The 72,089-nt window shown below is 43.6% G+C and overlaps 1 protein-coding gene across 1 annotated transcript; it reads left to right on the top strand.

Annotated features, from left to right (window-relative positions):
* Positions 1 to 31,025: 31,025 nt before the first annotated feature.
* Positions 31,026 to 53,318, top strand: LOC144791198 (uncharacterized). The gene is made up of 3 exons (XM_078665840.1): positions 31,026 to 31,159; positions 44,774 to 44,911; positions 52,239 to 53,318. The coding sequence occupies exons 1-3, from the start codon at positions 31,157 to 31,159 to the stop codon at positions 52,485 to 52,487; spliced, it is 390 nt and encodes a 129-aa protein (XP_078521966.1). The 5' UTR covers positions 31,026 to 31,156; the 3' UTR covers positions 52,488 to 53,318.
* The last annotated feature ends 18,771 nt before the right edge of the window (positions 53,319 to 72,089 follow it).

Below are 72,089 nucleotides of genomic sequence, written 5' to 3'. Positions count from 1 at the left end.
GAGATGGGAACAGGGGAGGACTCCCTATAACTCACCAGTACCTAAACGTAGATCTCGGAGCTGGGATGGGAGAGATGTGGATGGAGGAGCTAAATTGAGTGTCTTGAAAGCTGAAATTAAGGCAAAGAGGCTCGATGTTACTAGTTTAAAATCAGATGTTGATGAGATAATAGATGGAACATTGCCTTTGGAAAGGATAGAATTGTATGAACAGGATGAGTTATTGTTCATGGCAAAGGATATTACTAGGAAAGCTAGAGCGTTTCATGAGAAACTGACTGATTTGGCAGACAGGTATGCCGTGGATTTATCTAGGACAAGGGAATTACAGAGTAACCACAGATTACAGTACGCAGACCAAGATCTAGATGAGAAGAGAACTACTGGACTAAAAACACACATAAGAGAGCTGGTATCAGGGATAAGAGTGTGGAGAGAATTGGACAAATGGGAAGAAAGGTGGTCGAAAAAGGGCACAGTTAGACGAAGTGCAAATGTGATGACCCCCGAGGGAAGGGTAATGCACATGGAGGCATTCCCTTTGCGAGAAATATCAAACGGAAATTATGTACATGTGCCCTGGAGTAGAGGAGACTTAGCTGCATTTACCAACTCATTTCCGAAGTTAAGGGACAATCCAGTAGAGTGGTATAAGCAGGTAGAAAGGTTTGTCAAGATCTCGAAAGTATTGTGGATCGATTTGAACACGTTGTTTGACATCGTGGTCCCATCTGATTTGTGGACCCCGTGCAAGACTAGTGTTGAATGGCCAAATACTGAACCAGTGAGGGATGCTCGGACTAATGGACCGTCCGAGATTGTCATGCGAAAATATGAAAGGGTAATAGCATGGCTGAAAGATAAGGTACCACCACAGGATATAGATTGGGTGAAAATAGACCGAACAAGGCAGGAACCCAAGGAGACAGTTCACGAGTTTTATGAAAGATTATTGAAAACATTCAAGCAATACAGTGGACTCGATGTAATGGATCCCAAAGATATAGGGCAGTTTGTGTCAAAGTTTGTCTTGGGGTTGAGACCTGATATTTGTTTGATGATACAGCAACATTTAATCTGTTGGCAGAACAAACCACTAGATGAGATTCTACGTTATGCGAGATACTGTAGTGACGAAATAGATTCTAAAGCCAAGAATCTAAAGGAGAAATTGATGGTGGTGCAAATGCAGTCCGCTGGGAAGGGGGGCCAGCAGAAGCAGGGGATGGGACGAAAACCAAACGGTCAGAACAAAGATAATGAAGAAGGGCAGAGACCTAGGATAGACTTTGCCACTTTAAAGAAAACGACGAAGTGCCATCAGTGTCACCAGGTGGGGCATTGGCGACGCGAGTGTCCCTTTAACCCTGAAAATGGAGAGCTAGAAGTAGAAGAGCAGGTTCAAGAAGTCCCAACTCCAAAGGTGACAGTTCCAGGCAGCAAGGTGGCCAAAGGGGGGACTTCGGCTCCACGGGCCCAGTTCCCACAGCCACCGAAGGTAGCGACAGGGGGAAAGGTCTTTAAACAAATGCCTCTATTCATCGAGGAAGAAAAGTGCTATTACATTGATCCATTGACAGGACAACGTGTGAGCAGTGAAGAGGACTGTACCCTCGGGGCAGTCCTAGAGGTGGATCAGAGAGGGCCATTTGTTGAGGCAGAGGTGGCAGGGTGTCCCACTACGTTCTTGGTGGATACTGGGGCTACCCGATCAACTCTGAGATCGGCGGTGGTTCCAGACTTGCCGATGTCAGGGGAAACAATTCAAGTGGTAGGAGTCGCAAACAAAAGGCTGACTAGTCCCTTGACAGAACCAGTGTCTGTGAAGATAGGAAACCATATGAACGAGCATCAGTTTGTGGTTTGTGACTCGAGTCCGGTATGTCTGTTAGGAAGGGATTTGTTGTGCAAATTGAACTGCACCATATACTGCACCCCGCAAGGAGTGGAGGTACAGACTACCGACGATGATGCTACCTTTAAGGTGGCCAATTCAAAATCCTGTGTAGAACTATATCCTACTCTGACAGTAGAAGATCTTCCCCAAGACTTACGAGATGCAGTGGCGTCAGAGGTATGGGATTTCACAGGAGAAGAAATAGGATTGATTAAAGGGGTAGAACCGGTAAAAATACTGGTAAAACCGAATGCCGAGTTTCCAAGAACGCCTCAATACAAATTGTCCCAGGAAACGATTGCGGGGATAAAACCTGTGATCGAGTCAATGATACAACAGGGAATACTGAAAGAAATCGTGGGTAGTCCTTGTAACTCCCCGATTATGGGTTTACAGAAACCTAGCGGAAAATTCAGGATAGTGCAGGATTTACGAAAGATTAACAACATAGTCGTTTCATGTTGTCCCGTGGTACCGAATCCTTCAGTGATACTGTTTCAAATACCATGTCAAGCAGAATGGTTCACAGTGATAGATCTTTGCCAGGCTTTCTTTTCAATCCCATTGGATGAAGAGAGCAGGTATCTTTTTGCTTTTAAAATGGAAGATCGCGTTTTAACATGGTGTCGAATCCCACAAGGATTCACAGATAGCCCATCCATCTTCAATCAGTTGTTGAAAAAGAATCTCGAAAATCTAGTCCTGCCCCAGAACTCGGTTCTGGTCCAGTACATAGATGACCTACTTGTTGCGTCAGAGACAGAGGAAGCCTGTAAAGCAGACTCAATTGCCTTACTGAACCATTTAGCTGAGAATGGACATAAGGTATCCCCGAGCAAGTTGCAGTACTGTCTGACAGAAGTACAGTATTTAGGGCACCGGTTAGAGAAAGGAAAACGTAAGGTGTCACCAGAGAGGATTGAGGCGATAATGAAGATGAATGCGCCTACAACACAGAGAGAAGTTAGAATGTTCCTAGGAATGGTGGGTTACTGCCGACAGTGGATAGTTAACTTTTCACTGAAAGCAAAGCCCTTACAAAAACTGACGCACAAGGAGGTGAGTGATCCGGTACCATGGGACGAAGAATGCTTGGTGGCGTTCTTGCAGCTGAGAGACGATTTGTGTCGTGCTCCGGCTCTGGGAATGCCCGATTACCAGAAGTCATTTTCACTCTATTGCTGTGAGAGAGAGGGATGTGCTTTGTCAGTCTTGGCACAGACCCACGGAAATGCCCGTAGACCAGTTGCATATTTTTCGGCTACATTAGATCCAGTAGCCGCAGCGTTGCCCGGATGTCTCAAATCCGTTGCTGCAACGGGTGTCAGCATTGAAAGGAGCGAGAGTATTGTGATGGGACATCCAGTAGTGGTGTATGTACCACATTCAGTTGAATTGCTAATGACCAGGACGAAGACGCAGCATCTGACCAATAGTAGGCTCACGCGCTACGAGCAAGTTATTCTTGCCGCGGAGAACGTGACTCTCAGGAGATGCTCTGTCTTGAATCCTGCTACTTTAATGCCATTACCTACTGTAATAGAAGGCGAAGGATGTGAAGACCACGATTGCCTTGATGTGACTGAACTATGCACGAAACCCAGACCAGATATTGTGGATGAGCCGTTGTCTGACCCCGATGAAATTTATTTTGTTGATGGCTCATGTTTAAGGGACGATACTGGTCGGTTGAGAGCAGCTTATGCTGTTTGTACCATTACTGGAGTTGTGGAAGCCACTTGCCTGGAAGGAGTACATTCCGCACAGGTAGCAGAAATTATTGCCCTAACTCGTGCCTGCATAGCAGGAAATGGAAAGAGAGTCACCATATACACTGACAGCCAATATGGTTTCGGTGTGGTTCATGATTTCGGGCAGTTGTGGTCTCAGAGGGGTTACATGACCTCCTCTGGTTCGCCCATTCGAAACGGAGAATTTGTGAGATTGTTGTTAGAAGCATTACAAGGTCCAGTTGACATTGCAATCGTAAAGTGTGTAGCTCATACTAAGAATACAGATTTTGTGTCACAAGGCAACAGATACGCTGATGAAGTCGCACGTTATTGTGCGGAACAAGATTATTCGTTTTCAAAAGTGGAAATAGATGGTGCTGAAGAAAAGACAGAATTAAGCATGATGTTAGAGACCGTGGATACCTGGGAAGATTTGAGAATGATGCAGGAGAACGCACCTGAAACAGAGAAAAAGGCATGGGAAATAGCAGGTTGCGTGCGAAGTGAAATGGATTTTTGGGTTTCAGCAGATGGGAGGGCTGTGTTACCCGAAGAATTAGCTAATCCCATGGCGAGAGAAATACATGGTCCAGTACACCTAGGAAGGGATGCTATGATGAGAGTGTTTAGGCAAACTTGGTATTGCCCTAAATTTAGAATAGCAGCAGAATCAGTATGTAAGCGATGTGTTACCTGCCAACAACTGAACGTAGGCAAACGAACACCAGTCACACTGAGTCACATTGGGAGGTCGGGGGGGCCTTTCAATAGGATGCAACTAGATTTCATCGAAATGCCAAGAGTTAATCGCCTTCGGTATGTGTTGGTGATTTTATGCGTATTTTCCAGATGGGTTGAAGCGTACCCTACACATAGGTGCGATACACTCACAGTGGCTAAATTATTGCTCAGGGAGTTGATACCGCGCTTCGGGGTGCCTGCCTCTTTGGAATCGGACAGAGGAAAACATTTTAACAGCGAAATAGTGAAGATGTTGTGCTCCACACTGAATATCGATCAAAAGCTGCATTGTAGTTATCGACCAGAAGCTTCAGGAATTGTGGAACAAGTGAACGGCACTTTGAAGAATAGATTGGCTAAAGTAGTGGCATCCACATCTTTGAGTTGGCCAGATGCTCTTCCTTTAGTGCTTATGAGCATGCGCAGCACCCCTGACAGGAGGACAGGTCTCTCTCCACACGAGATTCTGATGGGGAGGGCCATGAGACTTCCCACAGTTCCAACTGCTGCCCTATTGAATATTACAGATGATCTGATCTTGGATTATTGTAAAGGACTGTCTGACGCCATCCATTCTGTGTCCCTTCAGGTGCATGCGGCTGAAGTTCCAGCATCGAGGAACCTGTGTCATGACCTGAACCCAGGGGACTGGGTGTTGGTTAAAAAACACGTCCGGAAGAACTACCTAGATGTTCGCTGGCGTGGGCCCTTTCAGGTAATCCTGATCACGAACACCGCGGTGAAGTGCGGGGGGCTGCCAAATTGGATCCATGCATCCCATACTCGAAGAGTTCCAGCACCTCTAGAAGAAACAGCTCCTATCCCAGACGAAAGCCCGGAAGTGGAAGAAGAGTCGCAAGAAGGGATTGAAGCAGCTGAGGGGGTGTCGGAAGAAGTTGGGAACGCATCGGATTCAGAAGAAGAGCGAAGGCAGAACGGCAGTGAGACTGAGGACGCAACTGAAGGAGAGAGCAGCAGTGAATACGAAACAGACACGGATCAGTACCAAAGTGATCAAGAACCGAGTGTGAGGACGAGATATAGGAGAACAAGGTGTGAGGCTGCCACTTGGCCGGGAAGAGACAGGAGGCTAAGTTTGAGGTCGGCCCAGGAAGAAACACTTGTTCCTATAGCCGAAGACTCGGATCACGAGGAAGATACCCAAGAGGGAACTGAGGAGGGCCCTAGAAGATCAAGGAGGGTGCGAGTGCCTAGTAGAAGATACTCTACTCCTGATTGGACCTACCTCGTTGCAGATGTCGGTGGGGCACAGAACCGGGAGGGTCAGGGAAGTGAACCTGATCAGAACTGACCCAATCATCACTGTACAAATTCTGTTCCTGCTACCGGGGGCGGAGACTGAAAGGTTGCTGACACTCAACATCGTCTATCCTCCTCTCCTAAGCGGAATAAGAAAATTGATTTTAGAAACAGTTGAGTTTCCAGTTTGCTGTTCACGATATCCAGTGTTGGAGGGAACTCTCCTTCGGTTAGAAATGCTTGAGCGAGTAGTGGAAGCTCTTGGAATGCTCATTGTTTTGGACTAACACTCTGATTGCAAAAAGACTTTTTGAAAGGACTTTGAAAAAATTACTGCAAGATAACCTAGCGCCGAGTGGAAGAAGAAAATTGGTAGGGGTTTCCTTTTAGCGGATGGAGAAGGGCTAGGGTTGTCTGTTTTCTACAGGACTTTAAAATGTTTTGCGGAGTAAATTGTCGGCTTCCAAGTGTTCCAAAGAGGGACAAGATGTAAAAGAAAGGCTTTGTGCAGAGAGAAGAAGAAGCGAATGCTGGAAGAAAGTCAAGAACTACACTGGTTGAGAACATGGAGGCTGGCAACCCGAACCGCAGGGCAAAATGTATAGTTGGCACATTGTTGGGAGTGGTGATTTCCCTGATAGTTTTAGTGGTTACTGTCTCATACATAGTGGGACACGAGAGAGATGCAAATGCAGTCAAGGAGGTCAAGGGAGTGTCAACACCGAGAACCACTATTGTTAATGATAAAGGAAACATCAACGATAAAGACAAAGCGTTGTTAGATGCAGAAATAAAAAGGTTACACACAGATGAGTCACAGGGAAATTACAGGTCAAATGCTTATGCTAAATTGCTTTATGAATACGTTGATGCCATGGAGGTGAAGAATTGCTACGTTTGTATGCAATTACCAGCTTCTGTGGAGGAGGGTATCAGATACCATCATCTTCCATTGACATATGGAATCACATGCAGTTTGTTGTTGAGCATATTTTATGGACGAGAAGGATTTGAGTATTATTTCTCGAATTTCGACTCGACATTGCCAGAGGTCCCGAATTTCAAGCATTTGAACAAGTGGGACTACTACAAAAGCGAAGACAGATTACACAAATGGTTTATTCCATGGAAAACGTTAGATACTTCACATGCTCGAAGAAACAATCTGACTTGTCAAGTGTCAGAAATTGAGAAAAAGTTTATAGGGCAGGTAGATACTAGATACAGGAGGCAGAAGATTCTGAAGGCCTCAGGACAATGGGAAACAGATTGGACCAAGGAGGAAAGGGCACATCAAAGAAAGGGTAGTATTGGTCCAATTGCTTTAGATAAGGAGAAACGGGGGAAACTGTGCATCCACAGGAGTTACTCCTATTATGAGAATTTTTATGTAGGTCAAGTCAATTGTGAACATGCCTTTCAACTGGAGTATTACTCTAAGGATTTTTTGAAAGGGATGCAAGCAATTCCAAATGTATATTTTGTATGTGGAAGAAATGCCTATGTGAAGCTACCAGATAATTGGTATGGATCATGCTATCTGGCTGTTGTCTTCCCTAAAATATATCATGTTGAGAATTTAGAAACGACAAAGAAAGAAATACCAACTAGGTGGAAGAGAGGGCTGGGTGCAGCAGAAGTAGTTGGAGATGTACTCGGTGCTGCATTCCCTATCTTAGGACTGATATTGAATGACATTAAGATCAGGAGGTTAGCTACAGTCGTAGATAGGCTATCTGCCAGTACTGCTAGATCATTGATGCTGATAGAAGGTGAGATGCAATCGATTAGGGCAATGGTTCTTCAGAACCGACTTGCTTTAGACGTTCTGTTAGCTAAAGAGGGAGGAGTCTGTAAGGCTTTGAAGGTCCAGGAGTGCTGCACTTACATTCCAGACAATTCAAAACCTCTAGAGAAGTATATACGAAACATCACCGCCATACACTACGAAATTGAGGATCTGACAAAGATAAACGTGTGGGAAAAGGTAGGTCATGGAATGGGTAAAGTTGGAGGTTGGTTTGCCAACTTAGGAAAAGGTATCGTTTGGTACATACTGAAACCCATCATCATAATTGTGATTTGTGTAATCACTTTGTGGGGATTGGTGCGTTTGTATCAGTGGTATAGAGCAAATAGGTTACAGAGAACTATGAGGAAACAGGAGGAAAAGTTGACAGCGATGCAGGACACCCAATACAGGAGTCTAAAGGCATTAGAGACAATGAAAAGAGGTGGCACTGCCACGACTTCACTTTGAAGGGTTCTACATATTGTGATGGTGTCCTGATGGTGATGACCCCTGAAGGTCATCAAAGGGGGGATTGAGAGAGCACAAGTCTGAAAAATGTATAAGTGCACCATATTTACAAGCACGTAGTTAGTTTATACATGCACTGAACACGAGTGTTTTATATTTAGAAGTGGAATACACAGAGTGTCTTATATTCAGTAGTGAAATGTATAGAATGTTTAAGTAGAGTAACAATAATCATAACTGTGTGAGATTAATGTAGAAATGTTGGAATGAAAATGAAAACCTCATGTTCTCATGTTAAAGGAATCATGTTAGAGTTGAATAGAACTCTAAAAATCCAGTATATTGTGTAGGCCTTAGGGCAATTCACAGCAAATCTAAACGTGCTGCTAAAATAATGTGAGATGGGGTTAACCTGGTTCTTCCACAAATGTATTATCGAATTAAGTTTAAAATATATGCTTTATAGATGTGTTATTTTAGAAACGTATGCTAGTTAAGAATGTTGCTGTTTAAATCAAGTTAATGTTTTAGAGTGCAGGGACTCGCTTCATGTAAATCAAGGAGGCCTGTGCTGATAATGTCATCTCCTTTGATGTGCCATGTGCTCGTTAGAGGAGAAGTCGAGAGGTGTCCAGCTCAGAGCTTCGAGCGTGCTTTACGACCTATAGATATGGTGGAGTTTGGAATTTGAGGCCCACTGCAGGACGGACTGTATGCAGGTGCGAGGGTCTTAATCAGCTAGAATGAAAGGGGCTTTGTTCAGTGGCGCTTGGCGCAGGCCTGTAGGAGTTTCCAGGAATTTCAGGGGGTATCAGCGCACTGGAGAAGAAGCCCGGGAACCAAGGTCAACTATAACGAGGGTCTTGAAGAGTACCATCATGGAGTTTGCCGCGCAAAGATGTACCACGTGAGGGGCGTCCCAAGGGGCGTTTCTATTGGAAATGTGATTTGGTATTAGGGAAAGCGACCCGGGAGGAGAGTAGAGCAGATGATTTTGGGAGCCTAAGGAAGCGGATGGGTAGGCAGATAGGCTGATCAGGAGAGACCCATTATCAGAGAAGAGACAAAGAGAAGTGCGTAATCTTCTTAGGAAGTCACCACGGCTGACAGCTAGAGGGGTAAAGATCTTGTTAAGTAGGGATGTCACTTAGTATAGTGTAGGGACAGACTAACCTTAATTTTCTTTTCTGTAATGACTTTGAGGTTGCAACTTGTATCCATTTTGGCAACGCTTATGTTATTGGAAGTTGTACTCATTATTCTGTTTTTCAGACTCAGACTATTCAAAAAGTTCATGTTCATAGTGATACCAATTTATCTTCTGAATCTCATTTTGAGAAGTTTGTATCTTCAGTTATCTTTGACTTTATATTAAATCTTTGAAACTTAAATTTTGGTCAGTGGTCATTTAGAGTGGTGTAAGTTCTTAAATTGATTGACTTATTGTTAGATTACCTTTTACTCAACGACAGGTACCAACGATTCAGTCGACTTAGTTAGGGATCTGGTAAGGTAACTAATAACCAGTAATCCCGCGTTAACACTATTAGCAACCTTGTCACCATGTATGGTATTCCCGCAGTTACAAAACACAAGCAGGCATTAGATGAGGCAACCCTTATTGTTAGAGCTATATGCTGGTAGTAGATCTCCACTTGCCTGTCCTCGTCCTACTTAACATCCAAACCAATAGGTTCTGCTAAAAGAAATCTGGATATAATTTGCTGCAACAGAGAGTAGGTTGGAAAAGAAGTATAAGTGGAATAAAAGATGGTTGGTTTGAATGAGAAAGGCATTTGTAAACACTAAGGCTGCCCCATCATACGGACACACGGTTAAGCTACTTCGTAGTAAGAGTTTTATTCCAAACATCTCAGCCACAGCTGGAGCAGCACTCTAAGTTTTTTTCTGAAACCCTAGAGTCTCAGGGTTTTAAGTGAGAGCATAGTACAATGTGACTATATTGAAAGATATCACACATGTTCCTTTTTCATAAAAAAAACAACAAACATTAGATATAAATATAGAATTGTTACATACCTAGAAAACAATTCAAAATACAACACAACCCTATTATATCCATGAGTTGAGTACAAAGAAAACAGGATAATGTATCCAAGAAACAGTAAAATATATTTACATTATTATTTAATGATAACATCTTTTAAGTAATCAGGAGCACAAGTAGCCCTTCTGCCTTATCTGCTACATCCACTACTAGTGTCGCTGCTCCCACTTTATTGTCACTAACACCCAGATCTTTCTCTTTGTTATCTTGAACTTTCTTTTGTGATATATCACTTATTTATTTATTTATTTAGAGTTTTATAGAGCACGAACTTGACCCGTTAGGGTATCAGAGCACTTTACAGGAATCGTAGCAATATACAAAAAGGCTTAGAATCACAGGAATAAACAATTGATTAAGAATAGGGGGTGCTGGGTACCTAGGGGGATAGAAGGGTACGTATGTACAGTATACAGTTACAATTTCTCAAGACAGGGCCCCATTGCAGGTTACATGAGGGGTAGAGGGACACTTATGTATATTTTACTATTACAAATACTCAAGACAAGGCCCCCAGTATCGTGGTGGGGTGACTGGGTAATCCGAGGAAGGCAATAGTCGGAAGTAGATCACCTCTTGACATTAAGTCAACTTTCCTCTGAGCAGGCCATACATGTCTTGCACCTCTCCCAAGATTCCAGATCCTCCCATCTTGTGCTTTTAAGGCATAGCGAAACAATGTTACCACTTTCATAGGTATGATCAATTTTGACTGCTTACAAGTACCTGTGGGGCTTCTATTCGTACACATTCCCCCGACCTTAAAATCCATTTAACCCAGACTTACCTAGAATTTGGTTTCCTTCCTCTGAACAACTCAAAGGGAGTTTTGTCTGTAGACTGATGAGGAGTCAATCAAGAAGACACCAAACACCTCATTACTTCCTCTATCCAACGGAAACCAATAGAGTTTGCCAAATGAAAGTCTCCTTTTAATGTCTTATTAAACCTTTCAACACTGTTAGTTTCAGGGTGATAAAGAGCACAAAGTTGGTGCCCAATGCCGTTACAATCTAAAAACTGTCTCATCTCTTTTGAACAAAACTGACCAACATTGTCAGTTAAAATGTTACTGGGTAGCTCCTCCCTCATAAAAATGTCGACCAAAAATGTTACAATAGTACTAATGTCAGACACAAACTTAACCTCTGGCCTCGTTGAGGGCAGATGAGCACCAATATGTTTGGAGAATTCACCACTCCAGATAAGGGACCCAAATTGCTCAAAGCCACATCTATCAACAGTCCTTCAGGAAGTGAACAACAATACATAGGAAGTTTCCTTGATTTCAACAATATACTCAACAGCAAAAATGAATTCTTGAAGATTGATAACCCATCTCCTGATCCTGCTAGATGTGGATTTGAACCCTTTCTTTGTAAAAAATGTCTTTAAGGGGTTGATGGTCAATTCTCAGAATAAATGTGTTGGCCCAAATTAAATTTTTAAACTCATTAAGTGCCCAAAATACAGCCAAAGCTTCTTTTTCAATGAAGAGCAATTGTGCTTAGCCGGTCTTAAAGCCCTGTAGGCAAATTCTATTGTCTCTCCACAAGCTACATTCTCTTGGAGAAACACTGCCCCCCAAATCCTTAGAACTGGCATCCGTTACAATGATCACTTTCCTTCCAGGAACAAATGCCTTCAATTTTGGTCCATTAGCTTAGCATTCTTTTATATCCTCAAATTCTTCATTACCACTTTCATCCCATAGAAGACCCATTTTGTTTTTAATGTGGGAGTGTTAAAACTTTACTTGAGAGAAGAGCTTAAAGGGAGATGGAGCAGGAAAACTCTTCAGAAGAGGGTTTTCCCGGTTGGAGAGTTGTTGTCAAGTTTATTTGTTACAGGTGTATGTGCAAGGCTTTCTCAAGAGGCAAATGAGCTCAGGGTGGGATCAGGAGATTGTTGTCCTATGTGGAGTTATAATGTTCTAAAGGGACAATGAATACAAATATAAATGGTAGGAGGGTGATCGGACAACTAATAGGACCTCAGTGGTCGCGTGAGGTTACATTTAATTAAGGTGGCATAGGAAAAAAGGGGATTGAGATAAGTCGCTCAAAAGAGAAAGTACATTTAGAAGCAATTGGTTGGCTAATTTGATTTCTGTATTATTGATGCACTGCATTTTTTCTGTAAAGTGAGATGCTAAGTTACAATTTTGTGCGCTCAGACCAGCCACATTAAAGAGCTCATTTACACCATTGTGATTATGCTGCCTCGTCCAATGTCATGTAAACTACACTCTCTGGCTCCTTAGGACAATGTACTTCCTGTCAGTGCTTTCAACTGTAACTGCTATATCAAAAACAAGGGTGCCAGGGCTCGAGTTCAATTCACAACAGCTTTTTATTTAGCGGCTGTGTACCTTCTTTTCGTGGATTCCGAAGGTTTGTGTATTCATTCATACATTTTCAAAATTTCAAGAAATTATTTACATTTTGTATAAACATCAGAGGTTTAAGCATTCCTTAAACATTTAAAAACAATGCAAACATAAATCATAAATGTGATACTTCATGAAAAACAAATCATAACAGTCATTAACGGTTGCACTTGACTATTTAAACAAAGAAGCAACTCAATTTGATACACCTATACTTATTTTTACACTAGTCCTAACGACCAAGCGTGCATGTTTGGTGGGACTAGACACATTGGGCTTTATGACTTTGATGAAATCGCCCTATGTTCGTGTGCAAACCCGTAGAATTTGGTTTGCCTTTAATACCGAACAGCCAAAAGCCGACGCGTTTCCAAACCCTTTTTTTCAGTTTATAGGGTTCTTCCTCAGGGCTGAGCTGTGTACCTATGGTGTAAGATTGGGGAATATTTAGTATCTCCTCTTCTCAAACTTGTTTAACTAGTACATTGCATGAGAAAAATGGGGAGAGGTATTACCTCTTCTCACGTGGTTGTTCACTGTCGATTTTGAGCACAGGGCATCTGATTATCCTTCGGTGTCACCAATGCCTAAGTAGTGAATTAAAGGATGGTATTCTGATAAGGTTTTTGTCTTTAAAATGCATGCTATCACATTTTGTGTCCTTTTTAAGAATTCACCAGCACTTACTTGTTGTGTATTTCGAAGTGCTCAAAAAGCTGAGTTAGCCGATTGTGGGAATCTTTTTTGGTTCTGCGATGCTTAATTCTGTGGAGATGAGAATTTGTATCAGTCCGTGTGTGAGATTAACTGAGTGTTTAGTGCACACTGATTTAAAGCGGAGGGACTTACTTATGAGTGGCGAGGTGTGTGTCTCGTATGCGTCTCCACTTTCTGTTATTGTCTTCGTACTGTCCTCGTCCCGGAAGGGGGGTTTTCTGTGAATTTAAAGCACAGGGAGGACGACCATTCAGTATATTTTTAATGCGGTCGTAGTATTGCTTAACTGTAGTCCGTGCTTATTGTTCCGAACTTCTTACCTCTATCGGGAGCTCCCTAATCAGTTTCAAAAGTCTCTGTGTGGCCGCATAACTGGCGTTCAATTCGCTGCAAGTCGGATGCGTTCTCAAACGTCCCAGCCGAGCTTGTTTGTCTTTTAAATACTCTGCTAAGCATCATGGAACTTGTAGTGTTCTGTGTTTTTTATGTTTACGGGCTTTTCACACTGTGTGGAACTTGGATTCCACAAAGTTGACAAGCAGTGACTGGCGTATTTGCACATGGTGGTTTAGCAGGGGGCTCAGTAATTGGATCGTTGTAATTCAGACATTTCGTTCAACCCGTCCATCACACAGTTAAATTTAAGTATTAGATAGGCTTCTTTTTTCAACAACATGGCATCTATATTTCCTCCTCTAGGGGGAACTTTTATTGCCGATAGTACTGTCCATTTGAAATCTGTCTCATTGTGTTTTTGTTCAACAAAGTGTTGTACCATAGGGGCAGTCAACACTTTGTGTCTAATTCTGGATCTGTGTTGTGCCACTCGCTGGTTCACTTTTTGGGTAGTTTTCCCAATGTACAACTTGGGACATGGGCACATGATTGCATATATTACATTGCTTGTTTTGCAATTGAAGAATTCCTTGTGTGACCATTTTAAATTGTTAAATTGAAATTCCTCCCCTTCTATTGTGTTAGGGCAGGACACGCACGAGCCACATTTATGGTGGCCTCTTATTGGAGGTAACTTCCATAAAGCGCGTAAATCTGCTTTGGCTTGACTGACTCCCAGGTCAGCTCTTACTACATACTGTGCAATGCTTTTGTTTTTCTTTAGGGCAAACAATGGTTTCTCCATTGGGACCTCCGAATTCGTGATCAAATGCCAGTTCTTTAAAATAATTGACTTCAGTTTGTTTGTGTATGGCCCGAATGTCGTGACACAGACTGGCCTTTCAAGGGGTTTGATCTCTTTCTTTTTCAATAATTCTTCTCGTGGCGTGTACCAAGCCCGTGTGGTTGAATGTTTCAACAGTTTTGAGGGATAACCTCTTTTGCTTAATTGGTCACTAAGTATTTGGGAGTGTGTTACAAAGTCTTCCTTTCGAGAGCAGTTGCGTCGGATTCTCAACATTTGACCATACGGTAAGTTGGATTTCAGACTTTTAGGATGGTAACTTGCGTAGTGCAAGGTGGTATTTTTGTCCGTGGTTTTGCGATGTTAAGTGGTCGTCAGTTTGCTTTCATTGGGAAAAACTACTACGTCTAAAAAGGTGAGAGATGTTCTGCTGTGTGCCATTGTGAATTTTATGTCAGGGTGTCTGGTGTTAAGCCACTGATGGAATTTGGCAAGCATTTCTTCAGACCCATTCCATTGACACCAGATATCATCTATGAAACGATACCATGTTGTTATGTTTTGTGTGAATGGGTTGTTCCGGTAGATGAAGCGCTCCTCATACAGGGCCATGAAGAGGACCGCCATTTCCGGGGCGTAAGGACACCCCATGGCGGTCCCCTTGACCTGCACGTAGAACGTGTCCATGAACCGAAAATAGTTTCTTTTGAGGGCTATCCTCGCTAAGTCAATAATGAAGTCCGTGGGGACTCTTTGTGGTCTGGGGCGCGTGTCTAAGTAGTATTCCATTGCTTCCAATCCCTCCTCTTGGGGGATTTGGGTATATAGGGAGGTGACATCGAAAGATACCATTAGTTCCTTGGTTTCATCGAATGGGACTCCTTCGACCTTATTAATAAAGTCCGTAGTGTCTTTAAGGTATGATGTCACTTCAGGCATGAAGGGTTTTAGGAACACATCCACATACTTAGCCAGTGGTTCTAATAGTGAATCACACCCGGAGACGATGGGTCTTCCGGGTGGTTCAGTTAAGCTCTTATGTATTTTCGGCAGAAAATAAATGACTGGAATGCGTGGACTTTTTTTGTCAAGATATTCAAATTCCTTGGTTCCTAGTATCCCCTTGTCACGACCCTCTACAAGTTTTGACTGAATTTCAGCCTTTATTTGTGAAGTTGGATCTTCTTTTACTTCTCTATACCATTCCGTGTTCTTGATTTGACTATTAGCTTCTGCAATGTACTTGTCCCTAGCCCAGATCACCAGTGCGCCCCCTTTGTCTGCGGGTTTCACCACTATCGAATCGTCATTGCGGAGATTGTTTAATGCTGTTTGTTGTTCTCTAGTGATGTTCCTCTTCAGAAACATCTTTTGTTGACCTAACTGTGGGATGGAGGATAGAACGGTCTGTTCAAAGGCTATTATTTCCTTTGGTATTGTATACGTTGGGGGAATGAATGTAGATTTGTTGGAAAGATTCGAGGGTTCTGCTATTCTGGTGTCCTCTCTGTTGTGAAAGAATGCCTTCAGTCTCAGTTTGCGACAGAATTCGAGTGCTTCTATTTTCAAATTCGTTAAGTCAGTGTTAGTTGTTGGCACAAACTTTAAGCCCAATTCTAGGACAGATTTTTCATGTGCAGTTAATTCTTTGTTTGATATATTTACAATGGAGGTGAGGTTTACGTTTTGTACTGAGTTCTTCGTGTTCTCATTTCCCATGGTTGGGGCTGTGGTTTGAATCTGACTCTGCCTCTGCCTTCGCCCTTCTCTAAAAAAGGATTGTTACGTTTGGATGGGCCCTCCCTTTGGTCTGAGTCACTTACAGATTCTGATGATGAGTTTTCAGAAAATGTTAGAAATCTGTTTTTGGACCTCCCTTGGTATTGTGATAATGCTCGTCTGGATTCTAATTGGGTATAGTAGTCCTCTTTTAGATAAGGGTAGACTGTCTCTATTTTAAAGGCCTTAACGTCTTTGTCAAATTTGTTGGACCTAAAGTTGATGGTATTGTCCCTGAATGTCGCGATTTCCTTGTCAATTTTTTCGAGTAGAGCTTTGGCTTCTGGCACTGTATGGTTGTCTTCTATGGCCTTAATTAGAACCTCGATTTCTTCCTGTTCTTTTTGGCAAATTCTCTTGGCCGTTTCTACTGTGTGGACCATAAGGTCTCTACTACATTTCGTCGCTATGTAACTAAAACCCTTTTTGTATACTGGGTCCTCTGTGAACACCACCGGTACGTTTTTAACTTGAAGGCCCCAAGGGATGGTGCCTGCCTTGAGGTGTTCAAATAGGAAATGCCCGTGTAGTTCTGTGCGTGTATGTTTTTTATGCAGTCTTAAGAGCTTGTCACTTTCGTTTTGTTGTTGGGCGTTTGTACTAAGTTTAATTGAGGAGAATGGAGAAGGTCCCGAAATCAAATTTTTTATATGGTCTTCAGACAAGGAAAGTGTTTCCTCCTCTGACATGTTCCAACAGGTTATGTTCTATAACCCGTTGTCCAGTTATTGGGATATTAATTTGGTTTGATTGCCAGAAAACCCACGCAGGCCTCGTCTGCTCTTTTAGCTTTTAACACTGTAGGGGTTTTGTCCTACAAGTCCTGGCTGGACAATATACGTTATATCAAAAACAAGGGTGCCAGGGCTCGAGTTCAATTCACAACAGCTTTTTATTTAGCGGCTGTGTACCTTCTTTTCGTGGATTCCGAAGGTTTGTGTATTCATTCATACATTTTCAAAATTTCAAGAAATTATTTACATTTTGTATAAACATCAGAGGTTTAAGCATTCCTTAAACATTTAAAAACAATGCAAACATAAATCATAAATGTGATACTTCATAAAAAACAAATCATAACAGTCATTAACGGTTGCACTTGACTATTTAAACAAAGAAGCAACTCAATTTGATACACCTATACTTATTTTTACACTAGTCCTAACGACCAAGCGTGCATGTTTGGTGGGACTAGACACATTGGGCTTTATGACTTTGATGAAAACGCCCTATGTTCGTGTGCAAACCCGTAGAATTTGGTTTGCCTTTAATACCGAACAGCCAAAAGCCGACGCGTTTCCAAACCCTTTTTTTCAGTTTATAGGGTTCTTCCTCACGGCTGAGTTGTGTACCTATGGTGTAAGATTGGGGAATATTTAGTATCTCCTCTTCTCAAACTTGTTTAACTAGTACATTGCATGAGAAAAATGGGGAGAGGTATTACCTCTTCTCACGTGGTTGTTCACTATCGATTTTGAGCACAGGGCATCTGATTATCCTTCGGTGTCACCAATGCCTAAGTAGTGAATTAAAGGATGGTATTCTGATAAGGTTTTTGTCTTTAAAATGCATGCTATCACATTTTGTGTCCTTTTTAAGAATTCACCAGCACTTACTTGTTGTGTATTTCGAAGTGCTCAAAAAGCTGAGTTAGCCGATTGTGGGAATCTTTTTTGGTTCTGCGATGCTTAATTCTGTGGAGATGAGAATTTGTATCAGTCCGTGTGTGAGATTAACTGAGTGTTTAGTGCACACTGATTTAAAGCGGAGGGACTTACTTATGAGTGGCGAGGTGTGTGTCTCGTATGCGGCTCCACTTTCTGTTATTGTCTTCGTACTGTCCTCGTCCCGGAAGGGGGGTTTTCTGTGAATTTAAAGCACAGGGAGGACGACCATTCAGTATATTTTTAATGCGGTCGTAGTATTGCTTAACTGTAGTCCGTGCTTATTGTTCCGAACTTCTTACCTCTTTCGGGAGCTCCCTAATCAGTTTCAAAAGTCTCCGTGTGGCCGCATAACTGGCGTTCAATTCGCTGCAAGTCGGATGCGTTCTCAAACGTCCCAGCCGAGCTTGTTTGTCTTTTAAATACTCTGCTAAGCATCATGGAGCTTGTAGTGTTCTGTGTTTTTTATGTTTACGGGCTTTTCACACTGTGTGGAACTTGGATTCCACAAAGTTGACAAGCAGTGACTGGCGTATTTGCACATGGTGGTTTAGCAGGGGGCTCAGTAATTGGATCGTTGTAATTCAGACATTTCGTTCAACCCGTCCATCACACAGTTAAATTTAAGTATTAGATAGGCTTCTTTTTTCAACAACATGGCATCTATATTTCCTCCTCTAGGGGGAACTTTTATTGCCGATAGTACTGTCCATTTGAAATCTGTCTCATTGTGTTTTTGTTCAACAAAGTGTTGTACCATAGGGGCAGTCAACACTTTGTGTCTAATTCTGGATCTGTGTTGTGCCACTCGCTGGTTCACTTTTTGGGTAGTTTTCCCAATGTACAACTTGGGACATGGGCACATGATTGCATATATTACATTGCTTGTTTTGCAATTGGAGAATTCCTTGTGTTACCATTTTAAATTGTTAAATTGAAATTCCTCCCCTTCTATAGTGTTAGGGCAGGACACGCACGAGCCACATTTATGGTGGCCTCTTATTGGAGGTAACTTCCATAAAGCGCGTAAATCTGCTTTGGCTTGACTGACTCCCAGGTCAGCTCTTACTACATACTGTGCAATGCTTTTGTTTTTCTTTAGGGCAAACAATGGTTTCTCCATTGGGACCTCCGAATTCGTGATCAAATGCCAGTTCTTTAAAATAATTGACTTCAGTTTGTTTGTGTATGGCCCGAATGTCGTGACACAGACTGGCCTTTCAAGGGGTTTGATCTCTTTCTTTTTCAATAATTCTTCTCGTGGCGTGTACCAAGCCCGTGTGGTTGAATGTTTCAACAGTTTTGAGGGATAACCTCTTTTGCTTAATTGGTCACTAAGTATTTGGGAGTGTGTTACAAAGTCTTCCTTTCGAGAGCAGTTGCGTCGGATTCTCAACATTTGACCATACGGTAAGTTGGATTTCAGACTTTTAGGATGGTAACTTGCGTAGTGCAAGGTGGTATTTTTGTCCGTGGTTTTGCGATGTAAAGTGGTCGTCAGTTTGCTTTCATTGGGAAAAACTACTACGTCTAAAAAGGTGAGAGATGTTCTGCTGTGTGCCATTGTGAATTTTATGTCAGGGTGTCTGGTGTTAAGCCACTGATGGAATTTGGCAAGCATTTCTTCAGACCCATTCCATTGACACCAGATATCATCTATGAAACGATACCATGTTGTTATGTTTTGTGTGAATGGGTTGTTCCGGTAGATGAAGCGCTCCTCATACAGGGCCATTAAGAGGACCGCCATTTCCGGGGCGTAAGGACACCCCATGGCGGTCCCCTTGACCTGCACGTAGAACGTGTCCATGAACTGAAAATAGTTTCTTTTGAGGGCTATCCTCGCTAAGTCAATAATGAAGTCCGTAACTGCAGCAGGACACATTATCACACTGGCCTTCGCTCTTCCCACAGGCCCAACCATTAGAACTGGACTGCTCACAAAAACAGGGAGAGCAACTGCACCACATAAGCATGCAACACAGTTACCCTTTCCTTTCACCTTTTCTGCTGAACTCGAGATCTTAGCATTTTTCCTTTGTTTAGACATCTTCCTGCTCCCTCACAAGCATCATTGTGATATTTTATGTAACTTTATGTATTTACTTTTGAACATGTGCAGAGGATTTGTATATATAGCATAAGTGGTCTGCTGGCCACACACGTGGGGGGATCTGGTGGTTTTTCCCTACCTTATGCACCATGCCAGATTACCTGCAATAACTGATTTGTACTTGTGATAGACCTTGGAGCACCATTTTGCCTATTGCTGAAGACCAACTGTATAACTAATAGAAACAAGTTTAGGCAGCTGACTGCAGAAGAACATAGGAGCAGCATCACTGTTTCTTCTTCATCTTCCTCTTGGGGTTTCTCTTCATTGGTACCCTTAATTCCTTACTGTACTTCTGGTTTCTTTTTCCCAATATTCTTGTGGCCAGCTGTGAATTACAAGATCCACGAAGAGGCAAGTACATCTCAAAACGTCTATTATTCTCAGGACTAAGTATTAATTGGGCAATAGTATCACTTGTTATTTACATAACTTATTATTATTGTTATTATGCAGTTACTTCTATAAGTTCCTTTTATATTCACATCACGATCTTAAGCCAAAATTTGCTAAGAGACACATTTAGACCCTGTCGGGCAGGCTGCAGGTCCACCATGTCATCAGAAGCCATGTAAAGCTTCCAAGTAGTTCTGTATCTTGCATGCCCGCTTCAACGATTCCTAGCTTCTTGAATAACAACACTTTAAAGTATGGAATTTTAAGACAATAGTGTAGTATTCTGATGTTATGGTTTTTCTCCTATGTTATATCCTATGTTATTTTATCTCTGGCTGCTCAGCCTGTGTGAGTGTTCTGAGTGGAATTTTGGTGTGTGGGCTATGTGTGGAATGCCTGTGTGACTGGATGACTGATGACAGTTGGTGAGAGGGGCTGAGCAGCTAGCAGGCTGCTCCTGGTGGGGCTGTTAATGATGACTTACAGGCTTTCCTACAGTATACATCTACCAGTTGATATGGACTGATAAAAATGTACCTGTGTACTTACCTGAATAAACCTACTTGAATTACAACTTACCAGCGTGTCCTCATTACTACAAACTATTAGGCGATGAGTTGGAGACCACCCCACGCTCTACAGGTACTAGTAGCCTGACGAGACTTAAAAATGCCTTCTACAACATGTTGGGAAGAAGCTACTACAGGGAATAGACGACAGGCACATGCAACAGGAACAAGATGCTACAAAAAAAGTCACAAGAGGTCACACAAGACAATCTCTTTAAAGACATTGTGCTACAAAATGGACAAATGAAACAGGTAAAACGACAGCATGCTGAGCAGCCCCACCGGCGTCCAATACGTCGAACAGCCCCCATATAAGCGTGCTGTACCCCATCTCATGCTGACACAACGACAAGAACAATGCTTTCGTGTAAGGTATGCCACCACTCTTATTTCATGGACGCCATGCTGAGTGTCATCCTCCATGCCATCCTGGGTTTCCTTAAGATGTGTGCTTTGGAGGTGACAGGCATGTGAGGTGTGTAGTTGCTACATTTTGGTATGTGGTGGTGTTAGTTTGACACGTCTGGCTTCAACCAATGTACCTTCAAGAGGTGTAACTATTGTCATTTGTGACATTTTATTTGGCATTTCTAACATGAATGTTGCGCACTTCAAGATTTTCATGGACGCAAGGAAGTATATGCCTGCACTATTTGTTTTATCCTTCCAACCCGTTTCTGGAGAGATTTGTAAAGAAGCTTTTCACTGCACTCGAGCTGTAAATGTTACAAAATGTGTTTTCACAGCTTGGCTCATCGTCTTGTAGGGAGTGTTTGGCATTTTTACAATTCTGGTAAGGAGTTGGTACGTGGAGTGGGACATTGAGGTGATATTTTTTATCGTCTTTTATTAATGCCCCTTGAGTTGTCATTACATCTTTGCCAGTTCAACCACTTTTTGCAAGTTTGAAAAAACAGGGGCGTGAGTCACAAGCTGAGCGCGCTTTTACCTGCTTCACAACATTCACGTGACGTCGCAGCATTTACACAAGCATCACGCTGCATATACACAGTGTCTTACATGAACGCGACCGGAGCCATCCGGCGTGGAGTCACTGTGCGTGACACCATTTTGGGCTTGGAGTTACACTCCATGAAGATCCTCCATCCGGCACGTTTTACCAACCACGTTGTGTTTTACATAAAGTTCAAGGAAAGTTGCCAGGATTGCTCTTTTATCCACAAGCAGATATTTACAGGTACTTCTTTCTTCATGCAAATTTACGACGGAACGGATGTTTTTTGGAGCCACTTGTTATAAAAGGTACGTCTCCCTTCACGCAAACGTACGACGGAACCGATGTTTTCTGGAGACACTTGCAAGACAGATTGCTTGTCTTGCCATTCTGATAGTATATCGCCCCCGCGAACCCCGCCCAGGTTTGATTAACTCTTCATGGAATTAGTCTACGACATCCGCTCACGCTACCAATGTATTGTGGTGATAGGGGACTTCAATTTCCACTGGGATCAGATTCCCAAAGACAACCAGGCTAAACAGTTGGAAGAGGCGTTGCTTTCTCTAGAACTCCGCCAACTAGTAAACGGTCCCACTCATGAGAAGGGCCATACACTCGATCTGGTTTGGACTTACCATCAGTTCACTAGCCCTATAGTTATCAGTCCCTGCTCTTGGTCGGAACATTATGTAATTAGTGGCTGGTTCCCACTCATTAAACAAGCAGCTTGTCCACCTCCGGAGTGGAAAGTGTTGCGGAGTTGGAATAAAATCAGAGCTGACGACCTGATTACTATCCTGTATAAATCTGCCACTTCAATAACAACACAGGGAGACCTTGATGTAGAAAGTTCTTCCCTGTTGACAAGGTTGAAGAACGCTATTGATATGGTAGCTGCAGCACGTAGGGAAAGAATAAGGGATAAAGGTAAAGGGGCCCCCTGGTTCAATGATGCTTTAAGAAATATGAAACAAACTCTTCGCCAGTGCGAGAGAGCCTGGCGGAAAGCCTATGACTCAGGCACCCGGTCAGAATACCACTCGAAGTTTTCAGTCTATAAAAAGGCAATTCTGACAAGGAAAGCAGAATTCTATGAAGCAAAGATTGTGGCTGCTGACAACACACAAAAGAGACTTTCCGGATCCTGAAAGAGCTAAGACAAGATCAGGAACAGAAGCCCTCCTTCTGCCTGGAAGATTGTAATAAGTTCCAGTCATTTTTCGCAACGAAAGTGAAGGACCTTCTGATGGAAATTCATCTCACCCCTACGTTCCCCTGCCTTTTAGCGCCAGCACTCCTGTCCCCTATGTTTGATAAACCACTCACCACCTTCCCCATGCTTACCCATGATTCCCTGTCTCTCCTAATAGGGCGGGTGAAATCAGGGTCACCTGCAGACCCCTGTCCAAGGATCTTTAGGTGGCATTTCCCGGGATAAAAAGCGAGGTCCTCTCGCTCCTTAATCAATCCCTGGAAGCAGGGCATGTCCCTACTAACTTCAGGGAGGTCCGCGTCATCCCGCTCCTAAAAAAACCTGGGGCAGATACGAAGAATCGAAAAAATGTGAGCCCAATTGCCCAACTCCCATCCCTTGCAAAATGTACTGGAACAGCATGTGCTATACTTCCTGTCACACCATCTAGAGGATAACCACCTCTTATAATTTAACCAGGCAGGGTTTAGGGCCCACCACAGCACAGAATTGGTTATGTTATCTGTACTGGATGAACTAATACTGAGAGCCGACAAGAAAAAGCCATGTGCCCTGGTTTTGCTGGATCTATCCATGGCATTTGAAACGGTCAATCATGACCAACTATTGTCACGGATTGCAGAGCTGGGCATCCAGTGCACGGCCCTTGCATGGCTTACATCTTTCCTTAGGGGCCGTTCCCAGGGTGTACAGTTGACTGATCATGTGTCTGACCCAGGCACACTCTTGTGCGGGGTACCACAGGGCTCGGCGCTGTCGCCCCTCCTTTTCAACGCCTACCTCCAGCCCGTGATAGATCTATAACTATGCCGACGACACTCAAATTATCATCCAGATAGACAGCTCCCCGACTGCCCACTCAAGAATTCAAAACATTCTAAAGTTTACTGTCAAATGCATGTCGGCCAATTCCCTCAAAATTAATCCAGACAAGACTGAGGTATTGGCCGTCACTACAGACGCCAATCTCTGGAACGATCTCATTTGGCCACAAGAACTCAGCACCTATCCGGAGCCGGCCTTGAATGTTAAAAGTCTGGGCATCAAAATTGATTGATTGACCAGCAGGTGTCGGCAGTAGTGGGAACATGTGTTGGCTTGCTGAGACAGCTGTGAAAACTTGCCCCCTTCTCACCTTTGCCACACTTAGACTGGCTGTATCAGCCATGATACTGCCGCGACTGGACTATGGCAACTCCCTATATATCGGCCTCTCGGGAAAATAGCTGGCCAGATTACAGGTCATTATGAATGATGCAGCCAGACTAATTTTCAGAGTGCCTAGACGAGCTCACGCCACCCCCCTTCTACGTCAGCTGCACTGGCTTCTGGTCAGGCAGAGAACAGAGTTTAAAGGCCTCTGCATCGCACATAAAGCCATCTATGGCCAAGCCCCGAGATATATCAAAGAGCATTTAGTCAACTACACTCCTAGCAGGGTGCTACAGTCCTTGGAGGCCAGCCTGCTGGCCTGCCCCGCTTCAGCTTATCCTCCAAAGGAGGAAGAGCCTTCCAACCTCCATCCCCAAATTTGGAACAACTTGCTGGAGAATGTTGGTAAGGAACATGCCCTCCTCCCATTTAGGAAGAAGTTAAAGACAGTCCTTTTTTCTGAAGCCTGGGGAACAATCTAACCAATGTCATCTCCCCTCGTGCTAAGGTAGGGCTCGCTCTCATAGCACTTAGAGACCTGAAGGTGATAATGTGCTCTATAAATGGCAAGTACAATTACAATTGTGATAAAAGGTACCTCTTTCTTCACGCAAATTTACGACGGAACGGATGTTTTCTGGAGACACTTGTGTTAAATACAATCCTGTACCTCTAACTGATGTTTTCTTATGCTTCATGTAATTCATCTGGGGGTGTTGTTTTGTCAAGTGGTGTTCTCTGTGCATATTTGCTCAGGTGAGAGATGGCTCACCGGTGGGTCACAGTTCATGTTGGCTGCTAAGGGGTTTTCCCCTCCTGTGCTGCATATTTATGAATCCCATTATACATGACGAGTTGACCTTGTCATGAGCACAGCTCCAGTGTGCCTCATGACGAGTTCACCTTGTCATTAGCATGCAAGTGGTTAAAGCACCACAATTGGAAATGTTTTTGCATACTTACGAATAAAGTTTTCGTGTGTAGTGATGCCACAGTTTACCTTTGCCTACATATGGGTGTCCAATGTGTTTTGTGGGTGGCAGTCACAGTTTTATCTAGGGAGTGGTTTGAGTTATAGCCCTGTTACAGTTTTATCCCTTACATGATGGATGGCTTTGGGTAACAGTCCCATTTAGTTTTTCACAGTCTGGGACCCCTACGGGGGGGGGGGGTTATGGATGAGCTACTGTACCCTTACATGAGGGAAATCTTATAGGGTTTTCTTGTTGCAAGAAGATACTTTCCTTGTGTGTGTAAGACACCTTGTGCCGCACGATCAATTTTGATGCAGGGTTACGCTCCCTACATGCATAAGACACCTTGTGCCGCAAGTTATTTGTTTGTTGCAGGGTTTTCTCATTGTGTGCCACCTCACATGGAGAGCATATACATTTTTATAGGTTGTCCCTTGTTAATTGTAGGGGCAGGGCATTGGGGTTTAGTCGCTTTAGTCCACATTACTTGTCTCCCAACATGGAAAGCACATTATGTTACATTGTTGTCCCTTGTTTTAGCTCGGGCAGGATATTGGGTTTTAGTCCCTTTGGTCCAGATGACTAGTCTCCTTTCATGGAGAATTTACATCTTGACATTTAATTTTCCTTATTAGAGGAGGGGGGTGGGTATTCTGTATCCATCTTTCCTTCTTGTCTTTAGTTCCTTACCCTCTCGTGATGCAGTGTTTTTGTTATGCCTGGGTCTGGGCTTTTGACTCTGATTTAAATAGTTAATTTCCACTTTATGATGTGGGCGGTGTTTCCTTCATCCTTGGATTGTGGACTATTGCTGTACTTTTATGTTCATAGCTTAATGCCTTGGCTTTGTTATTCTTCTGTTTGATAGGGAAGAGATAATGTAGTATTTTGATGTTATGGTTTTTCTCCTATGGTATATCCTATGTTATCTTATCCCTGGCTGCTCAGCTTGTATGAGTGTTCTGAGTGGAATATTGGTGTGTGGGCTGTGTGTGGAATGCCTGTGTGACTGGATGAGTGATGACAGTTGGTGAGAGGGGCAGAGCAGCTGACAGGCTGCTCCTGGTGGGGCTGTTAATGATGACTTACAGGCTCTCCTACAGCATACATCCACCTGTTGATATGGACTGATGAAGAGTTATACTACCTGTGTACTTACCTGAATAAACCTACTGGGATTACAATTTACCAGCGTGTCCTAATTACTACAAATAGTAAACAAAGTAAGATTGAAATCTCTAGTCCCAGAATGCATTTTGCTACTGGCAAAATACAGGGATATATTTGAAGGCAATGGGGCCTTTTGGAGTAGTGAGAATACAAAGCCAATGGCTCTGAGTGCGCTGGTGTAATTGGTGTACAGTTTACATGACGGTGGTGAGATGTTAAATCTTGAGATGAATTCATGTGTGGAATGTTTATATGCACATGGCATTTGTATGGCTCGGACCTAGACAAAAAGCAATGGAGTAATGTACAATGTCAAAGGCAAGCATAGAGTCAAGAAGTAGTAGGAGAGGTAACTGGGGTCTGGGAGCAGAAGTGGTGTAGTGAGAATATAATCCCTCTCTATCAAGCTAAGGGTAGTCAACTGGGAGCATAAGCTCAACTATTGCATCCGCTGGTATGAGGAAATACTGTGCATCTAACTACTTTGCATTAGACACCTTACAGGAGTAGCCAAAGGGTTCACAACTAAGCAAGTCACTGTGTCCCAGGCTTTCCATCAATGGTGCTGTCCCATAATGAAGGGGCCACATTCTCCATCAGGTTGGAAACATAATGGCGTAGCCCGCCCATTGACTCCGACTGCTGCTGGTAAAATTAGACAGCCTGCCTACCCACCCCTAATACTTGAATGGTTTCTTATGAACTGTGGGTAGTTCTGTAACCCTAACTGTGTGAGCTCTAAAGTGTGGAAGATAATGAGTAAAATCAAAAATGTGTCTAGGAAGCACTTAATTGTGTTATTAATGATGTGTCACTTAGCACATACTGAAAAACAGAATAATGTGTAGACCTTACTAAAGTGTGGTCGGCATGTTTCACTGCCTAACTGAACTGGGCAGAATGTTCAGGACCTGGGGACTTTAATATGAAATTAGGGGTCTGATGAAGTTAGAGAGCATGGTGTTTGTACCAAAGTCTAAAGCCACTTTGATAGGATATACGTTTGATTTCATTTAGAATGTTAGGCAGCAGCAGCAGGGAGCTAGTGTAAGGGCTCCGTCTACCCCCGTACTGTCCCCATCCTGTAGCCCCCACTACACTCCACACACCAAGCATCTATTAGATCATTCACTCTCAGCATTCCAGACCCCACCTCAGGCAACAGGGGAACAGGGACACACAGGATACTACAGTGTCTTCAGGGGAACTTCTCTTGACCTTATGGTCTCTGCATCTTGAGAAACAAATGATACAATGCCACCTAAACGTGACACTGAAATAACTGCTTATTTTTATCTACTGCTCGAAAAAGGGAAGGTACCCGGAAACTTGAAATCAAGTGCATTCCCGAAGTATCTTAAATAAAAAATGTGTGAAAAACATGTGATTTCTGAAAATCAATAAAGCTATGCCATTCTGTCATATTAAACATAATGTTGAAACTGTGCTCAGGTTTTATGCTTTTATTCAGGCATAGTGTGGTTTACCCATGTATGCACTTGGTGTAATGTTTCTTACACTAACTGCTAAACTAACACAATGCTGAATCTTTGGTCGGGATTATATGTTACCATTCTGGCTTAATTTGATTTATAATACAGAACCTCAGTTCAATAGTGTGACTTGTTGACCCAAAGTCAAATTTCAGCACAGATATTAGTCTGCTACTGATGAGTCTTACTTCAGTCTATGCTGCAAATACAGAAGCAATGCTTCCAAGTGGCTCCTTACCTTGCATGCCACCTTCAACCATTCCTGGCTTTTTAGCCAACTACACTTTGCATAGTGGGAATATTAACGCAATAATAAAAATGGGAACATCACGCACGATGAACACCATCCACTCCGGATCACCGACCGACCCCTGCCCACACTACGTCTTCAACAAGGCCGACTCCACCATCGCACCCCAACTCCGGAACATCATCAACACCTCATTCAACACCGCCACCTTCCCGGAGAGCTGGAAGCACGCCGAGCTCAGCGCCCTCCTGAAGAAACCTACAGCGGACCCCACCGACCTCAAGAACTTCCGCCCCATCTCGCTCCTCCCTTTTCCTGCTAAAGTCATCGAGAAGATCGTCAACAGACAGCTGACCGCCTTCCTCGAGACCAACGGATCCCTCGACCCCTCGCAGTCCGGATTCAGAGCCAACCACAGCACCGAGACCGCCCTCATCGCAGCCACCGACGACATCCGGACCCTGCTCGACAAAGGGGAAACAGTGGCCCTCATCCTCCTGGACCTCTCCGCTGCGTTCGACACTGTCTGCCACCGCACCCTAGTCCAGCGCCTCAGCAGCATCGGTATCCAAGAGAAGGCACTGGAGTGGATCATCTCGTTCCTCGCCGGAAGAACACAAAGAGTCCGCCTCCCCCCGTTTCGCTCCGAAGCCACCGAAGTCATCTGCGGCGTCCCGCAAGGATCTTCACTCAGCCCCACTCTCTTCAACGTCTACATGAGACCGCTTGCAGCCATCGCACGCCAGCACAACCTCAACATCATCTCTTACGCCGACGACACTCAGCTGATCCTCTCCCTCACCAGAGACCCCGACACCGCCAGAACCTGCCTACACGAAGGGATGAAAGACGTCGCCGAGTGGATGAAGGACAGCTGCCTGAAACTGAACTCAGACAAGACGGAAGTCCTCATCCTGGGATCTTCGCACTCCGCCTGGGACGACTCCTGGTGGCCCCCAGCCCTGGGCACCGCACCCAAGCCAACCGGCCACGCACGCAACCTGGGCTTCATCCTGGACTCCTCCCTCTCGATGACCATACAAGTCAACGCCGTCTCCTCATCGTGCTTCAACACCCTGCGTATGCTTCGCAAGATCTTCCGCTGGATCCCGACCGAGACCAGGAAGACTGTCACCCAGGCACTCGTCACCAGCCGACTGGACTACGGAAACGCCCTCTACGCCGGAACCACAGCCAAGCTACAGAAAAGACTCCAGCGCATCCAGAACGCCTCCGCCCGACTCATCCTGGATGTCTCCCGATGCAGCCACATCCCCAGCCACCTGAGGAACCTGCACTGGCTCCCCGTCGACAAGAGGATAACGTTCCGGCTCCTCACCCACGCACACAAGTCTCTCCACGACCTGGGCCCCAAGTACCTCAACGACCGCCTGACCTTCTACACGCCCACCCGCCAGCTACGGTCCACCAGCCTCGCCCTCGCAGCCGTACCACGCATCCGAAGAGCAACCGCCGGAGGAAGATCCTTCTCTTACCTGGCTGCCAAGACGTGGAACTCCCTCCCCATCCACCTTCGGCTGACCCAGGACCATCTCGCCTTCAGGAAACAACTCAAGACCTGGCTGTTCGAGCAGTAGCATACCCCCTCCCCCAAGCGCCTTGAGACCCTCCCGGGTGAGTAGTGCGCTATACAAATGGTATGATTGATTGATTGATTGAAAACTTTGATTCTAAGAATGTGTTGTGCCACTGAATTTAAAATTGCTCAATGGGATAATGCCTTCGCCGCAGAGATCTATCTGCAGGTAGCCTGCATTCCACGGGGAAAAAATCCTGGTCTAGCCAATTCAGCCTGTCCTCCTACTATTAGGTTGATCAAATGAAAACCGTTGTGTTTGGTTTATTTCTCTTATAAGGTCATAAACAACTAAATATCTTTTTTAAGTACAGTAAAGGGTATTTCATTCCTTATAACACATGCCCACACCATCAACCTTCCCACAAGCTAGTTAAAGGCTTAGTATCTTGCTCTTTTCATCGTTGTTGCAGACACGAAGAATAAACCAGAATATATACTGCAAAATTAAACACACCAAAAAGCAATTGGTAATTTTGCCAACAGATATTAGAATCAGTTTTATGTAAATTGAATTAAAAATGCTGTTGCCCATGAAACATGCAGAGATTCTATCTTTCCTGTAATGACCTATAACTTGAAGAGAAAATAAACGTTGCCAAATATATTTCCTTTCTGTTGATCGCTTTTCAATTTAAAAACACAAATCATCAGATGGAAATGCAGTTCCTGTTTTGTTCAAACAGCAGCTGTAAGTATGGTCCATGTCCTGCCTTATCCCTTGACGGTTGGCAGAAAGCATTGTACCATCAGAACTCAACTGTAATAACTCATTAGAGTTAAGTAGCTACATCATTTCTTTATTATAGGCGACAAGATATGACACAAATCACCTGTAATAAGGAAATTACAGATGGGATTTTAAATTTAGATTGTAAGCTCCCATGTATTATAAATATATATCCTGTGTGATGTATGCTCCTTTCTGTACAGTGTTGCAGATGTTTGAAGTAGCTCATCCATTCCAGGGTTTTAGTTTGCATACTGGGACCTGCAGGCCTAAATTAACAATTGAATAAACAATACTACAAACATCAGAATGCAAAAATAAACGCCTGTCCTGGATGAGCTGCTAATGCATGGACCTGAGAATTTTCAGAGCTCTGTTTTATTATGGGCACTGGGTTGACTAACTCCAAATTTCACCATCTTCCTGGGTCTCCACCCACCCTGCATCTTTTCAGTCACCTGCGGAGCAGCTGAGATTGCAAAGCAGGTTCCCAGCTATCGTAGGCGCGTGGGAATAGGGCCAGGATCCCATGATAAGCAAATAACTCTGGCAGGCAAACATTGAAAAAGGCCTCCCAGCTCTCTGCCCTCATTCTTCCTTGCCCCGCCCACCTGTTGCCTCTACAGGTGTTTTCATTTCCTTGTCGAACGAGCCCGGGCACAGGAGAGACTGGTAGAGGAGGAGGTGAGCAGCGGCTAGAAGCATATCAAACCCAGGGGGAGAGCGGAAGGACGGACTGGACTAACCGGACCTACCGGCAACTTGTTTACCGTCTTGGGTCGGCTGCAAAGTGGGACTTCCACTACTGAAGACAACTAGGCCGAGGAAGAGCGTGAGCTTTCCAGCCGTAAGTGGACGTTCCTGAAGGGGAGGCGTGAATCCGACGGACAAAATGGTAAGCACAGGTATAACTGACAAGCGATCTGACGTCACGAGCGTGACGTGTCACGGGTGTTTCACTCAACATTACTTGCATGTATATATATGTGTACCTTTGAGGAATTTTGCTACAGTTATTGACGTCGTTCCCTTGATTTTAAGTTCACTAACTTCGGTTTCATATCTGTCCTCGGTGCCCATGGACAGTAACTTAAGTGCTTTAACGACAATGTTAGCGCTTTGGTATGCAAAGTAGCAAAGGGAAAAGAAACGAGAGGGCTCAGCCTTCTTTGTCGTCGTTGCAGTTAGAGGGCGCTCTGCAATGACCTTATCAATTTCTTTTTAAAAGTCTTCGCGTTATTATGACTGCATTTAAGTGTGGGAAGTTAAATGTAACGCACCCGAATACCACCGAGGCTACACTTCTTCCCAGTGGCGTGAAGTAGGCCTCCGCGGTGTGGGGGGCACGGAGCTCCAGGGGGGGCACCTTAGCACGGTACCTTGGCCTGGAAGCTCCTGACTGACCCCGAAGCCCTTCCTGTACGTGACTCCGGAGGGGGGTACTTTCCAGGAGCCCCCCTCAAGTTTCGTTACGCCACTGTTTTCATATTAGATGTATCTAGAACCGCTGTACAGCGTCACTTTAAAAGTTACACCATCCGCAGAGATAGGAGGTGATCTGCTTACTTGAGCGCTTTAGAAAAGAGAAACTCTCTCCATAGAAGAGTGAAGAGAAGCGCCAGAAATGTCTTCGTGATGCATCGAATTTGCACGTTAGGCGAGCAAACATGCATGTCTACTTAATTAACGTTGTAATGTGTTTATGTAGATCTGGCTAGTGTATGGTACTGATGTCAGCAGAAATGGCACTTTCCTCGTCCCAAGATTGTGTTAAATACTGTCCATCCCAACGTTACTCGTTTAATGGAGCCCCAAAAGAAGCAAAGGGTGGTTTCGCCCTGTAGAGGTTAATCACTATGTCCTGCAAGTTATATGCAGAAGTTGCCGCAGGCGCATAGCCTAGCGACCTACGCACCGGAATTCATATCAGAGGCATTTACTACAATCAGGGCTTTAAGTGTGTGTGTGTGTGGGGGGGGGGGGGTCTGTGGGGAGCTGAGCAACCCCAGTTTTTTGGGGGACCTCGAAAGGGGGCTCTAGCGGGCTCTATTTTCGGGCCTCAAAGGTCAAAGGTAGGGTGAGCAGATGTCTCGGTTTTTATTTGGTGTTACTAGTGTGGGTAACATGTCTTGATATTGAAATACTGCCAATTTCGTTTTTCACTATTGAAAGGCTATCTTGCCCATAGGCTAACATGGGGAATGCTGTGTGACATGTTTACCTGCATATCTTCCCATAACGGCAAGATAGACTATGGAATCTGGTATCACTGAACTCCGAATTTAATAGCACATCCTTTAGTGCAGATGGTTTTTAAATTCTAAGTTTGGAAATAGCCCTTTTACAAAGTGGCTATTTTCCTGTTCAGCCTTTCTGTGTGCCTCTGCCTGGTTTTGTATTGACTGTCTGGTTTGTGAGTGACAGGGGCTGGGGGCGGCTCCAGGAGGCTGGCTGAGTCAGCACAAGGCTGACGAGACCCATGTGCATGTAGAGTGGTGGGAAGAGTAGCACCTGGGTCTCAAAAGTGCTGTGCCTGCCTGCCTCAATGCTGGCTCCACCTCCTGCGGTGTGTCTGATAACACTGGCCCACACTCACCAAGGAAGAAGTGGTTTAGATTGGGTCCAGAACCCCTCACACAAGAAGAACAAAGACTTTTGGGGTAATACAAGTAGGACTGCAGCCCCAGTAAAAATAGATTAGGAAACTTTGTGATCAAGAGGGAATTCGTGCTGAGTGTCTGGGAGCTGATCTACAGTTGCTGTGATTGCTGAGGAAGGGACTGTCTGCTGTGTGCTGTGTCCCCCTAACGTGAAGAGGAGCTGTGCTGTGTGCTTTGCCCCTCTGAAGCCTGCCGTCTCCAAGGGCCTAAAAAGAGCTGGGAACTCAGGGATACAAAAGTTCTCCAGCACCCACCCTTCCAGCTGCTGTGTGGGTCTCTGTGCTGTGCCTTCATGAAGCTGCCCCCCTTTGAAATCTGTCTCGGTGTGCTCATCGGCATACAGCTGGGGCGTAAGGTCGTGAGGCCTGCTGTGCCTCAAACGTGATCTGCCCCAGGATCGAGTCCCTCGCGCTCTGTGTGTGTGGATTAATGCACCGCTGAGGAACTTTGGAGTGCCTGCTTTGCCCCTGAGCGCTGTGTGCTTGAAAACACCCTGCCAGTATTCACCACCACCGGCCCGGGATCGTCATTTCCGAGCCGCGCTCGGATTGGTCACAGCAGCGAGGATTTCCCCCAGCAACGCCAAGGTTCGTCAGGTGGAGCTACGTTGCGTCTGGAGAGGCGCAAGGCATCCCCTAGCAACCGGGGTTCCCTCGCGCCTGTCATCGAGGAAAGGAGCTGCCTGAACCTGAGGCCGAGGCGCGTCCCACCGGCGAAAGCGGCTTCACCGAAGATCAGTGCGGACCGCAAAGCCCCCTTCACATCCTAAGGTAACCAGAGTATGGACAGGGGGTGAGATTATGAACTCACGCGCTACAGACGGGCCTGCCTTCTCTTTACAGGTTGCCCTGTTGCTACTTACATGTCAGTGGCATAACAAAACTTGTAAATCTTTTGGCAGTAAATATTGCCCCATGTCCTTTAGGAACGATCCATATCTGCTGTGTAGATTTCACAGTTCTCTACAGATTTCTATATTTGCATAAATTTACAAGTAGAAAGTGTGCCTGAGTATCAGATTGAGTCAGAGTGATGATTATTTGGAGTACTGATTTATTGAATCGTAGAGTTAATTCATGCAGGGATTTCGCCGAACCTGATTCCTTCAGTAATCCAGTGAAGGCTCCTAACCCTTAGGACTGGGTGATAAGCATGTGGATGCTCTCAATCCCTCTCACTCACTGGGTCTGAGACCTATCATGACACAGGGAGGAGGTCTCGAGATGTGCTGCGGATTGCGAGAGGTTTCGGCACAATTAACTTAATTGCTAGTCCAACAAGGGCCTCTCTTATTGTAGAGACCATTTATTCATGCCTATGTGTAAAACTCAATGGTCCTCCATTTGAAACATTTGCAGTAAAGCTGTAAGTAAAGAGTTGGCTGGCAAAAGGTAGAAGGTCTGCTGAAGAAAATTGTTGTGAGAAACCCCAGCAAAATGAACACAGTGAATATCTTTAAGGGTTTTGGGAAATCCTGCAATAGATTTCTAAGTAATGTAAATCATTTTTACTTTTTTTTTTAAGTGTTTGGTATTTTATGGCTTATACTTCATATACTTTTTTGCCTATTTTATTATCCTTTGCTGGATGCGACTTCATGAATTTCCTAAGCACACAATGCTAGTTATCCTGATTTAGACCACGCCCCTACTCGGATAGGCCACACCCTTTAAGAAATTTTCCCCCTCCTTTTTAGAGCACCCCCAGTTTCCCCCCCCCTTAAAGCCCTGACTACAATAAAATGGAGAACAGTAACATTTGGCAAAGGCAGCTAACACGTCTGTTTGGCCCGCAAAATGGAATAGGCACAGAGTGGCGCAACGATTCCATGCATGCTTCAGTGTGAACCAGAATTGTATCTGTAGCTCTTAGTGCCAATATAGGCAACTTACCCAACAAGAACATAGCATGTACATCAATAAATAAACACACAAGACATGTTTGTTGTGAAAGATTTTGCTGCAGGTTTTATTTCATACCAGAAATATGCCAACTTGGTGTCACCTACCCAGCCTGACCTTGGACAAACTTTCCCTTCGTCTCTCTGCTGTATCTATACACTACCCCTTTTGCCCTCACCCCTTTCCCTTCCTCACCCCATTTTCCTTTTCTTCTATGCTCCTAAAAAAGATTTTCTGGTATCTTTTGTAACTATTTTCCCCTTGTCCTTTCTTCCTCCTACCCCTTTACCCTATCCCCTTACCCTTCCTGCTCCATTCACCTTGTTCCCCTATGTTCTTTAAATGCTTTTGTTGATACTTATATAACTTTTAACTGATGTAATTTGCAACATTATTGCCCCTCATGTAAAGCGCTCGGATTCCACTGGGTCTAGCCAGCGCTATATAATAACTCATTAATTACATTTGATCCCATTTAGTACTCTTTCTCCCTTTGTCTACCTCCCTAGCTCATATCCTCTCTCTCCCCTGAATCTCTCACCTTACCTGTTAGCCTGCCTAGCCCCCTGTCCTTTGTGCCCTTTGACTAAGCACTCCTTTTCCCCTTGTTGGGGAAAGATCCAATATTTATACTCTGGAGTCTCAGTGTACCCGCTGAGAGAGTCCACTGTGCCAAGGGAGCCACTCACAGCTGAGGTATGGTATGGCACCCCTTGCCAAAGCACTCCCTCTCCCCTTTTTGGGGAAGGATCCAGTATGTAGGCCTGGAGTCTCAGAGACCCCTCTGAGAGAGTCCACTGCGTAAAGGGAGCCTCCCGCAACAGAGATAGGGAAGTGACACCACTTCCCCTGGAATCACAGCTTACAGGACTTTGGACGTTGCTTTGACTCGTCTACCGGTTTGTGTCCCCGTCGCCCTTCCCCTCCTCTTTCCTTGCGATGTCCTTCAGCCTCCCGTCCTCTTTCCCGTCTTCATTACCTATCTACTTCCCCAGCTCCTTCCCCCCTCCCCTGAATCTTTCCCCTTGCCTGCTTTTCCCCTTTCATATTTGTGCTTATTGTTTATCTTGACTTTACAAGTAACTATGTTGTCATGCTCTAATAACTGTGTAACCTTTGTAACGATGTAACCTGTAACTACGATCTGATGCTCATGTAAAGCGCTCTGATACCTCTGGGTCTAGCCAGCACTATATAAAACCTTTAAAATAAAAATAAAATAAAGGACTAACCTAAGCTGCCCTGCCCGCCTGATGAGCCAACTGCACCGTGGCCAACCCAATCAGTGCTACCATTTTGTGAGGATTATCCCGCCTAAATACAGTGGACCACCAGTCCATCCATTTACTCATGCCTTTTTAGGGGCAGAGCGTGTCCAGTCAAGCCCCTGGTTGCTCAGGCTTACAACTGCTCGAAGAACTAGCGAGGTGCTGATGTTTTCCTCAAGGGTCCTGCCATAAAGACTCCTGGCGTTGTTTGGCTTCTGCACCCCTATTGTGCTCCTGAAGAGGCTACCCCTGTGTACCATTCAGTCTCCGGATGGCCCTGTAACTCCACCTGCAACACAAATTAACAAGTTAACATGTTCCTACCCTAGCTACGCACCCCAGCCAACAAGCTGGGTATGCGGTAGGGAGGGAGACGGCGTGACCAGAAGGCCCAAAAAGAAAGCCAGATGGGAAGGGGCAGGTATAAGTAGCTTGCCCCCCACCCTCTGATGTGCCGGAAGTGACACGTGGCCCGCGCCAGACTTTGGGGACTCCCCTAGGGTCCCAACCACTAGACATGTTGTTGTGCCTAATGTGGCACTAGGGTGGCCGCCCTCCTGAGTGGTCACACTGCGTGTGCCGCAGGCAGCCTCATTCGCCACAACATAATATTCTCCAAAGACCTGTGGAAACATCCAGGATGTGCAGTGGCTCTGTATCTGCAGTATGGATCTAATTAGTGTTACAAAAGACAGCACAAACTGTCTGCAGTCATGCACTAAACAAGCATTGGTAAATTCATTAGGTTTTGCCTATGTGATTATTAATAAGCTGTTTTTTGTTGTAAGCTGTAGCTTGCTGAGTAGTTGTACAATATACGTTACAGAAAGACTGTTAAAGTGTTATGACTTGTTTAAGTACCAAAAGGCAATATATAGTGCTGTTACTAGTGGTGCTGTGCGGGTAAGTAATAGCAACATTTTGGAAAAAACGAAAGAGGGAAATAATAGAATTAATTGATGTAATAGCAGTCAGTCAGTCAGTCAAAAAGCTTTATTGTCGGTTGAAAACCATAAAAGCAGAACACATTGGTAAATTTACAGTTTGGCCGACACTAAAAACATTATATACAATATAAAACTTAAAAAAATATATATAAGCATGAAAAATTAAAACAGGTGGTTAAATACAGACATAATATGGGTAATTGTGTGTTACAGATCCCAAGTAAATTCAAGGGGGTGAAAAATCAATTAGGGCAAGATGCGATTTAAATTCGGCTCCTCTAGTACACCACATCGAAAATAGGTATCTAGAGGTCACGAACACAACCAAAGCAGAAGAATCCTATTTTAGCAATCCAAACACCTCTCCATTGGCCCTTTCGTTCTCGTTTTTCTGGTGCTCGTAGTACTGGGCCATCTGGAGGATGGCTGCTGGTTTAGAAGCCGCCCAACTAGTCTCACTAGTCTGTAATTTCTGTGAGACTTCTGGTAATAAACCTTTGACATAGTTCTGTACGAACAAGTGGTGTCCGGTTGCAGTGGACATGTCTTGTCCACTATAGTCGGAGAACACTGTCTCGAACCGAGAGAAGAACTCTGACGCATCTTCCTGCGGCTTTTGGCGGCAAGCTGTCACGATAGACCAGTCTATATTTTTCTCAGGGACTAATGTTTTTACTTTCTGCACTATTTTGTCCGGGAGGTCTAATATCGCTTTTAAGGGTTTCTGCCCAGGTTGTCGATTGTAATAGCAATAATATGTGTTTAGAGGAGTTCTGACAACTTATGGGCCTGGTGCCACTGCACCTGCTGCACCATTCAAATCATGACCCTGTTGTCTGCAAGGTAACTGCGCTTGTGACTGCCTGTCTAGTAGTCAAATATAGCAATATTAGGTGTTTAGTGGGGTGCCTAGATATTTTGGTCCTGGTGCTACTGCACCTGCTGCACTATTGACATCATAACCCTTGTGCTTGCTAGATAACTGCACTTGTGATTGCCTGTTTAGTTGTAAAATGTAGCAATATGTTTTGATTAGAGGAGTGCTGATTTTTTTTTTATTTGCCTGGTACCACTGCACCTGCTTCACCATTCAAATCATGACACTAGTGCCTGAAAGATGACTTCACTTCTGACTGTCTGTTTAGTTGTAAAATATAGCAATAATCGGTATTTAGTAGGGTGCCTGGAGCGTTTGGTCCCGGTGCCGTTGCACCTGCTGCACCATTCAAATAATCACCATTTTGCCTGCAAAATAACTGCACTTGTGACTGTCTGTAAAGTAGTAAAATATAGCAATATTTGGTGGTTTATTTGAATTTTGATTCCTTTTGGGTCCGGTGCCACAGCACCTTTCAAATCATCACCTTGTTGTCTGCAAGGTAACTGCACTTGTGACTGCCTGTTTAGTTTAAAATGTTAGCAATAATCTGGGTTTATTGAGGCCCCTAGATCTTTTCGGTCCAGTGCCACTACACCTGCCGCACCAATCAAATCAAGTCCCTTATAACTGCAAGGTAACTGCCTGTTTAGTAGTCAAATATAGCAATATTATGTGTTTAGAGGAGTTCCGACAACGTGTGGGCTCTGTGCTACTGCACCTGCTCCACCATTCAAATCATGGCCCTGTTGTCTGAAAGGTAACTGCACTTGTGGCTGCCTGTTTAGTAGTAAAATATAGCATAGCTCTTGTATTTTAACTTAACGTGAAATGTTTATAACAATATTTAGAATTTGATCATAAGGACAAAATAGATTACATTGAAAACATCAATGCAATAATGAATACAAAGTGCAAAGAAAGGCACTGAGGCATGAATAGGAAATGCCACAAACGTTCAAAGGCTAAAGCATCTGCTTTACACAACTAAGTAATTAAAATCAAGCATTCCAGCATACTTTTAGAAGCTGTCTGCCTTTTCCATTGGAAGAGATCTTATCTTGACAGTGAATGGGGCTTAAACAGTGTGATCCGCTTTAGTAGAAGTATCTTAAATGCATGCAGCCTGGGGAAGTTAACAAAAAAGAGTTCCACACAATCGCTAATGAACACAGTAATTCAGCTATGGGAAGGGATAAGAACTCCCTTTTAAGATATATTGAATACCAGAGATTTCACAGGTGCAACACAAGCGCTGTGAAGGCAAAACCTAAAAAGAGAGTGCGCTGGTAGAGCTCCAGTGGCTCCGGATCGAACAACGGGTGCAGTTCAAGGCCCTTTCTATTGCTCATCAGGCCTATTACAATAAAGGATGTCAGTAATAACAATCCTTAGTGCAGCCCCATGCCCTTAGCAGGGTCCTCAGGTTGGCAAACGCGTAACTCAAGGCTGTTCTGAAAATTCACATAGCGAAATGGGGAGGTCACTCCTCTTATCTGGCTCCTAAGTTTTGGAACTCCTTGCCGATGAGGTTGCACCAAATGCAGCAAGAACTTTCTTTTAGAAAACTACTGAAAACTTGGCTGTTTAGGAATTAGCTGACTTCCCAATTAATACTTGGATTCAGTGTTGGATAGCTGCTGGTGGGATTACAGTGCTGGGAAGTCTTTGAGTAGCCATGCGATAGTGTAGAATAGAGGAAAATGCTTCAAAAATAGACATCCTTGGCACCTTCTATGGCCCATATACAACCCCATTTTTATAGTGCTTATGTGGTAAGGTGCTATAATAAAGGATGATTTAGTAGTCTATGGGACAAAGATTGTGAGTTCTCAGAATTTTGTGGAAGCCTACGTGTCTCAGCCTCTTACTATGGCTTTGTTTTCAAGACAGTAATTCAGAGGTGCTTGACAGAATGCTAGAATGTATCAAGACTGTTCTGATGTATCTAATGTTTGTCTGAGTTTCTCAGTGGGTTTGGATTCTGTGAAAAGAAGCGATGACAATAACAGTGGGTTTGAGCCGGAGAACATGAGAACCTAACAGGAGGGCCACAAAGCACCAGCACCATCAGCTGCCATTTTAAAAAGAGACTTAAAAACGTTTATGTTTGACTCTAATTAACTCTCATGGTAGTTTCCCTCTGATACCAGTCTTTGTAGCCTTTGGGTGCCGGGACGCTTTGGAAAGAAGCAGCCCCACGCTTTACAAATGCCTTTGATTGATTGAAAATTGCAAAAAACACAGTTGATGGACAGAATGTAGAACAATGTCATACATTCACCCCACTACAAGGATCTGGGCCTAAATCCATCGTTTTTTTGCACTCCACACCACCCTGGGTTAGACACTGGCTATATGCAAATCAGCTCTGACCCTGTGCCTCATGGGAACAGTCCAGTCCGAACTACCAAGCCATGTCTTTCCCAGACCGGAATCAAGCATCCAAGGACCGGTTTCTGGCTATCAGCCTTCATTCAGCCTGGATAGCTTGACTCCAGTGGTGTGGAGAGCCTGGGACTCACGTCTGAGCATACCCAGCCCACTCGGGGAGAAAATTGCAAAAAACACAGTTGATGGACAGAATGTAGAACGTGTCTAGCCAGTGTCTAACCCAGGGTGGTGTGGAGTGCAAAAAAACGATGGATTTAGGCCCAGATCCCTGTACTGGGGTGAATGTATGACATTGTTCTACATTCTGTCCATCAACTGTGTTTTTGGCAATTTTCACCCCGAGTGGGCTGGGTATGCTCAGACGTGAGTCCCAGGCTCTCCACACCACTGGAGTCAAGCTATCCAGGCTGATGAAGGCTGATAGCCAGAAACCGGTCCTTGGATGCTTGATTCCGGTCCGGGAAAGACATGGCTTGGTAGTTCGGACTGGACTGTTCCCATGAGGCACAGGGTCAGAGCTGATTTGCATATAGCCAGTGTCTAACCCAGGGTGGTGTGGAGTGCAAAACAACGATGGATTTAGGCCCAGATCCCTGTACTGGGGTGAATGTATGACATTGTTCTACATTCTGTCCATCAACTGTGTTTTTTGCAATTTTCACCCCGAGTGGGCTGGGTATGCTCAGACGTGAGTCCCAGGCTCTCCACACCACTGGAGTCAAGCTATCCAGGCTGATGAAGGCTGATAGCCAGAAACCGGTCCTTGGATGCTTGATTCCGGTCCGGGAAAGACATGGCTTGGTAGTTCGGACTGGACTGTTCCCATGAGGCACAGGGTCAGAGCTGATTTGCATATAGCCAGTGTCTAACCCAGGGTGGTGTGGAGTGCAAAAAAACGATGGATTTAGGCCCAGATCCCTGTACTGGGGTGAATGTATGACATTGTTCTACATTCTGTCCATCAACTGTGTTTTTTGATTGATTGAAAGCACGCAGATATTTTAAACACCCTTAAATCCACCCCAGCAGTGAAATTACATTCATTCCAAGCAAAAAATTTAGTTTTGAGAGTGCCCAAAGAGACTAGCCTGACGTTTGTGCCTAGTTTGAGAGTCTTTTGGTGGACCAGTGTTTGGTGAGGGGCAGCATTGAACATAGTTCAGTTGGTTACTAGCTGCTGCTCCACCTTGTCTCAAAATGAAAAGTTTACGTAGGGGGGGTACTGAGCAGTAACTGAAAGGACACCCACATTTGCTCCCCACCCCAATGGTACCACATTTTAGGGGTTTGTATCTTGTGATCCATCGGTCTTGGTAACAAATGTCTGGGTATTCACGCCCCAGGGATCTGGGCATCCACCAGTTCCTTTATGTAACTTGGGTTTCGAAATTGTGGTCAAGATACACTTTGAAATGTCGATGTGTCCTGAACTGTAAATTGCACATAGGTGATTAAAATGATAGGAAAAAAATTCCAGCTCTAAGGTGAAAGGGAAATTTGCTGTGCTAAAATAGGGTTATTTAGGCTGTTGCAAAGTCTGGTAGGGTGAAGGAGCTGCCATTGTGAGAGCACAATTGACCACATTGCAGTGCCTTTGCAGCTAGGTTGGTTTATGTTTCAGGTTGCCTTTACAGTTTTGATTCCTATATATGGTGTTGGAGTATTATTCTGGGTCCCCATTCCAAAGAATTCTGCTCACCCTCGCCTACAAGGCTCTCCACAACGGCGGACCCTTCTACATCAACCACCGCCTGACATTTCACCAACCGACCAGACAACTCCAATCCACTCACCCCATCTTCGCACACGTTCCCCACATCCAACGGAGCCATAGTGGAGGCCGCTCTTTCTCCTACCTCGCTGCCAAATTCTGGAATGACCTCCAATCCCACCTCCGAACTGCCCCCTCTCTCACTGACTTCAGGAAGGGACTCTAGACCTGGCTCTTCGATTGAGGCTCACCGTACCCCAGTGCCTGCATACTTCTCGAGGTGAAAAGCTGTGCTTAACAAATATTGATTGATTGTTTTCCTGCTCTTGCTCTGGAATTTGCAGGACAACAGGCTGATTATTTTCTTCAGCCAGGAATTACCAACTTTTTTGATGATGATGATGATAGTTACCTGGTATGGGTGCAAAAGTTAACTTGCTTTGTGTCGCTAGAATAATACATTGGTTGAGTTTGTGAATGATGGTGGTATTATTAATTTTATCCTTTAAAAAAAAAAAAACAATTTTAAACAATTCTGTATTGTTTTTTTGTAGGTAGTAACATGGCAGCAGTCCCATACACCTATGCATTGCCAATACACTTTTTAACAATTATCGCAGATTATAGGAACATGTTCATGGTGTAGCAATGATGCTCCCATTAATCAATTCAGGGCTAATTAGACACTTTGCCTAAACTGTATAGTTCATAACCTTTTAAACCATTGCTTACGCCCACTCCAATGCATTCCCAATGTTCCACCCACTATACCACTCTCCTCCTCATCTCAGACCCTAAAACCAGATGGAACGCCCCGGGATAAAGCTGATTGTTCAACATGCTTTGGGTGCTAATTAGTAACAGCCGTAGGGGACTGTGGTCCATATCCCCTCCCCAGTCCTCTTATGGGTGATTCTGCTATGTTCATGTCCCTACCTTGGCATTTCCCGTCACAAATGCCGTCAGTGCTTCCAGCCAAAGGCCTGCTATGGTCTTCCTGCAGAGCCCCCTCTGCTCCTCTTTCTGGAGAGCTGCCCCTTCTGCTAAAGCCCATTTCTCCACAATTCTCTTCCACCTGCAATTTGGCAGTCAGTATGTTGATTTCCAATGTAATGCGATTTCCTTTCTGGCTATTGTAAGGACAGGGTCTAAGAATTTATTGCCCACTTTATTTTCTGGTCTGTGCCAATATTATCCAAGCAGGCAGACATTTATTGTGAGTATTTTGTGTCTGTTGGGCGTGCGCTCTATGTCGTCTGGAGAGCTGCCCCTTCTGCTATAACCCATTTCTCCACAATTCTCTTCCACCTGCAATTTGGCAGTCAGTATGTTGATTTCCAATGTAATGCGATTTCCTTTCTGGCTATTGTAAGGACTGGGTCTAAGAATTTATTGCCCACTTTATTTTCTGGTCTTTGCCAATATTATCCTAGCAGGCAGACATTTATTGTGAGTATTTTGTGTCTGTTGGGCATGCGCTCTATGTCCTCTTCCACTGTGGCCCAAAATTGATCCACTATCGAACAGCTCCATTACAGGTGCATTAAGTCAGCATCCAAATTCTGAGCAACAGCTCATAGCGTCAATTTTTTAAATAACATTTACTCTGTGAGGGGTGAGGTATGTCATGTGCAGGTAGTTACATTTCATATATTTGTATCTAGTGTTTTGGGAAATCTTGTGTACGTGTTCCAGTGACTGTTCCCACTCCTTTTCCATGAATACCCTATTCAACTTGTCTCGCAGTTGTCGATAGGTCAGCAATTGTCATGAGTAAGGACATTTTATAAAACTAGGAAATTAATTTGTTTCCCCCTCCAAATGTGTGCAGTCTGGAGTACGTCCTGGATCTGCATGTACGAGGGGTGATGTCCCCACACCTGGGACTGCGTGCGCCGCAGCAGGGTATATGTCAGGAATTGCATCTGGAGTAAGCCATCCTCCTCAACCAAGGCTTCCATCATGTGTATTCTTCTGCCCCTCCTCATAGGTCTCCCATTGTTTTGATTCACGCTCTCGTCCACTCCTCCAATCTCAGTTCTGTAATGCCTCTCCCACTTAGAGTGGGCAGGCCTATGAGTGGGAGAGCAGGAGCCTAAAGACTGTGCCATTGACTACTGTTTTTCAGCAGCAAGACACTATGGTGAACAAGGTGGGCCATCGTGCCAGTTTCAGCTTAACTCCCAACAGCACTGCCAATATGACCCCCGATGTGGAGGGTTCCCTATATCCCTCACTTCTTCCCTATTGTTGCCTGCCAACCAGCGAGCTTGCCATTGTAACTGAAAGTACAGCTCAAAGTCTGGGGCCCCTTAATGTAATTGATTTTATCCTTGATTCTAATTTCAGCTGGTTGAGGGATTGGAGAATGTAGGCGATATACAGGAATTCGGGCATTTTATGGATTCCCCAACAGCCACTGCTCCAGTAAACTCTATTTCTGTTTTTTTTGGGTTATCCTAAGTAAATGCATGGCCTTCATCAGTAGCTGAGGCTATCCGGTTTCTTTGTGTCTCTAACTTGAGTGGAGATATCCAGAGTAATCGAGTCCTCTGAGGGTGATTGATAAGAGCCCATAGAGTCTGATGAGTGCATTGAAAGTTTCTGGCAGGTGGTAATAGGGTCTGGTTTCATCACTGACTATTCACATTCCTGTGGCATGTACATCATTGGTGATTGGGCTGGGCTCCAGGATTCTGTGAAGTGTGTGCTATTGTTTATTCTTTTTTCTTTTTCTTTCTTTCATGTTAGGGTGACCAGCGCGTGCGGGGGCTCCAGCAGGAAGTGGACGAGATTGGCAACTTACTGGTTGGCACTGTCCAGCAGGTCAACGAGAGGACTGAGCAGGTGCCCGAAATGATGGATCGATTAGAGAGCCTTACAGCCGATGTGAGTAAATGGATCGTGCTTGCGTTTAAGTTATTGTCCACGTTCTGCTAAAAGGTGGCACCTAACTTTGTGCAAAGTTAATGTCTGAGGGAAACTCCAAATCTATGCAGTACGGTTAGCCAGGTGGCAAGAGGGCACCTGAAAACGCAGAGATCCTACTGGCAATACGATTACAAATGCTGCCATATGCGTTTGTGTGCAAAACTTGTATCATTTGCTTTTGCGTAATTGCGTGGAATTTCAGCAAAAGTATGCGACATTATGTCAAATGCAAATCTGTTGTTTGGTGCTATATTTTAGCGCAATAGGAGTCCTCACATCAAGTTCAGAATTGAGGACTCATTTTGCTTGAAAAAAGTGTAAAAAAAAAAAAAAAGAAAAAGCCCCTTCCCATGCATTTGCAGTAACTTTTGAAAGGGAATGTCAGGTTTGTGGTAAATTCATCGCAAATGACAATTAATTACACGTAATTGTTTATGCACAATCTAAACTGCGCATTTAATAGTGCACATGACCTCCAAATATATGCTCTGCTTTTCTTCTAAGATATAGCAAATTCAGAAAAACATGACCTCCTTAGGAATTGCAAGCTTATGCCCTACTTTAGGGCAAAGATGGCCGGACAAAACCACACTCTCTTGGCCACCTGTCAGAGAGCAACCACACATAGATGCTGCTGTAGCTTCCCTACCTTCCCAGGAGTATGGTAAACGAATACACCTCTTTCTCGCGGGTCTATACAGCACACCCTTTTCATTAGGTTTGCATTGCCTTACAGCCTACTGTGTAGTCCCCAACAGCACATAGTTTTTCCTTTTGATTCTCAATTAACCATGTTTGCAGCTTGTCCAAATAGAGCAGTTTCCTTTTGATCCCTAGTTCCTAGTTCTGTTTTCTGCAAGTTTTGCAACTTTTGATTGGAATATCATTACTTCACAGCTGCCCCTTCTCCAATACATAGGATTTACAAAACTGAGGTGAAGTAAAGTTTAAATTCATCCTGAAAACCTATTACCCATACATAAATGATGGCTCAAGACCTCTGAGGCACTTGACGGGTTATAATTGCACAATGGGGGGTGGGAGGAGGTCTTGGGTGGGGACCACAAAACTATGCAGCACACCACAGGGCCTATTCTTCATGCACCCTTAATCTCACAAGTACACAACAATGTGTATAGGTAGTGCCACTCAGGGTCTCGCCCTCTGCACATCTTTATGTCACAAGTGCTCTATTATGTGTATGGCTAGCATCACTCCTTCTGCTCACCCTTAATGTCACAAGCGCACCACTATGTGTATGGCTAGCATCACTCTTTCTGCTCACCCTTCATGTCACAAGTGCAACACTATGTGTATGGCTAGCATCACTCCGTCCGCTCACCCTTAATGTCATAAGCACACCACTATGTGTATGGCTAGCATCACTCCCTCTGCTCACCCTTAATGTCACAAGCACACCACTATGTGTATGGCTAGCATCACTCCCTCCGCTCACCCTTAATGTCACAAGCGCAACACTATGTGTATGGCTAGCATCACTCCCTCTGCTCACCCTTAATGTCACAAGCGCACCACTATGTGTATGGCTAGCATCACTCCCTCCGCTCACCCTTAATGTCACAAGCGCAACACTATGTGTATGGCTAGCATCACTCCATCCGCTCACCCTTAATGTCACAAGCGCACCACTATGTGTACGGCTAGCATCACTCCTTCTGCTCACCCTTAATGTCACAAGCACACCACTATGTGTATGGCTAGCATCACTCCCTCCGCTCACCCTTAATGTCACAAGCGCACCACTATGTGTACGGCTAGCATCACTCCTTCTGCTCACCCTTAATGTCACAAGCACACCACTATGTGTATGGCTAGCATCACTCCCTCCGCTCACCCTTAATGTCACAAGCGCACCACTATGTGTACGGCTAGCATCACTCCTTCGGCTCACCCTTAATGTCACAAGCACACCACTATGTGTTTGGCTAGCATCACTCCCTCCGCTCACTCTTAATGTCACAAATACACCACTATGTGTATGGCTAGCATCACTCCCTCCGCTCACCCTAATGTCACAAGCGCACCACTATGTGTATGGTTAGCGTTACTCAGGTGCTCTCCCTCCACAAAATCCTTTATGTCGCAAGTTTACATTTTTATTTGTTCACAAGAATGGAAAAAATAGTGTAGTGTGCTCTTCTTAGAAGAAGGCTGGATAAATGAAAGAATTGCAGGGTGGTAATGTTCACCACTCCCATCAGTGCAATTTCTTTACCTGCAATCAGTGCAATTTCTTTACCTGCAATCCATTCACTCCGAATGAGCTAACAGTGTGTTAATCACTGTTGCCCCTTTCTTTTAATTCACATTTATTATAACCCTTTAAAATTTAGTAAGGTTTAATCAGTTTTCTGTTTGTGTCACAGTTTTTAGCTGTGTTGTTTTCATCTTTTGTAACCGATAATTATAAAAAGGAAAATGTGATTGTAAATGACGGAACCCTACTCAATTAAAAACACTTATTTTCCTATTGTCTGGGGCAAAGCTAGGCACAGGCTGGCGCTTGTGAAATTATACCTGCCGACGGATCGGGGAGGCCTGGCTGCTCCTTGTTTCGAACACTACTATCTGGCCGCTCAGCTGCAATGGGTTGCTCGCTGGCTGGCGGATAGGGGCAAGGATGATACAGCCACAACAATGCCGCCATACTCGCTAGAACAAATAACCAGACTTTTCCATCCTCTTGCTACAGTTACACGGCTGACACCGCTCCTCTTAGCTGTGGCATACAAGTGCTATCGAAGGGCCCTATATCTCAACCGCAATGCTGTCCCTTACGCACCAGCCATACCTCTGGAGGGTTCCCCTAGCGGTGGAGGGGTGCTTCCGGCTCCTGCGCTTGTGGAATGGTGGGAGGCCGATGTTCGTACGCTTGGAGATCTATACCTGGATGGTGAGCTCATACCATACGAGACCATGGTGGCAGAGGAGGGGCGTCTAACTATGCAATACCTACACGTCATGGGGAGAGGCAGGCACCTGGTTCGCTGGTTCGCGGCATTGCTGAGGGAACATGCGGCTCTCAGCTTGATCCCGCTTCGATGCAAATGGGAACTGAACCTGGTGGATAAGGAGTGGGAAAGGATACTTAAAAGTCCCGTGCATATTCCCAGAAACATGCGGTTCTGCCAAATCTAGTTATTCATTGTCCACAGGGCTTATCTCACACCAGAGCTGATCAACAGGTATTTTCATCGTAACCATGCACTGTGCCCTAGGTGTAATGAGCTGGGAGCAGGGTTCTTGCACATGCTGTGGAGCTGTCCTGGGTTGGGCATCTAGTGGCATACGATTAGTGGGCTGCTGCAGGGTAGCACAGGTCGTACCATACCCTTTGACTGGCCTGAGTACTATGGCACCACTTTAAGAGGTCCCCTAAAGACAAGGTAACGTCCTGATTCTTGGATCTGGGGCTCGTGGCAAAGCGCCTCCTTACAAGGAGATGGAAGGCGCATGACCCGCTGCACACATGGGCATGGAGTTCCTCATTTCAGGCATGGGCTAGGGCAGAGGGGACTGCCATCCGAAGGAAGGAAACGCTGGGGTTGCGGAAGGAGCCTATAGCGTCCAAAAGGGAACAGATGCTCTGTGCGTTACAGCGGCTGGAAAGGGAGGGCCACATAAGACACATAGAGGAAGCAGGTAATGACCACGCAGGTGGAGGCATGCCACAGGCCGCTGTACTGACTGGATAGTATGGTCCCACTTTCTCCAACTCTACTCCCGAACAAGTGCAACTACACTAGCGCGGTTATAGCTGAGGAGCACACAAGTGGCCCCGGTGGGCGAGGGGTGGGGGCAAAGGTAAGGGGGGAGGGAGTTAAGTATGTACAAATGGTTTACCCTGCCATTGTTGTTATTGTTCCTTTGCTTTGTAAGTAAATCATCTGTTTCATTGATCGAGCTGAACGATCAGCATTGGACCACACGAGTAACTGGGAGGTTAATACACTGCTTTTCTACTGCAACTTAGAGACTGCATCAGAACTGGCAGAACGCAGTACAGCTAGCTCCTGGGTGAGCATTCATTGTCTCATTCGCAGTAAAATTTGAACGCATGTTAAACTAATGTGGCCACACGCCCATGTACTGATAAACAATCTATGCATGATTGCAAACTTCTGTATGCAATGCCTGTTATCACGGAGTGTAATCTTAAAACAATGAAAACAGATTTGAAAAAAAAACACTTATATTCCTATATTATTTTTTTGTTTTATAAAACGTTTTAAAAATGGATATGTCTATTGCCTATGTTGTTTGTTGTAACATTTGATCCGAAAGAGCTAGATTTTGTTTTTTTTGTTTTGTTTGCCTCTTCTGAAATCTACATACTATATGGCAGATGACGAATTAAGGGGTGAATCCCGAACTATGTCATTTTTGCTGCAGAATCACAATTCTCTTTATCCTCTGTATGAGCAACCAGTTGTAACTCTGTGGTCCAAATGAGGCAACTTTTGAAAGCTCTCCTTCTGCAGGCCACCCTGTCCAGCAAGTAGAACACCCCCTTCATTTTACAGTTTAGGCTGCAAATGGCTACTCGACTAGCACACCTCTAAATAGTGATTTGCAAAAGGAAAGTCTTGGACTGGAAACATTGTGCATGGAGACTTTGGGCAGACATAGGCTGGGGGACAGCAGTGGCAGAATGAGGCTATAGTGAGAGCTACTTCTGGTCATGAAAGACCCTATTTAGGTAATACCAAATGTTATCACTTTAAAAAACTGAACATATTTGTTAAACCAAATTATGGTGTTCACTAGTTTAATTTTATCAGTAGTGACCACCTAAGCATTTCTGGCAAGCAAAAGAGCTTTAAATGTGTTTTTTTGGAAAAGCAACCTTCTGGTTTCTCAGACTATCATGTGCAAATCAGCCTTGACCCTGCTCTCCATGGGAACAGTCCAGCCCCAACTGCCAAGCCAGGTCCTCCCTGCACCAGAAACAATCATCATGGGACCAGTTTCAGGGTATCACTCCATATTATCAGGCTGGCTTGAATCCAGTGGTGTAGTGAGCAAGGGACCAACATCTGGGCATAACCATACACATATAATAGGGTGCACATAGCAACGTCACAAAATAAAATGAAGGACGGAGTGCTGCAGCTTTTCATACACTGACCCTGAGTTACAGATCTGGGTTTAATCCAACATTATTTTGCTTGCCTTGTCACCCCAGTTTGGACCCAGCCAAAACTGGAATGGTGTGGTGGGCAAAAAAATACACAGATTTAAGCCAAGATCTCTGTACTGGGGGTTAATGTTTGACATGCTCAGCATTCTGTTCATCAATTGTTCTATTTGTGTTTGTCACCCCAAGTGGGATGGGTGTGCCCAGATGTGGGGCCCGTGCTCACCATGTCACTGGATTCAAGCTAATCTGGCTAATGAGGGGTGATACCCCGAAACCGGTCCCAAGATTCTTGTTTCCTGTCTAGGGAGGACCTGGCCTGGCAGTTCAGGCTGGTCTGTTCCCATAAGCAGCAGGATCAAGACTGATTTGCATATGGCTGGGGTTTAACTGGAATGGCAAGGTAGGCAAAAACATGATGAATTTAACCCAGATCTCTGTACTGGGGGTGACTATTTGACATTCTTTAGCATTCCATCCATCAAGTGCTCTTTTTGTATTTTTATATCACTATTGTTTCATGAATGGATAAAAGTGTGCCAGAGATGTACCCCTTGTGATTGGCTATATTTAACACCAGGAATAGCTTCCAGGCATTTCTTAGTGAGGCACACAATAGAAGAGACACACAAGCACACATAAAAATGCACACATGCATACACATACTGCCACACGGACGTGAGACTCTTAAATGCCTCAGCTCTGGATCCAGACCCTACTCTCCTCCCCTTCTGAGTTAATCTTCCACCTAACTCACTAATTTTCCCCTTTGCTCCGGTATTCCCACAATTTAGTGAGGCCACAGTGGTTAGTGCTCTAGCTACTGCTGGCCGTCTTCTGTCCTTGCCGCACACATAATGTGACTGATAAAGCAACGCTTACAGCATGTTAAGACAGATGGTCATGTAGCATACCACATAGGCTCACACAGTGTCTGCCTGAATATTATAATGAGACCCTACCATTGCTTTGGCTGGCTGCCATCCTCAGGGTCTTGAGATGAACACACATCCTCTGAATGAAGTACTGGGTTTAGCATCATCTTCAAGAGCTACTTCTGGAGTTCTGGTGAGCTGCCAGTAGCTCCCGTGCTACTTGTTGGAGATCCTAGCCCTAAATCAGCCCTTGTATCTGCTTTATGCTATTTCCATCAGCCACATGCACAGAGCTCAATCAATACCTCTCTTGAAAATTAATGTCAGTCAATTTTATTTTGAGAGCACAGGGTCACCTCCATTAGATAATTTAAAAACCTAATGTGAGTAACAATAACTGATTGATTGATCACCTTTATGGAGCACGCTGCAAAGAAACCCAATTTTGTGCTGCCACTGCTGGTGAATAACATTGTGCAAAGTCTTACTGGAGAGAATACAATGCCTAGACGTTTGCAACAGTTATACTCATTTTATCTAGTTTGTGAAATCGAAGACAGTTGTTCCCAGTGCTTAATTTGAGCCGGTGGTCACCGCATTTAATGGTTTTCGGTGCTCGGCACCGGCACTTATTTATCAACACGGCACTTATAACAGTCTGACACATGTTGGCGCTACTCATATAATCTAGAGAAAAGCAGAACAGTTGTTTAATAATACAATACACATTAAAAATTACTAATACCTGCCTCCCCAGCGATTCCTTTAGCTTTGTGGACATGTACTTATTTGAACTGTTGCACTTGAAGGCAAGAGGGATGGTTAGTATTTGTTTTGACAGCAATGACAGGGGCGATAGGTGATGCAAGCTGGGAGATGATGTGGTCTGTCGGCCACCACATATGGTGCTGGAAACCATGGTTCAAACCTCGGGGTCGCGTCCACATTCTGTGATTCTGGGCAAATCACTTAATTTACCGTACCTTAATGTGTAATGTAAGTACGGTGATCATGTAAAGTGCTCCAATACCTTCTCATCGAGTTCGCGCTATATAAATATGAAGAAGAAAGGAAAAAAAAGCTGCAGTGGCCTCTCTTGGTAAAGGCCCCGGCACTTCATATTTTGCAAATTAAGCACTGGTTGTTCCACAGAATGAAAGAATTGTATCAGTGATATAATGTGATGCCTTTAAACTTCTAATGTGATTTTTCTCTTATTATTCAGCCTTGTGATTTGTTTCTCTTTCCGCAGTGTGAGCGATTTCATCAGAAACAGACTCCTAAGGTGTCCACGATGCCCAGAACTGGCCCTAGCACAATCACCAGCACACGCACCAGCGCTAGCACCAGGTGCAAGGTCACCGTTGCCATCTGCGTGGTCATGGGCCTGATCATGATCATCATCATATGTGTTGTATCCATCCATGCCAATAGAGAGGAAGGCAAAGCACCAGAAGATGCAGCAGAGCCACTGGCTAACCTCACCAAACCTGGGGCCTGAAATCCTAAAGGCTTTACTCCTCACCTAGACCCTACTGCAGGCCTGGACCACAAACTGAGCACAGGCTTTCATCTCTAGATGCTCATAATATGGCAGCTGATGTGATATGAAGAATGCCTTCGTTCTCCCGGTGACAGACATTATGCTTGCGTTTAAATTGCTTATGTTGTCCACACTGCAGAGCACAGTTGCTTTTAGACAAAGAGACATTAATGGGGCATAGCTAGATGGCGTGGTTTGAAGGTTGATACATAGTTCATGAATTAGTTATGTAGGTTAGTTCATAACGAACAGGGTACATATTAGAAATGGAAATGGAAGATATACTTTACAATGTAAACAGGAGGGATGTGTGACATCACATATCTGTTATAGAGCGGTGCAGAGGCTGCTTTAAGAAAACAATCCCACCATGTGGGTGTTGAGTCTCATTCTAAACCGCATCAATAATTGGTAGCCTGTAAATTTGCTTGCCCAGGTTATTTTGGAGGTGGAAGTCTGCCACTGAGAATTGTTTGCCTCCTACATGTATTCATCTTGGGGATGTATGATGTTACATCGTGATCATTTAGATCGCGGTAAATAACATCGCTGTTTTTTTACAACACAAGTCGTTACAGCAACTTGAGCTGTAGGGCGCTGGACTTAGGAATAGTATGATTTACTATTCCAACTCCAGCCTACGTAAAGTAGGGAAGGTGTTGGAATAGTAAATCACACTATTCCTTAGTCTAGAGCGCCTTCCAGTGCAAGTCATGGTAACGACTTGCGTTGTAAAAGCAGCAATCTAAATGTACTGTGGTGTTTTGACCGCATTGTTAAGGTCGTTTCCCCATCTTGGTTGTGAAGGTGACTAGAACATGGTCATCTGCTGAGTGTTGGTATCTTGTATGGGTTAGTGCTTTTCTGCGTGAGACAAATAATTTTGAATGTGACTCTGTGTCTTGCTTCAGGATAGTGAAGCCACTGAAGTGGACTGCTACTAGTTCATGTTTGGTGAGGTCAGATTTCAGAAGATTCACTTGACTCTGAAGACATTTTCCAACGTTATGCCTTATTTTAGTAGTTGGCCGTTTTCTGATGTGGTGAAAAACGTACCTAAAATGTTCTATTAATCAGCAGTATCCTGGTTTTATGCTTTATGCTATCTAAACACAGACTCATGCTTCCATATGTTTCCCAGTGAGGTTCTGTCAGGGATCCAAATTTTGCCGTCATTGTCCAGACATCTCCTACTGCGTAGCATTCATTAGTCCAAGGACTTCAGTAATCTGTGCATTGACTTCGATGCCCTGATGCCTTGATGCCTCCTATTGAAGCACCCCGAATTATATGAATTTGCTCTATTTTTGGATGTCAGCTGATGTGGTATTCTAAGTAACCCGAACTTTGCATCCTGCCCCTAAATGTCTGCATGTGTGTTTATAAACTAACCTGCGATTTACTCTTAATATCGAGACATCTGATGGTACAGTCACCTCACTTACTTGAGATACGCCACAATCTGTAGGTGTCCTCTGGTGGGATGTATGAGGGAACCATTTGTTCCCTTGTAACGCATGCCATTAAAACGCAAATGCCAATACCATTCATAACCTTTACCACACATTATTTTACAATGACTATGTCTTTACCATGCCTGCTATTACAACAAATTTAATTGTAAAAGCATGAATGGTAAAGACATATGTGTGATAAAGGTTTCACCAGTAAACATAAGTACTTTACAGGCAAATATAAACAATATACACAAATGGTTTATATTTACCTGTAAAATACTTATATTTTCGTAGTAAATGGTTGCATGGTAAAGGCATATTCTTTGTCAAAAATGTACAGGTAGGTATAGCCCCTTTATGTGTGTGTGTGTGTGTATGTATATATATATATATATATATATATATATATATATATATATATATATATATATATATATATATATGCAAATTCAAACAACGAATGTCATGCGCTCTCAGGCAGAAAGACAGCAGGGATCCGATTAGCAAGAAGCAGTTTTAATACACAACGCGTTTCACCAAAAAGGCTTGTTCACGTGCAGCTACACACAAGGACATCCACCATTAAATAAAGTTTTCATTATACAATTCAATGATAAACATAAAGGTCGGACTACCAGAAAATGCATGTCAGACATCTTAGAGTGGTATATGGAACAGGATTATTTTCTGTGCAATAATACAAAACATATAAACCCAAATGGTTGCTCGTATTTGTTATACGCAGGCTTCCCACGTGAATAATATTCTGCAAACAATTCTCATGGAACCAATTGGCAAACCAATATTAAGGTCAGCCCCGAGGTGCTGACCTATCATAGGTTCACCCAGCAGTGAAACATGAGGTTTGAAGAATAAATCATGTTGGCAAATTTAGCGAGAGATGAAAATGTTTTCGTGGTGTGTGCTCACACTATTTCAATACAAATATTGGCTCGTGAGAGCGGGATGAACAGTTGTGCAAATTCTAACAGCAGTATTCCTGTCTCATGCAGAAATTATTTTTCTCAAACATAATTGCGTTGTTAGATGGTAGCGCATGAGAACAGTCGCCCCGTGCGGCATGTGCTGTCTGTAAGATATGTAACAGACTTACTGACGGTGTAAGAACACCGATGTGGGCATAAATTAATAAGCACAAATCACCAAGCAGCCAAAAAGAAACCACACATTCCTGCATAGTGCAAGAGTATAGATGACATAATTCTTATCTCATGTAACTTGAAAATACCAATTCAAGAGCAAATGTACCAAAACACACATTAATTCATGGTGCAAGAACAAAAGCAAAAATGGCAAGGTTCAATATTGTAAATTGTCATATGGCTAAAGGTGGCAAATCAAGAACAAATATGTACCAATGATAAATCTCATAATGAGAAGCCAGTGACAGGATAAAGCTGTCCAATAAAGTCAAATTGCCATGTGAGGCGTGGGCTTTCATGCTGGGGAAATTGCAAAACCGGGAAGGTCTGACCTTAGAGGTTGGTGTCTCAGAGTGTGAGTTGGCCAAGAGCAGTGATTCCTGGAGTGCAAAGGTTGGGTGCGCCCGTGCAGGTGCAATCCAGTGATGGGCCCCCTCCTTTCCTCCTGTGGAAAACAACAAAATAAAATAAAACGTGAGTTAGAAAAGTTCGCACAAGTAGAAAATAAATAATGTGACAAAATGCAAAACTTGAAAATACAAAACTTAAAAAATTACAATGTCAGAAAAGGAAGTATACATGATGAGAGAATGATTAAAGCAGATCACAAATACTGTTCAATATGGATTATTCTCTTAAATGAATTGCCAATTCCTCATCAATGTTGAGACCTCCCGGGAATCTGGTCTGAAATTCAATTATCAGTTTAGACTCGCGTTGTCTCAGATTGAGTAATCTGTCACCCCCTCTCGGATGTCTGGGGACCTGTTCCAATATAAAGTAATTTAAATCAGCAGTATTGGAAAAATGTTGTTGTTCGAAATGACGTGCCACCGGGTATTTCGGGTCTCTGTTCGTAATGGCCCTGAGATGTTCCAAGATTCTTTTTTTGGCAGCACAGCTTGTGCTGCCAATATACCAAAGTTTGCAGGAGCATTCAATGGCATATATAACAAAGGTGGTACTGCAGGTAAAGAAAGAGGTCAAGTTTTTGGTAATGTTGTTATATTCCACAGATCCTCTATATTTACTGTGTTTGCAGGCTTTGCAATGGCCGCAAGGATAGAAACCTACTAGGCCATGATCTGTATCTTTCTTGCTATATTGGGTGATATCGTTTCTGACCACTAAATCCCGTATGTTCTTACCTCTCTTGTAAGTGATCATGGGTCGATCTGGGATGGTATTACCTAAAACAGAATCGGTTTTAAGGATCCCCCAATTTTTTGCAAGGAGTTTTTTAACTTGTTGAGATTCAGAACTGAAAGTCAGGATGAGTCTGGTCGAATCCTCATTTTCAGTGGTATCGGGGACTTGATTATTACCCAGTGTCTTTGATCTTTCTATTTTCTCTGCTCTTTCTTTAGCTTTTTTGAGAACCCAACTTGGATAACCTCTGCTTTTAAACCTGTTCATAATGGTTTCCTGCTCCCTGAGAAAAGAATCATCGGTGTTACAATTACGTTTCGCCCTCAGAAGTTCTCCATAGGGGATGCTCCATTTTAGAGCTTCTGGGTGACTACTTAAAGCATGCAACACGCTGTTCCCAGCTGTTGCTTTGCGATGCAGTGAAGTGCAGATTTTTAGTTCTTTGATCTCTAATTTGACATCCAAAAATTCAGTTTGGCTGTCGTTAATGCTGCCTGAAAGGAAGATATTGTAACTGTTACAGTTCAGTTTACTGATGAAGTCTTGTGCTTCAACTTTAGTACCTTTCCAGACAATGAAAAGATCGTCAATGTAGCGTAGCCACACGACGACCTTCTCAAAGTCCTCCCTCAATGTGGCACTGTCATGGATTTCCTGCTCCCAGTAACCCATGAATAGATTCGCTAGACTGGGAGCAAAGCAAGAACCCATGGCAGTACCACTGATTTGCCTGTAGAGGGCGCCGTCAAAGGAAAAAATGTTGTTAGTCAGGCAGAAAAACATCATCTCCATTATCATTTTTGAATGTTCACGATAACACAGAGGTCTAGTTTTAAGAAAATGTTCACAGGCTTCGATACCATGTTGGTGGTTGATAATGGTGTACAAAGATTGAACATCTAGTACAATAAACATGAATTCAGATTCCCATACTATAGTTTCGATCCGACAAAGAACGGCATTTGCCCTTGGACTGTTGCAGGGCTTACTACATATATTTTTGTTGGCATTGCGGCAGAAGTAACTTCCCATTGGGGGAAGGGGCGTTTTGGCAGAGGGGATCATCGGCTATACCGTAACCTCAGCAGTTTTACTCGAGCATTCTTATACCATGTCAGAAGAGGAATCATTACGAAGGGCGGCTGCTCTGGCTCTGTTTTCACGGAAACCTGGTGGTACATCTAATGCTGACAATACCAAAGTAATCGACCCCAAAAATCAGCCAATTGATTTAAAAATTTAAAAATTGGAAAAACTTAAACGAGCAGAAATTGGTAAATGGTGGGAAGCAATTTCCCTCCAAAACTATGTTGATCAATCCATGGTACCTCGTGGCTTGCGAATCTTTATTACCCCTACTTATGAGACACCCAATCCTCTGATGTTAAAAGCTTGGTCAGAACATTCGGCGGCAAGCTCAAAGGGAATGTTGGAGATTCTAATCCAATACGCCTGGATTGATAGGGAGAGTCTTTTGAAAGAAATCGGGGATATAATTATAGATCTAACAGCTCTCATGGATGAAGAAACTTTGAAAAAAACATTAGATACTATGAAAGAAAGACTCACGAAACATGAAGAAGAGATTAAATTACGCAAGCAACGCAAAATGAATCGCGATTATGCTGATTATGACTGTGGGCGAATACTTACTTTCAGCCGGAAATATGACCATCTATATAAAAAAGATGATGCCGCCAGGAGTGCAGGTAACACGAGTGGAGCCTCAGAAGAACATCCCTCCATCAGCGACACTGAATCAGATGCAACAATGGGAAGTGTGTCTAGTGAAGAAGTTGTACGTCGAAAAAAATTTTTAGACGAGTTTCGGGTGATGAAGGAGAATCGTCACAAGGAAAAACACAATCAGATGGAATACTCATCTCCCAAACCGAGAGGACGTGGACGCGGAAGGGGCAGAGGCCGAGGAAGAGGAGAAACCGGAAGAAAAGACTCAGACAACGGTGGGAACATCGACAAGACAAAGGGCGCAGTGGGAACCAGAAAGACACGCTCCAACAAGAACTATTAATGGATGCACAAACGGTAAATAAAACTGTAGTCAACCTTTCCAAAAGATCCTTGTCCGACACTGATAAAAAGACACTATGTTTAGGCCTCTCTTTCTGCCCCACGACCAGACTTAATTTCATCGACACCCGCATAGAGGTTTTTCAAATTTGCACGCAAATTAAAACTAAGAAAATGGCACAAACTCAAAAGACTGGGCCAACCTTACATCAATGGTAACAGGGCCAACACTGTCTCTTCCAATTTACTCATTGGAGATGCAGATACTTTAACAGTCATGTCTGATTTAAACGAGAGTCAGGATATTTCTGGGGAGGATCAATCTATCTCCATTACCCAATGCCTAGATGATATGAATCTCACACAAGATGCACATGCCAAAAGTAACTTTAGAGTAAAATCTACTTTCATGCCTGCACTTCCACATGACTGCATAGACACCTTCCATGATTGCATTGTGCAAGGGCTGCTCAGTCTAAGGAAACAAAGTAAATCCAAACGGAAGCGGGGGTTTAGAAATAATCTAACTTTTTCCCAAAGAAAAGCACTCAAAGCCCTCTATGATGACACTAATATAGTTATCCGCCCTGCTGACAAAGGTGGAAACATTGTTGTCCTGGATCGTGAGAACTATATTAGTGAGGCAATGAAACAACTCAGTGATACCAAGTTTTACATTCCAGTGAAAATTGATGCTTACAACACGAGCATTACTGATATCTGGGAAAAGCTGGAAACATGGAAAGACAAGGGGCTCCTTGTCTGGGAAGAATATCGCTATCTAAAAAAAGACTTCCCTAAGCTACCCATCTTATACTTACTACCTAAACTCCACAAAAATGCTTCTGATCCACCTGGACGCCCTATAGTGTCCTCTATAGGGAGCATTAGTGAAAACATTTCGAAATATGTGGACCATTTCCTTCGAGACTATGTTATCCAATTACCCAGCTATATAAAAGATACGAAAGACTTTCTTTGTCGGATCGAAACTATAGTATGGGAATCTGAATTCATGTTTATTGTACTAGATGTTCAATCTTTGTACACCATTATCAACCACCAACATGGTATCGAAGCCTGTGAACATTTTCTTAAAACTAGACCTCTGTGTTATCGTGAACATTCAAAAATGATAATGGAGATGATGTTTTTCTGCCTGACTAACAACATTTTTTCCTTTGACGGCGCCCTCTACAGGCAAATCAGTGGTACTGCCATGGGTTCTTGCTTTGCTCCCAGTCTAGCGAATCTATTCATGGGTTACTGGGAGCAGGAAATCCATGACAGTGCCACATTGAGGGAGGACTTTGAGAAGGTCGTCGTGTGGCTACGCTACATTGACGATCTTTTCATTGTCTGGAAAGGTACTAAAGTTGAAGCACAAGACTTCATCAGTAAACTGAACTGTAACAGTTACAATATCTTCCTTTCAGGCAGCATTAACGACAGCCAAACTGAATTTTTGGATGTCAAATTAGAGATCAAAGAACTAAAAATCTGCACTTCACTGCATCGCAAAGCAACAGCTGGGAACAGCGTGTTGCATGCTTTAAGTAGTCACCCAGAAGCTCTAAAATGGAGCATCCCCTATGGAGAACTTCTGAGGGCGAAACGTAATTGTAACACCGATGATTCTTTTCTCAGGGAGCAGGAAACCATTATGAACAGGTTTAAAAGCAGAGGTTATCCAAGTTGGGTTCTCAAAAAAGCTAAAGAAAGAGCAGAGAAAATAGAAAGATCAAAGACACTGGGTAATAATCAAGTCCCCGATACCACTGAAAATGAGGATTCGACCAGACTCATCCTGACTTTCAGTTCTGAATCTCAACAAGTTAAAAAACTCCTTGCAAAAAATTGGGGGATCCTTAAAACCGATTCTGTTTTAGGTAATACCATCCCAGATCGACCCATGATCACTTACAAGAGAGGTAAGAACATACGGGATTTAGTGGTCAGAAACGATATCACCCAATATAGCAAGAAAGATACAGATCATGGCCTAGTAGGTTTCTATCCTTGCGGCCATTGCAAAGCCTGCAAACACAGTAAATATAGAGGATCTGTGGAATATAACAACATTACCAAAAACTTGACCTCTTTCTTTACCTGCAGTACCACCTTTGTTATATATGCCATTGAATGCTCCTGCAAACTTTGGTATATTGGCAGCACAAGCTGTGCTGCCAAAAAAAGAATCTTGGAACATCTCAGGGCCATTACGAACAGAGACCCGAAATACCCGGTGGCACGTCATTTCGAACAACAACATTTTTCCAATACTGCTGATTTAAATTACTTTATATTGGAACAGGTCCCCAGACATCCGAGAGGGGGTGACAGATTACTCAATCTGAGACAACGCGAGTCTAAACTGATAATTGAATTTCAGACCAGATTCCCGGGAGGTCTCAACATTGATGAGGAATTGGCCATTCATTTAAGAGAATAATCCATATTGAACAGTATTTGTGATCTGCTTTAATCATTCTCTCATCATGTATACTTCCTTTTCTGACATTGTAATTTTTTAAGTTTTGTATTTTCAAGTTTTGCATTTTGTCACATTATTTATTTTCTACTTGTGCGAACTTTTCTAACTCACGTTTTATTTTATTTTGTTGTTTTCCACAGGAGGAAAGGAGGGGGCCCATCACTGGATTGCACCTGCACGGGCGCACCCAACCTTTGCACTCCAGGAATCACTGCTCTTGGCCAACTCACACTCTGAGACACCAACCTCTAAGGTCAGACCTTCCCGGTTTTGCAATTTCCCCAGCATGAAAGCCCACGCCTCACATGGCAATTTGACTTTATTGGACAGCTTTATCCTGTCACTGGCTTCTCATTATGAGATTTATCATTGGTACATATTTGTTCTTGATTTGCCACCTTTAGCCATATGACAATTTACAATATTGAACCTTGCCATTTTTGCTTTTGTTCTTGCACCATGAATTAATGTGTGTTTTGGTACATTTGCTCTTGAATTGGTATTTTCAAGTTACATGAGATAAGAATTATGTCATCTATACTCTTGCACTATGCAGGAATGTGTGGTTTCTTTTTGGCTGCTTGGTGATTTGTGCTTATTAATTTATGCCCACATCGGTGTTCTTACACCGTCAGTAAGTCTGTTACATATCTTACAGACAGCACATGCCGCACGGGGCGACTGTTCTCATGCGCTACCATCTAACAACGCAATTATGTTTGAGAAAAATAATTTCTGCATGAGACAGGAATACTGCTGTTAGAATTTGCACAACTGTTCATCCCGCTCTCACGAGCCAATATTTGTATTGAAATAGTGTGAGCACACACCACGAAAACATTTTCATCTCTCGCTAAATTTGCCAACATGATTTATTCTTCAAACCTCATGTTTCACTGCTGGGTGAACCTATGATAGGTCAGCACCTCGGGGCTTTTAACTATCAATCGTGCATTTTGACTGTTCCAATATGTCAGCCCGCTATAGTGACTCTAATCAGATGCTATTAATATTGGTTTGCCAATTGGTTCCATGAGAATTGTTTGCAGAATATTATTCACGTGGGAAGCCTGCGTATAACAAATACGAGCAACCATTTGGGTTTATATGTTTTGTATTATTGCACAGAAAATAATCCTGTTCCATATACCACTCTAAGATGTCTGACATGCATTTTCTGGTAGTCCGACCTTTATGTTTATCATTGAATTGTATAATGAAAACTTTATTTAATGGTGGATGTCCTTGTGTGTAGCTGCACGTGAACAAGCCTTTTTGGTGAAACGCGTTGTGTATTAAAACTGCTTCTTGCTAATCGGATCCCTGCTGTCTTTCTGCCTGAGAGCGCATGACATTCGTTGTTTGAATTTGCATATTATTGACCCGGACTGCTTCGCCGGGATCTGCGCCAACTTCCATTAGGGTTCCAGTACTCCGGAAGAAGCGTCTCTTTCTTTACCATATATATATATATATATATATATATATATATATATATATAGTGAATACACGTGTGTATATAAATCGCCTTAAAATCCCACAACCCCTCTACCAATACCCACCTAAACCCTAAAATTACCCTTGCCATCCTCAACCCATACCCACCCTATAATTTTGTTGAAACTAGTTACACGGATTTTTCCCATCATTAATATTTTTGGGAAATACTAGCATGCATCAACACATTTTACTAAATGATGCTTCAAAGAAATGGTAATTAAAAGTATACAGTAGTTTAGCAAACCATTTATTTTCTAGTCACACTTTTTTAATGAACTTTATTTTGAAAGCAAAGAATCATCAATCTTGCTTTCAAGCTTTTGCATATATTTGATTATAATCAGGGAGCATCCTGGAAGCATTATATGTAGCCTCAAAGTGTTAAACTTTGCAAACATGTGTACACATTTTTATACTGAAACCACCGTCAGTAGTGCAGGCTGAATGTACAACATTTCCTTAGAGCAGTCACCCTAATAATAAAGGCTTTGCATTAATGAACCATAAATACAAGTTCAAACAGCAATAACGCATGGAAATAAATATTACCTTAACTGCAGACAAAGCCCTTCCCCATTCATAGCATGGTATTTTAATCTGGCAGCCAAGAGGGCTGTGCAGCAGAGGGTTGGGCCTACTTGTCCCAAAGACAAATAAAACATGAAAACTTGTTGTGCTTGACCCCAAACAATATGTCCTGGCATCCCTACTGTACCTGTGTTGTAACGGCTGTGTTGTAATTGCTGTTTCCCCCTCTGGTGTACTTCTTTAAGTCAGCAAACCCTTGTTCTTTGTCTTTCAGACATCTCTGGGAACTATGTACTATGGCAGCTCTTTCCAAATGTCTTCTAGAATTAAGTTTCAGATACTCAAGGTACTTGGCTAGTCTCCATACCTCTTCCTTCTTTTCCTCCAGACCTTTTCCTTCTTTTTAGTCTCAGGAACTCTCCCTGTAGACAGAAGAGCTTTTCATGGCCTCTGGAAGTGTCCTCATGTGGTGCCGTCAGTGATTCAAGATTTTTCTTGTATCACTAGACCACTTCACAGCACTGTAGTGAATGGAGGAGATTTTGTAGTATGGGGTGCATACTTGAGACCGTAACAGCGAAGTGCTTTCAGTGCAGGGGGCCTACTTCAAAACGCTATTGGAGACATATGAAAAATAATTAATGTGAGCATATCCAAGCTAGTAACAATAACTTATCACAGTCCTGCAGGTAACATGTCATAGAATTTACAAGAAAATTGGCAATCGGTGGTAGTTACACAGGATACATTACAGTCATAGTATGCTGGGCTTGCAGGGTGAATATCAGAATAATATTGGGTGATGGTATATCAAAACCTCTTTTGATAAGAGGTAGGGCTTGAGCTAGTATACATTAGACATATTTTCCTTTGTGGGTAGCATCAGAGGAACCTCATTTTCATACATGGTACACTTATATAGGAGATTACAGGGATCGCACCGCCATCAGTTGATCTCGAGTATGGAGCATCGAGCACACTTTGAGAATACCATCAGAAATCAAAGTGGATTCATCAGATATCAAAGTGGGTACATCATATCTGGGGAAATAAAAGTTGGCAGAAAGTATATATCGGAGCATGTTATAGAAATGACTTGCAAATCCACTGACAGCTCTAGGCTAATGAAAAGATGTAACTTTCTGAGGTCCGTTCATATCAAGGTTTAAAAAGGTAGAGGTAGGGAAATCCTTGCCACTGATCAAGGTTCATATAGATGCTTTGGAATTGGCAAAGAATTATAGAAGATAAATTATTTTATAACATGGGCTGTCATTGGCTTACAATAGGACAAGTGTGCTGTTGCTTGGATTGTCCAAGGATTCTGGAGTAAAACCTATATATCAATAACATGCCTTGGATTAGAAAGTTAGCCTAAATGAGCTGGGCATTACACCATGCACAGTACATAGGCACTTGTGAGAAGGGTGGATAGCCTTGAGAGGGACAATTTGTAGAGTGTGTATCAGAGTTATATTAGAATGTGTTCCCCAATTTTTATTTCTTTGTTTAAGCTATGGTTTCATGAGAAAAGACTTGTGTAGTTTAATTCTACTTACATCTTTGTTTTCAATTGTTTTATCTATTTTAGTTGTACATAAATTATGTAATGTTATACAGCAACACATTGTTCTCAACAAGTTGAATTGCATGGTTTGCATTATAGAGAGAACTCTGCTTAGGGGATGTTACTGTATATTTAATTGAGTTTATTTTTCCTCTATTGCTACTTTTCTAACAGTTTACTCTGAATAAGTACATTTTGCTTACTATTACATCAAGAACTGAACTCGCATGTATTATTTTACTCAGACTGTTATTACAGAACAGATATTCTTTGTATTGAGTTAACTACTTAGAGATCTGGGCTGGACAGGCCTTTTATTCCACTGGGTATTTCCCCAGTGGGCCGGTGCCCATTGAGGCCAGTTCTGAAAGCACAGAGCAGCTTCTGACACTTTCCTCAGCTCTCTGGGACTAGTTGCAGAAGGCACAAGAAGCTTCAAAAGGGAGAGAGATTAGGAAAGCAGAGAGAAAGTGATCAGAGGGGGGGGAGAGAAAGGAGAGAGTTGAAATGGATGAATGAAAAGAGTGGTTATGGGAGAAGACAAAGGGGCGGGCAGATTTGAGCATTTTTGCCAGAGCTAATTTTGATTAGCAAAATATCTTCTACATTATAATCAATTAAAATGTCTGGTAAACAGTATTTAATGTATCCATAGTTTGCTTACCCCTATGCGATTTCCCATTACTAGCCATTCCAAATTAACAAAAGGTAAAAAAAAATCTTAGTTCCCCATAATGTAAATTATACTTCAAAATGGTAACACTGTTTGTATTTGTGCTTTTCTGACTCCCATGTTGTGAGTTCACCTCGTTCTGAAAGGCCATTTAGAAAAAAAAATCTTTATTCCCCAAAGTTCTCTTTTTGCCCCAGAAGTGGCCTACTCCATCGGTTTATGTTTTTTTATGTATATTTATTTAGTGTTGTTACAATGTATCCATCTTTCCATAAAATGCTTAAAGATACCTTTCCCCAAATGCCATTTCTGCCATAAATATTTCCATCCGTCCTATCTGCCTCTAATGTCTCATGTTAAACTAGCTGGTCTTGTCACTGCCTATGAGTGGTGCCTCCACACTTTACCATCACCCCTTGTCTTTTCAAAGCACATCATATTGTCTTTACTTGAAATGCTACTTCCACTTAATTAATATAATGCTTAAAGAAATTAAAAAATATTAAACATGTTAAAGTTCAAAATATTTAAAAAAGGAATAATTGTATTTATCGTTACACTGTCCATCACAAAAACCTTGTACTAAAAGTATCTAGTACTTAGTTGGGCTTAATAAATGTGGAAAGCTGTTAATTCAGGGATATCCTATTGAGTTGATTGTATAACTCGGTCTAAGTTCATTCACTGATTCCACAACTGTTGACTTTAAAATTAAATTGGAATGAAAGAATGGTGCTACTCTATGATTCTCTATGCACACGTTTGCCAAATGTAGCTACTTCTCCATCTGTGACTGCATTCCAGTGTTATATGATCTGTCACCAAAAGGCGTAACTTACCCAGATATAAGTAATCTTTTAAAATATTTTTTTTAACTTGTGTTATGAAATACTACACTGTCTAATGATTGGTTAGGAAGTCAGTTTTACCTAAGATGCACAAATGTGCCTTTAAACAACCAGTGAAACCCAATTTGAAATGAATTAGTTATTTGATTGAGAATATAAATACCGCTGGAAAGATGTATTTCTTCATTTGGCGCAGCTTTCCCTTCATGCGTTCGAAACGTCAAGAATATGATTAATTATGTCATGGCTGTACCTTTGACACCTGTTTGGTAATTAAACCTGATGTGTGCTGGCTATATTACTTGTTTAAACATCAAACTAGTCTGAAGGCACCAACATATTTCATCAGACTGAGTGGCATGCTCTGAGAAACTTACTGAGATCTTTATAAACCTTTATGCTGTTTATTTAATGATGATTTATTTTTACAATAACAGCATACTACCCTGGGTTCTCTATTTGCACCTACGATTGCTAACTTGATGATTAACATTTTTTGAGGCTCCACCTGTCCTCAATCCAAGATAAGATACATCATCCTGATCCGAAAAATTCATGATCTGTTATTCTTATCTAGTTTCTCTGTCCGACTATATTTAAAAACAAAATAGCAATCCATTTGTTTTCAAATATGCATATAAATGCAACAGTTCTTAGTAGAATGTTCGAAACTTGAGTACATGCTGAGAGAACATTTAAAAACCTTTTACATAAAACTCAGTCATAATTGCTGCAGGCTTGTAATCTCCATCCTAAAAGTATCATACAGAATATGCCCCATCAGTTTGCTCCATGCTAAGTGGAACTTCAATGAGCAATTGAAATACAAGTGTGGGTATCGCAAAGAGATTCTACTCTAGAGGATTTTCCAAGGACACCGCTTGTGAGAATCAGATATGAAAGCTAGATGCGAGGGACAAAGTTCATGCAAAAACTGCTGATCATAATCAACTGTTTAACAAGCCATCAGATTCATTAATCTGTGTGAGAGGCTCCAGAGAGTAGAGAACACTGTCACATTTCTTTACTGGATGATACTCTAAAATCAAATCTTACAGATATCTTGATTGCTCTTGTAAAAGTATTCAATGCAGCCATTGTCTTTTATTTCTCCCCAGTAAACAAACATGACTATCAGAAGTTTGTTTTTTTTAGACACAGGAAAAATCACATCTGAGAATGGTTAAATGCTGATCTCTGACTGGTTTCAGTGACAGAATCTTTCATTTAGATTAATTAGTTATCAATTGTAATATATAATTTTTAACATTCTTTGTCATATCCCTTATACTTTGGTAAGCAAGAAAGCATCAGTGTGGAAATAAGATGGAGACTGACGGAACATTTGAATGCCATTAGAAAGACTGATGTAGTGTATCTGCTATCTCTTCACATCATACATAACAATACCAGCAATCGTAATGTATTAAAATACATTTGCATCTACAATGTAAATATGCATCCCTGGAAGTATAAGCATGAGCTAAAATTAGGCCAGATGGCTTCCAAAATAAACAATATGTGGTGTACTAAAATGCAAGAAGGACTTCATATTGAAGAAAGATTATCTATAAAAAGTATAGCTGTATGTGACAGTGATTTAGGGCCTGATTACGATTTTTTTGGACAGGGTAATCCCATCTGCTAAATTACAATTCCGTTATATCATATGGAACTTGTAATACCGTGGATGGGATATCCGCCATGTTTGTGACAGAGTATCCCATCCGCCAAGATCGGATTCAGGCCCTTAGTCTGTTTAAGCATTTATGTATCATGAACCTAGCTCCAATGCAACCGTCCTGTATAATAGGTGGGGAGTAAGATGTAGAGACTGGTATAATAAAAAAGTGTTAATTGCAGTGTTCAGTTGCTGGCCCAGTGCTATATTAAAAGTATTTGTTTATTAATGTCTAATATTGTATGCTTACATAGATGTTAGTCATAGAACAGCATTGTCTTCAGCTTATATTGAGCCAACTGACGTAAGTATTGTATTATGTAACATTATTAGAGAAAATGTCTATTCTTATACTCTTTTTCTTTAAAATAACCTACTGTGAATTTAGTCTAATTCTGACAAATAGATGTTTGGTATGGAGAAACTAAATCAATCACATAAAGAATGGGAAACCTTTCTATTCTGGTTTTTAGATGTGGTAACTTCCATTGGACACATGTTTTACTCTTATTTCTATGTCAATTGTGTGAAAACATCCTATCACTTGTAAATTAAATTATTTTTTTAAAGCACCTCAGTGTTATTTGTTTTCTTGAAAGAGGCTGTGGAGGCAGGTGCAATGGGTTTTTGAGTGTATTGAAGAATAAATGACCTTTGCTCTGTGCACTGGAACTGCTTCGTAAACGTGCAATGGACATTTGCCAATCATGAAACGCTCTCCATTAACCTGCTTTGGTCAGGAGATGTGTGAATGTATTGACTGAGCTGTCGTGAACCCGGTGGGGTTTCAGTATGGGGTTTCAGTATAATAAAACATTATTGTGCAGAAAAATATTTTTTAATGATAATTAAATCTTGTTTTTGTCATTCTTCATCATGAGTGCTTTTTTCTGTCTCGCCATTCATGGAACTTGAAATGTTTTGACTGAATAATGTGCCAAAATTGCTGCTCGTGTTCTGCATCAAATTAACTACAACGTTCTTTCTCACAATTCTGCTTTGTCTGAGGTAGTATTGTTTACTAAATGCAACCAGTAACTAAGTCGGTCTTAGAAATGGTGAAGTGTGACTATTTCAATGTGAGTTTATCTACAACTTGGACAAAGGATATGTATAGTTCCCATTATTTTTCACTTTAATATCAGACTGGAATTAAAGAATAATGCTTTATAATGTTTCTGGAAAGTCTGATGCTTTTGCACACAAAATGATGTCTGTTGCTGACTTTCCATCTGATACTGTTTTGGAATAGTGGTGTAGAGTCAAGCAGTGTGTCGTGGAGTGGCAAACCAGGAGTTTAGTAGAGTGGAGTAGAGAAGTGGACAGTGGAGTGGAGTATCCTAGAGTGGAGTGCAGAGTTGTGGAGTGTCCTAGAGTAGAATGTCCTAGAATGGAGGGGCGAATATTGGAATGTCATAGAGTGGAGTGTTGTGAAGTGGAGCATCGTAGAGTGGAGTGGGATCGAGAGGACTGGCATAGAGTGGAGTGGCTTTGAGTGGAGTAAAATGTAGAGTGGAGTTAAGTGTCACAGAGTGGAGTGTTATGGAGTGGCATAAATGGAGTGGAGTGTAGTAAAGTCTTTTAGAGTGGATTGAAAGGTCTTGAGTGGAGTCGCATAGTCAGGCCCGGACTGGCCGTAGCGGGCACCGGGCAATACCCCGGTGCGCCGCACGGGTGGGGGTCCGGATTTGGGACCCTGTTGGGCGTTTTCGGTACAGGGCCGTTTTTGCAGCATAGTTGCAAAATCAGCCCTGTACCAAAACCGGCCCCGGCAAAGAGCTCGGCGGCACCTCCAACCCCCCGAGTAGGCAGGGGGGCCGGCCGAGCTCTTTGCCAGGGTCGGTTGTGGTTCCCAGTCTGGCCCTGAGCATAGTGTTGTAGAGTGAGGTGTCCTAGAGTGACGTGGAATGGTGAAGAGTAAAGTCAAGTAGGGTGTCATGGAGAAGCACAGAGTAGAGGAAGGTGGCGTGGAGTGGCATAAAGGGAGCTGAGTAGAGGGGTGTAGTTGTGAGTGGAGTGGAGCAGAGTTTCATGGGTTAGAGTGTCATAAAGTAGAAGGCCGTATAGTGTAGTGGCATAAAATGTCATGGAGTGGAATGGCGTGGTGTAAAGTGTGTGGAGGAGCATAGAGTGGAGGGGCGTAGAGTGGTGTGGCATAGATTGAGTGAAGTGTCGTGATAAACATCTCACCCCTGCTAAACTGCGATCCCTGCTCAAGCAGCTCTTTGTACAGCGCAGGGATCTCCATTTTAATGTGATGCTCATAACCAGTTCAAAGAGTAGATGGATCTTCTCCGAACTCTCGGATGTGGCAGGAATTTAACTTGAGACACTAGATGGCGCTGCAGACCAACTGCCTACAATGTCACAAAGATTAAACTAACGAACTTTTTGGAGTTTTGCTTGTAGTTATAAATAGCGCTATCCTGACCCGAAAGTATTGTAGCGCTTTACATGAGCACCAGGTACACAACAAAAGAGGACACTTTTATAATATTTGTTTTAATCACGGGGAGATTGGGGGCAGATTTACAAGCACCTTGAGCCCCTTTTGCGTCACTTTTAACATGGCAAAAGTGACGCAAAAGTGGCGCAAGGGGCTTATCAATCAATCAATCAGGTCATTTATAGAGCGCACTACTCACCCGTAGGGTCTCAAGGCGCTGGGTTGGGGGGGGGGGGTGCCGCTACTGCTCGAACAGCCAGGTCTTGAGCTTCTTCCTGAAGGAGAGGTGGTCTTGGGTCAGGCGTAGGTCGGTTGGGAGTGAGTTCCAGGTCTTGGCGGCCAGGTAGGAGAAGGACCTTCCTCCTGTTGTCGCTCTTCGGATGCGGGGGACGGCGGCGAGGGCGTGGCTGGTTGATCTGAGGAGGCGCTTGGGAGTGTAGAAGTTGATCCGGTTGTTGAGGTAGCTCGGGCCTTGGTCGTGTAGGGCTTTGTGCGCGTAGGTGAGGAGACGGAAGGTGATTCTCTTGTTGACCGGGAGCCAATGCAGATCTCTCAGGTGTCCGGAGATGTGGCTGCGTCGGGGGATGTCGAGGATGAGTCTGGCCGAGGCGTTCTGGATCCGCTGGAGTCTCTTCTGGAGCTTGGCGGTGGTTCCGGCGTAGAGGGCGTTGCCGTAGTCCAGTCGGCTGGTGACGAGGGCCTGGGTGACCGTCTTCCTCGTCTCGGTGGGGATCCACCGGAAGATCTTACGTAGCATGCGCAGGATGTTGAAGCAAGACGAGGAGACGGCGTTTACTTGTCTGGTCATGGAGAGGGAGGAGTCCAGGATGAAGCCCAGGTTGCGTGCGTGGTCCGTTGGTTTGGGTGCGGTGCCCAGGGCGGGGGGCCACCAGGAGTCGTCCCAGGCGGAGGGCGAGGAGCCCAGGATGAGGACCTCCGTCTTGTCCGAGTTCAGTTTCAGGCGGCTGGTCGTCATCCATTCGGCTACCTCTCTCATCCCTTCGTGCAGGTTGGCTCTGGCGGTGGCGGGGTCGTTGGTCAGGGAGAGGATCAGCTGGGTGTCGTCGGCGTAGGAGATTATGTTGAGGTTGTGTTGGCGTGCGATGGCCGCGAGGGGGCTCATGTAGACGTTGAAGAGGGTGGGGCTCAGTGAGGATCCTTGAGGGACGCCGCAGATGACTTTGGTGGCCTCTGACTTGTACGGTGGTAGGCGGACTCTCTGTGTTCTTCCGTCGAGGAAGGAGGTGATCCATTCCAGTGCCTTGTCCTGGATTCCGATGTTGCCGAGGCGCTGTACTAGGGTGCGGTGGCAGACCGTGTCGAAAGCCGCGGAGAGGTCCAGGAGGATGAGGGCCGCTGTTTCTCCGTTGTCCATCAGAGTTCGTAAGTCATCGGTGGCAGCGATGAGGGCGGTCTCGGTGCTGTGGTTCGCTCGGAAGCCTGACTGTGAGGGGTCGAGGGATCCATTCGTCTCGAGGAAGGCGGCCAGCTGTTTGTTGACGGTCTTCTCGATGACTTTGGCCGGGAACGGGAGGAGCGAGATGGGACGGTAGTTCTTGGTGGAGTCTGCTGTGGGTTTCTTGAGAAGAGCGCTGAGTTCGGCGTGCTTCCAGCTCTCAGGGAAGGTGGCGGTGTCGAAGGAGGTGTTGATGATGTCCCGCAGGTGGGGTGCGATGACAGCGTCGGCCTTGTTGAAGACGTGGTGAGGGCAGGGGTCAGTCGGAGATCCGGAATGGATGGAGTTCATTGTGCGGATGGTGTCTTCGGTGCTGATCGGGGTCCAGGTGCGGAGGGTAGTGGTGGGTGGCGTTGTTGCGGTTGTGGCTTGCGTTGGTTGGTTGCTGAAGCTGTTGTGTATGTCCGCGATCTTGTTGTGGAAGTAGGAAGCGAGGGAGTTGCAGAGGTCTTGCGACGGGGTGATGTCATTGTTTCCGGCGTTGGGGTTGGAGAGCTCTTTCACGATGTTGAAGAGTTCCTTGCAGTTGTGTGCGTTGTTGTCCAGCCGGTCCTTGTATGTATTTTT

This window comes from Lissotriton helveticus, chromosome 11 (assembly GCF_964261635.1).
Source record: "Lissotriton helveticus chromosome 11, aLisHel1.1, whole genome shotgun sequence".
Lineage (NCBI taxonomy): Eukaryota > Metazoa > Chordata > Amphibia > Caudata > Salamandridae > Lissotriton > Lissotriton helveticus.
The sequence above is the reverse complement of the archived record's forward strand: the minus strand, read 5'-3'. Positions and strand labels throughout refer to the sequence as shown.

What these genes read in the sequence shown, in the direction of transcription:
- LOC144791198 (XM_078665840.1), top strand. An exon ending in TAGAGAGCCTTACAGCCGAT is followed by an intron (nt 44,912 to 52,238) that starts GTGAGTAAATGG and finishes CTCTTTCCGCAG; the next exon opens with TGTGAGCGATTTCATCAGAA.